This window comes from Schistocerca americana, chromosome 3 (assembly GCF_021461395.2).
Source record: "Schistocerca americana isolate TAMUIC-IGC-003095 chromosome 3, iqSchAmer2.1, whole genome shotgun sequence".
NCBI classification, from domain to species: Eukaryota; Metazoa; Arthropoda; class Insecta; order Orthoptera; family Acrididae; genus Schistocerca; species Schistocerca americana.
In genome coordinates this window covers 979,891,747-979,950,766 of record NC_060121.1, presented here as the reverse complement: position 1 = coordinate 979,950,766, position 59,020 = coordinate 979,891,747, and the positions used below count along the sequence as shown (strand labels likewise).

Genomic DNA, 59,020 nt, shown 5'->3' with positions numbered 1-59,020 from the left:
ATTATACCAGCTTCGGCAAGTAAGGTAATTTGTTGACCTCCATTGAATCTTAAATAGTGTTTTAAAACGGGCAAATAAGTAAAGCACTCATAAAATAGTAAACAATTTATAGATCAGCTTGTCAAACTTTCAAAACACACTCGAATTTAGGAATTTCATAGCAGAACTGTCACCGTTTTTTCTCGCTAGATTAGAAACACTTCATTATGTTGATGTGTAGACATCTAGAACATCCAATATAAAATACTTATGAGGGCGCAGAACGAAAAACATTTTCATCCGTGTTTTGACACTTCGTTTTTTGCCAAATTCAGATATGGCGGACACTCAATGATACGGTCTCTTGCCGGCACGCGCTACAGCCATCTATCGGTAGGTCTGGTAGTTGAGCATCCCTCATTTCGCTAGCTTTAGACGCCTGTTGGTCAGTGGTTCAAAGATATGAAATAAGAAAACGAACATCACTATATAGTATATACATTGTGTTCGTGTGATTGGGTGTGTGGGTGATATAACCGTAGGAGTGAAGGAAGGTTCGATGTGATGGTATTTGATGAATCGGAGTTAGTAAAGAAGTTTGTCAATCTCAACGGCAAACAGCTAAGCATAGAAACCTTGTCCAGATGGCTAATTCATCATCGAAAACATCATGCAAGTATTGTGCGCGTTTGGTTGTCATTCTTTGAGAAAGGTACGAATGACATTCGATTCAAGAAATAATTGATAATTGCTTTAGCGTTTAATCTTAATGTATTCAGCAGTTGGTGGTGGTATAACTTCTCTTGTTATGTGTATTTATTTCGTTGTAATGCATATTGTTCTTTGTTTTGGCTTTATTTTGGAATCAAAACAAATGAAGTTTTCCGTGAAGGCTTGGTTTCTCTCTTGCATTGTCCACTGTCTTTTTTGACGTTCGTTCTCGTTGCAGCCTAAAAAGTGAATTTCGGGTGCTTGCAATGAATGTCTTTTGCAATCATATTTATGACGTTACCTCAAGGTAAAAGAACTAACTGATCAAGAGTTGAAAGGCCTTTGTTAGGAGGCACCACACACAAACGAATGAACATTACCTAAATGATTAGGGTGACTTATATACCCCCTAAACGTTATGATGAAACTTGCGTAATAGTTTTGACGTTAATAACAATTTTCGCAGAAATTTAGAATTTTTCCCATGTCACTTAAGTGAGGTTCATAAATTTCATTTGAGCAGTAGTAGCGTACAGAGTTAACGTAATTGTACCTCATCAGTAATTACCAAAGATTTTAAGATTAAAAAAAAAAAACATTGCATTATAAAACTCTTACAACTCGTGAGTTTAAAGACAAATCTTGCAGCATCTGATCAAGAATTCACTTTTTTTAAGTCTGTCTGTATAGATACCATTATACATACAATGGTACACAACTTATTTTAGAAATAAATAAGGTTAGATTAAAGGAACAGAAAGAATCTGATCTGCACTACAGGAAGAAACACAATGCAGTGTAGCTTTGGTACTGGGTAATACATCTGTTATTAGTGTCTGCGATGAGAATTTACAAACTGGGCATACATTTTGTTGATCACATACACATTTACCATACTCTTCGGCTGCTGTAATGATCAGTTTTAGAATTTACTTGGAGTCACAGTTTTTATAGTGTAAACTCTAATGGAGTGAAAATTATGTTAGCAAATTTGACATTTTTTAACTGAAGTTCCTTTTTCTTTGATAGCCTTTTGCTGTTTATTATACAGCTTGACTTCCTGGTAAATTGTTTTTAATTTTTTTTCTTTCTATCCATGTACACGCAACCATTGCAGGCTACCTGGTTTAGTGAGCACGTATAGAGCCCAAAGCTACACATTGCACAATTTTTTTCTGTGCAAAACTGTAGTCTGGAAGATTTATTTGTTGGGACTGGCAAAATACCCCACATTTTAAATAGCTTTATGTTGTTGGCTCCTCTTCTTTTTTTCTTCAGTGGTTGCCTCCCAGAATGTTATTCCCCAGCTACTATGTTTTTAGGAAAGATTGTTACACACTGTAGTTAGTATTAATAGCACAAAGCATGCTGTGAGGATTCTTTCTTACAAGTACGCAAACCTAAAAAGAGAAGTTATCCATGATCTACATTGTCTCATTCTATATTTTGTCTTGCAGTATTAGCCTTTTTACTTATACAGAAGTTCCTGTTAATTTCTTTATATCATTACCTTGTTGTTGGCTGACAATTTCCAGACCAACATATGGCCCTTGTGAGTTTTACCTTCTAACATTTCTAGTGACACATGAATAATTTTTATATTGCTATTGCTAGTAAAAATAGTGTCATCTTGTGTGACCCTCTAAAGACAACCAGCACCTTTTGATGACACCAATTGATATTCAAAGATGGCCATGAGGAATATTAGGTACAAGTTGTTGGCTTTGATCAGTGACATAATGTTAATGGCTAATGAGTGTAAAACCAAAAAACCTGGTTGTGGTGACAGATTGATCTGTTGCTTAGCCTGCATAAAAAAAATTGCCACTGAACACACATTTTAGTTATTGTGTTATTTATGATTGTTGTGGTCAAAATTAACCACTAGTATCAAATATCCCTTTTGTCCCTTAAAAAGGTGACTAAAGCATTTGTGTTTGTCATTAGTGCAAGAAACTGTATTGGACCCAACACATTCCATTGAGGGAGTACTCAGGCAAGTAAATAGTTCTGAAGTGCAGCTTATGGTGTAAAAGATGTCCTTTGCCAGATACTCACAAAGTTATGGATAGCCAACCACTCAGCATACAAGGCTCAGACCAACTTGAGTGTTCAGTACCACTCATCAGTTTTGAGGTGTGATGTCATTTGCTTACAGTGTGAAGTTTGTAAGCATCCAAAGATTAAATATCGGCAATGATTGTCTTAGTAGTTGGAGAAAATTGGTTGCAATTCATGTGTACTGTGAATTGTATTGCAGTTTGTGTTTATTTTGAATTGTAGGTAAACATTTTTTATTTTTGGTAATGAAAGGCTTGTTTGTTATAATTCCTTTGAGCAATTGAATGAACATTATGTTGTGTTACAGTTGTGATAAGTATCCTTTCTTTTATTTTTGCACATATTCTGTTTCTCATACTACAATCTGTATAAGGCTTGTCTACTTGGTTATTTTAGTTGGGACCTTGCTGTGTAATTGTCTGCGTGAATCTTCAGTAGTCAGGTGTAGAGTGAGATAGGGATGTTGAATCAACTATGGTATTAGATTTTTGCAAATGTTATGTGTCTTTGGGACTTCTGTAGATATAGTGTGTGCGGAAAGGGCAAATAGCTCCTTTCTACATAGAGGAGATATTGAGTTGCAGACAGGCACAATGAAAAAGAATCATCATCATCATCTTGGACAGTTTCCAGCCACTGGCAGGGTCTGTCGGGAACACAAGCCTCTCCATCGTGTTCTGTCTTTCCACCATTCCCCCTCTTCCACCTTCGTCCAGTTCTCTCCTCTTCTCATCACACATTCCTTCACTCCCTTCACCCATCTATCTCTTGGTCTTCCTCTGGGCCTCTTCCCCTCCAGTTGCAGATCAAACATCCTCTTTGGAATTCTTCCCTCATCCATTCTCTTCATGTGTCCATACCACTGCAGTCTTGATTTTTCTATCCTGTCCTGTACTGGTTCCTCCTTTAGTCTTTCCCTCACATACACATTTCGCAATCTGTCTCGTCTTGTTACACTCAACCTGCTCCTCTGGAACTTCATTTCACTTGCCTGTATTCTACTTTTGTCGCTTTTGTGCATTACCCATGTCTCACTTCCGTATGCCAATATGGGGACAAAGTAGGTTCGGTATATAATTCCCTTGGATTTCTGTGGCACCTCCTTGCTCCAAATAAGCCCCCTAATGCATTTGTAGAACTGCCCTGCTTTTCTGCACCTTTCATTTATTTCCATCGCGTTTCCCCCCTTACTTTCAATCATGCTTCCCAGGTACTTGAAGTTCTCTACCACTTGTAGTTTTTCCCCTCCACAAGTTATATCCACATTTGGCCTATTCTTCTTCCTTGTTGTGACAATTATTTCACTTTTCTTTGCAGAGAAATGCATTCCATATTGTGCTGCCGTTGCCTCCCATACATCTAACTGCTCTTGCACCTCCTTCTCGCAATTTCCCCATAACATCAGGTCATCGGCAAAAAGCACTGCTTTCATTTTATGATCTCCAATTGCATCTGATACTTGCTGTAGGATTTCATCCATAACAATAATAAACAATAAAGGCGAAAGTGCACTTCCCTGTCGCAGCCCATTTTCCAGCTTGAACCATGCAGTACGTTCCCTCCCCACTTTCACACAACTCTCACTTCCCTCATACATTTTTCTGACTTTTCGTGTTATCTCGTCATCTATCCCTTTTGCGTTCAGCACATCCCAGAGCTTGTCCCTATAGATACTGTCATACGCCTTCTCAATATCTAAAAAGGCCATGATTAAGTCCTTCCCGTACTCATAGTGCCTTTCCTGCAGTTGCCTTGCCGCAAATATGAGGTCCGTTGTTGATCTTCCCGGTCTGAAAAAGAATGCCAGAAATATTTCAGCTTTCAAAGTCCTCCATCAGGAGTAGAAAACTTTCACACACATGGCCACTGTCTCCAGGCACTAAGGCCTAATTCAGTTAATTGCATGTCCTTACTGTTTCTGTGTTTTTAAGTTGGTTGGTGAATTATTGGTTTATTACTGCTCATCATTTTTTTACTTTCTTTCTTTGGGAATTTGGTGTCTGTTAAATTTGATTCCTGGTTTTGTTGCAGTTTTTGTTATGTAAATTTTGGCATTTGTATATCTGTATTGGCTTTTAAAATATAACTATATACTGTAGGACAATTGATGTTGTCGTTACGGCCTGTTGTTAAATGTTCACCGTTTTTTGCTATGGATATTGGTGTTGCATTTGCCCCTTAGTTCTGCTGTCCATTTTAGGATTTTTGTATTCGTATCAGCATTTCAACGTGAGCTCAACTGCTGCTATCAATACCAGTTTATTTGCTCTTATTGTGGGTTCTTACTTTTTGAAACTACTGTTTTGTGTTTCTATTATTGTTGCATTTGGTTTATTTTACTGTTATGATTCTGCAGTTGTTATGTCAGAGCTTTTCTTGTTCCTGGCTGAAACCATTATTTTCCTGCAGTTGCTCTGTTGTGTCAACATTTATTAAGAATTTATGTGTTTCTGAACTTGATGTTTCTATTTTCACAACACAGAAATGTTCAAGGTTATTGATTATTATTTCAAAATCACGTTTGTGTTGCATCTTGGAGCTAGATATGGCATCATCTGTCAAAGGCTACGTGTGGTACAGAATTCTGATTTATCCCAAGACTTTCACATATTCTGATCCAAAAGATGTTTCACTATATACTGTGAGTCACTTGAAATTTGAAGGATCTGTACATAATTTTACAACTTTTAATTTTATTTGTGTGTTTACAATGTAAAATCCTAAGCCATTTATTTAGTACCCCCTACCTTCTCTGTGTTTAAAGCCTCTGTAGAAGTATTTCATGATCAACTGTGTCAAGTTCATTACTGAGGTATAGGAAAATACCTGTTCTATGATTAGATTCAGTTTCCATTCTATAGACCCAAAAATGTTAATGTTTTTATTTGTCCAGGGCTTCTGAAACCCCTTTAATAAATTTTGCTACACCAGCTTGTCACATTTCCAGGCCTGAAACCAGACTGTTCTTTGTGCAGAAAAATAATCCATAAGTCTGCTTTCTGCAGTAGTTTCTGTTAGTTTTGAAGTGCTACTGAAACTGGTTTCTAACTCTGTATTACCTCCGGATCAACTGAAGTTTGCGCTACCATATATCTGCTTCGACCCATGAAGTAACAGGGTTGTGTTGTGTGATATGGTAGTGCAGCAAATTTGAATTGGGTTGTTGGCACATTTTAGAGTATACAATGATGTACTCCAGGGTAGGATGTTTGTTTCTAAATTGTTTGTGAGTGCTTTTAGTGACTCATTGAATTTCTTTTTTTCTGTTTGTGCGAATAATATTGGCAGAGTTTGTGGTGGTTTGTTAGTGAGCTATTTTGATGTTGGCAGTTATGGGCAATAGACTGATTTTCAGGTTTGGCTTTATTACTGAGGTGTGTTGTTTGATTGGAGAAGTAATTTGTTTTGTTAGTTAGTTATTGATAAAATAATTTGAAAGTTCAGAAGTAGGTTCCTGCGTTCATACAGTTATTCATATTTGTGGGAAAGGTATGAGATTGATCAGTTAACGCATTTTGAACCAGGGTACAGTATATGTGGCATTGTCGGTGAGATAGCATACGGCATTCCCAAATTATGCAGTATATTGCAGAGAATCTTCAAAGTTGCAGTATTAATTTCCTTTATTACCTGATGGTTAGTAGTGAAAAAAGTCTTCACTATAGATGTGTACTACAATGAACATTCATGCAGCTGTCATAATATACGTTATTGTATAGCTTATTGGATGGTTTGGTAATGAGCTAAAATGTTCAAAACTACAGTTCTTAACAAATGAAGGTGGTAGAGGGTAGGGTGATTCTGCCCACATACATTGTGCATTCTGACACCCAATGAGTGTTCAGTAGTGTTCTGAGCACTCTGCTGTGAATGTTGTATGCAATGTGAGCATTATACTTGATCATAAAGTTATTGAGTGAACTTTTATTCTATTTGTTGCAAGTAGTCATGGGTGATTGTGGTAGTAAGCATCAAATTCCACACAAGCAAGTGAGAGACACAATTTGTGAGATACACACTTTAATGAAGCACAGAGTACGTGTATGCTGCAGCTATTGCTAGGAACCAGCAACAATGAAATCCCCATCCTTGTCCTGACTTGCGCAAATGCCATCGTTCATCACTCTGACTATAGTCATCACACCATAAAGGAAATTAATATTGCAAATTTGACAATTCTCTGCGCTTTATTGCATAATTTGGTTAACCAGAATAGTTGCTGACATCATGCCTTCCTGAATGCAGGAAATAAATTTACTGTTAGTCTGGAGATGTTCCTGGTTTGAGACTTGTGGGCCTCCCATTGTAGGGATTATGTTGGTGTCATTTTTACTGTGCTAGATATAAGTGTTGGCTGATGGTTGACAAGTATGTTTTATTTTAGTATGTGTTAGTTAACACAGATGAATAAATAATAGAGTAAAACACATTTAGTACCATAACTATATTTGCACTTCCAGGTAAAACAAGGAACATTTTATTACATACGTAAAACTCAGGACATACAGTAGCACCAGAGAGGTCTGTTATATTCCACGTGATGCACTTTGCCGCTGTTTCACATGAAATATATTGTTCACACAATTCCAACACCCCTCTTTGAACATATATTTTGTGGCTTGCCTTCACAAGATAAACCAAATAGTCCCACAATCTTTTCAAACTTCTCTTTGTCCAAGTGTTTCGTCAGGTCAGCCAACATTTCTTCTGTGCACAGGTATTCCACGGCGATGTTCTGTCACTCTGTGGTCCCGAATAAAATGGTGCCTTATATCAATATGTCTTGTTGCACTGGTGACATCATTTTTAGCTAGGTTAATGGGTCCTTTATTGTCACAGAACATCGTTATGGGTTCCATTATTAAATTGGGTTTTATTTCACATATTACTTTTATAAGGTACAATGCGTCCTGTGTTGTGTAAGACAGTGCCATATACTCGGCCTCTATGGTACTCGATGCCAAAGTTTTTCGCTTTTGACAGGACCATGAAATGAGGCCTCCCATTAATTTTATGCAGCAGCCAGCAGTGGAGTTCTTATCACCCAATTCACTCCCCCAATCTGCATCACAATAGCCTTCTAGTTTTTCATTACCTTCTCTATGGTATCTTAATTCATTGAAGTTCCTCTTAGGTATTGGAATATTCTTTTCACAGCTTTCCAGTGCTTTTCTCTTGGGTCTCTGCAATATCTGCTCACTGCATTAGCACAAAAGCAGTGTCAGGTCGTGACATTTAAGACAAATATAACAGACTCCCTACTGCTTCTAAATATGCAACATTTGTATCACATTCCACATCTGTCTCATTTATATTTAACTTCTCTCATACTTCCATTGGAGTAATTATCGGTTTGCAATCACTCATGCCAAATTTCTATAAGATTTTTTTCTGTATCTGATGATTAATTTATTCTCAATTCTTGTCTCTCTTCATCCTTAGTAATCTGCATACCTAAATAATGTTTAACTTCCACCAAATCAAGCACCTTAAACTTGGTTTGCAGCTGTTTCTTAAAAATTCTCATTTGACTTTCGTTTTCAGTTAGAATAAAGAAGTCGTCCACCCATATTGCCATTATTGTTATCATCCCTTCTCTTTCACTTTTATAGCATATACTGGAATCAGCCTTAGATTGCTTCATATTCATATTTATTGGAGTTTTATGTAGATATTGATTCCAGCAATGTCCGCTCTGTTTAAGTCCATAAATACTTTTTTGCAAATGCCAAATCTTTTCCCTTTCCAACCTGGCTTTCATAGCTTCTCATGGTGGAATGACATATATCTCCTCCTCCAATTGCCCATTTAAATATGCCATTTTTACATTCGTGTGGTGAATTGTTAAATTTAGTTTTGCTGTCAAGGCTAAAAGATATCTCAGTGATGCATACTCGACTATGGGTGAAAGAGTTTCTTTCTAATCTGCCCCTTGTTTTTGCAAATATCCTTTTGTTACAAATCGTGATTTATATCTTGGTGATGAATTTTCAAAGCTCTTTAAAGTGAATACCTATCTTGCCTGTAATGGCTTCTTATCTGCTGGTAAATTTACCCATTCAAAGGTTTCGTTCTGAGATTGATTCCAGTTCTCTCTCCATCGCTTCTATTCCAGTTCTCTCTCCATCGCTTCTTTCCGTTCTTGGGAGTTCAGGCCACTCATTGCTTCTTCTTCTTCTGCTGCTGCTGCTGGCTCATCATTAAAAGACTGGGCTGCATACATTTCAAAATCCAAATTTTCTTTCGGTTTTGGTATGCGAACGCCTTAAATTGTTCATTTTGTTCGGTCTCAGACTCATTGTCATCATAGTCTCCATGTCCTCTTCCTGTTCTTCACTTTCTCTTCATATAAGGTTTCACTCTAGGAACTAGGTGCAGTTAACTTAGTAGTCTTGCCCTCTTCAGAGTCCTTTCTCTTTTCAAAGAATACTACATCTCTGCTTGTAACAATCCTTTTATTCACTGGATGAATTAATTGGCAGCCCTTTGAATTCTCATTATAGCCTACAAAAATACACTTTGCAGCTTTTGGGTCCCATTTTCCTCTTAGCTGTTTTGGAATGTGTGCCATTGCATCAAACCCAAAAACCCTTATATTGCTTAGGTCAGGTTTCCTTCCTACCCATATCTCATAGGGGTTTTATCCTTAATGCTTCTGTTGGTGATATATTGTTCAAATATAAGGCCATTGGTACCGCCTCTGCCCAAAAATCTTTTGATAATCCAGCATCAGTTATCATGCTCCTTGCTTTTTCGACAATAGTCCTATTAGCCCTCTCAGCAACCCTGTTTTGAGATGGGCTGTACCTTATGGTAGTTTGATGCCTGATTCCCATTTTTGGCAGAAGTGTCTTCAATTTCTGGTTAATATATTCTCTCCCATTATCAGACCTGATGATCTTAATCTCCTTTCCCATCCAGCTGTTGACCATATTTAAATATTCCTCAAAAATGTCACTCTCTTGGTTTTTGGAATCAAGAAAATAAACATGAGTATATCGTGAATAATCATTGATAAACATAAGAAAATAATGGCTCCCTCCTATGGATTCGCACTCCATTGGGCCTCATGCATCTGTGTGGATAACTGTAAGACATCTGTAGATGTACTTTTACTAGTCTTGAAAGGTAGTCTCGCTTGTTTACTGTTTCGCATATCTCACAAGGGTCCTTGGTTACACTATAATTCTGTATTCCCTTCACCATATCCATCATTAAAGACATACTCTTTCTATTTAGGTGTCAAAGTCTGTGGTCCCATACAAAACCTTTCACAGAGTATACTATATGACTAACATTTCTATGCTTACTGTCAATAGTATCCAATTTTAAAATACCCCTTTCGTTACTTGCTGTAGTTAGAACTTCACCATTTTTGTTGATTACTCTTGCTCTGTGCATGTCAAAAATGACGGTTTCCCTTCTTGACAATTTCACCTACAGACAGTAGGTCAGTTGTAACATTTTTTACATAATGAACATCATGTGCTGTAACCATATCGGGGTCGCCATTTACACTTACATGTAGGTCTAGTTTCCCAGCCAAATGACATTCAAGCTTGCTGCCATCAACAGTAGATATTCCCATATGAGTCTTACCTTTAACATCATAAAGAAGCGATTTGTCTTTAACTATATGCGCAGATGCACCTGAGTCTAAAATCCATTCCAGTTGACGATTACCCACATCTCATGAGAGTGCCTTACCTTTATTATTGGTCCCTCTCTCTGGGCTGTCAAGCTGAGTGTCTGACCTTGGGTTTACTTTTTCTCTGCACCAAGATGCAATATGCCCGTTCTTCTGACATCTATAACACCTCACTCATTTCTTTTCTTTTTTAATAAAGAGCAGATGCAGTTTCTTTCTCCAATACATGACAGTTTGAAGTACTTTTCACGTCCTGTGGGATTTTCACTTTAACACTGTCACCCATGATTGGTATACCTGAGCTTTCCTGCCTCCTAATCATAGGTGCATACCTTTCAGGCAGTCCTGCCAACAGTAGTGTCCCTACCCATTCATTAGCGATCTCAAACCCAATGTTTCTCAGTCGGTTCAATGTGGCTATTATTTTGTTGACATATTCGTCTGCACTCTTGCATTTCTCCAGCTGAGTGGTAATTAACTCGCGTAATAATCCTACTTTCCTTGTAAGACCTCCATCCTCAAATAAATTTCATAATTTGTCCCAGACTTCCTTCGCTGTTGCAGTTTTTTCAATGTGAACATAATTCACTGGGTAATATCAACTTTGATTCTGCTTTCCTATCCTTACTTAAATAATTCTGATCTGTGGATTTCATTGTCCCATCCACCACATGCCATAGGTCGCTTAAACGTAAATACAATTCTATTGCAAATTTCCATGTTGCATAGTTTTCATGACCCATAAGTCTTTCAATCTGAGGAATTTGTGCGACACTCATTTTAATCGTAACTTTGATCTTCCTTGACGAAAAGAATAATACAGAAGAGTTGCGTTCGTCTTGTAAGAAAAAGTCGTACTTCACCCAAGTGCACTACTTGGAACTTTTCTAATACTTTCTCATTACTGTATTATGTATATACTTATTCCAAATGCATCGCTGGGCCCATAACCTGTTACTCGACACAGGTGAATAAGTAATAGTGAGTAAAACACATTTAGTGCCAGTAACTATATTTGCACTTCCAGGTAAAATACATTGAACACAACAACCAAGAAACATTTTATTACATACGTAAAACTGTGTGTGTAAATAGCACCAGAGAGGTATATTATATCCCACACAATGCACTTTGCTGCCGTTTCACACGAAGTATATTGTTCACACATTTCCAACAGTATGTGTGGTAAGGGTATTTGTGCATAATGGGCGTTCCTTGTGTATCAGAATTGGCGTTAATTCAGTTGTCTTTATTATTTTTGGGGTTGTGTTGTTATGTTGGATTGTTATTGGTAGGTATCGTGGAATTTCTTTTATGTAAATTGGTCATGCTACGTGGGCAAGTTTTGATTTTGTGTTGTCGGAAACTTTGTTTCAGCTGTATAGGTCAAGTGAAATTCCCTGTAGACTTTCAGGTTTTGGGGCAGTGTACGGGTTTGTGTTATTGCGGACTTAATAATCACCACATAGGTCAAGTGAAGTTTCTGATGCGTTTATGTTCAGTATTTTCTATTGTGGTTTTGTTGATTGGTGAAGATTTAGTTTGCTCAATTTTTGTGTTAATAATAAAGACATATCAAAACAAATACTAAGTCTGTAGTATGCTTACTTTGTCCCCATTCAGAACTAGCTGATTCCTTCCGTTGCCCCATTAGTTATTATTATTTTGTGTCTGTTCATATGAGTGATAAGTGACTTCATGGTCGATACTTGATAAAAGCTTGAAATAGGGGCATCACACGGTATTGCAATCTTTGGTTATGCCCTTTGTTGTCACATCTACAGCTTAAAACATAAAATTAAATCTCCAGCCATAAACAGAACGCCACACTAATAATTCCAAATCCAAAGATGAATCTATTGCTCATAATCGCCAGTATAAAAATAACTCAACAACAAACTGTCACAAACTCTATCAATATTATTATCACAGACAGCACTCAAGGAATCCTACACAGAGGTGATCAAAGTTGTGGGATAGTTATGTACACATGTACAGGTGGTGACGGTATCGCATGCACAAGGTATAAAACGGCAGTGCATCGGCAGAGCTGTCATTTGTACTCAGGTGATTCATGTGAAAAGGTATCAGACATGATGAAGACCACATGACAGGAATTAACAGGCTTTGAACGTGGAATGGTGGTTGCCCCTAGACACATGTGGTATTCCATCCGGAAATCAGTGAGGAATTCAGTGTTCCAAGGTATACCATGTCAAGAGTGTGCTGAGACTGCCAAATTTCAGGCATTACCTCTCACCATGGACAATGCAGTGGCTGGCGGCCTTCACTTAGTCACTGGGAGCAGCGGCATTTGTGTAAAGATGTCAGTGTTGACAGACAAGCAGTACTGCAGAATTCAATATGGGACACTACAGCAAATTTATTCTTTAGGACAGCATGGTGAAATTTGGCTTAGTGGGCTATGGCAGCAGACAATAAATGTGAGTGCCTTTGCTAACAGCACGACTTCACCTGCATTGCCTCTCCTTGGCTTGTGAACATATTGGTTGCAACACACAAGACTGGGAGGCCATGGCCTAGTCAGATGAGTTCAGATTTCAGTTGGTAAGAGCTGATGGTAGGTTTAGTGTGTGATGCGGACACCACTAAGCCATGGACCCAGGTTGTCAATAAAGCACTGTGAAAGCTGGTGGTTGCTCCTTATTGGTGTGGGCTTGCACATACATGGAATGGACTGGGTCCTCTGGTCCAGCTGAACCAACTATTGACTGGAAATCGCTATGTTCGCCTACTTGGAGACGATTTGCATCCATTCATGGACTTTGTGTTCCCAAATAATGGTGCAATATTTATGGATGACATTATGCCATGTCACAAGGCCGTTATTGTTCACAATTGGTTTGATGAACATTCTGGAAAATTCAAGCAGTTGATTTGGCTACCCAAATTGCCAGACATAATCGAGGGGTCTGTTTGTGCACAAAATCCTGCACTACCAACACTTCAGCAATTATAGATGGCTAGAGGCAGCTTGGGGACTTCCAATGGCGTGAGTTCATGCCATGTCAAGTTGCTGCATTATGTCACGCAAAAGGAAGTCTGACATGATGTTAGGAGGATCCCGTGACTCATGTCAACTCATGTGTACATCACTAACAATTTAGAAACCTAGACATCCTTAAGTAGAGTGCCACTGCATACTCCAACATGCTCTTTGCAGACACAGTCAAAATTCAAATATGATGTGCCACCATGTCAAACAAGACGATTACGTCACAGGTCAGTGGTGACAAGTGGTATTAAACATTTGAGTTGACTCCAACGGAGTTCGTGAGTAGAACTGTGCCTGCCACAAGGAGGGACGATGTGTCAAACATTATTAAATTTCTGTTTGGATTAATAGCTGAGTATGTGCAATGTACTATGTTTGTGGAGAAGGTATGAGGTTGAAAGTTGCTGCATCTCCATTTGGGGAACATTGTATGTGACACTGTTGACGGGATAACATAATGCTTTCTAATTGGAGTGGTTCCTAAATTGAGAAGTCTAGGCTTGCTATTGAAGAGAGTGTGTTGACAACATATTATTTATGTCGCTGTTAGATTTGTGTTGCGATTGGCTTTGCTTGGCAAATTCTGTTTATGGTTTTATTTATTTTCTATTATAGTATGTGTGTTATGTGCATCATTGTGGCTTTCTTGTCTATCAAAATCAGTGTTAATACATTTTTTGTAAATTTTTGGGTTGTGTTGTTAATTGTTGGTAATTATGTGGAATTGTGATTGGTAGATATCGTGGGGTTTGCTTTACCTACATTGGTGAGGTTAGCTTTTTGATATTAAGAACGTGAGCCAGTTTAGATTTTGTGGCATTGCGGACAGGTCGTCTGATGTTGCTTGTACTGCCTTTCATCAAATTTCCATGATTTTTTGTGGTGTGTATTGGTCTTGCCGTTCGGCATATCTAACTCTTACATTTTAAATCTTACAGATTTTTCTGTAGGTATTGGTCTGTAAAGATGAGCTACATAGCTCAACTTGTATTGTCAGTGCCAGTTTTTTTTCCCTCTTGTGGTGTGTTTTTTGTATTTATGAAATTCTTGGTTTATTTTGTTTATCAGTGTTGTATTTTGTACATTTTACTATTGATGTGATTTTGTGTTTATGTGAGATGTTAGTTTTTCACCAACCACCCCCATTTTCCCGCAGTTGTCCCATTAGTTTCAATATTAGCATTAAGAATTTGCTCAGTTCTGTATGTTTGCACACCATGGAAACATTTAAGAGTATGGATCATGATTTTGAAATCGTGTGTTACTTCTCGGGGCTTGGCGTGACGTCATTGGTTGGAGTTGACAGATGGTATCAAATGCCCTGGTTTCTCCCTTAATGCTGTCTATCAATCCATCATATTTATGATTTCTCTGTAGATCTGTTTTGGCTTTGTTTTAAAAGATTATTGGCTTACTGTAGTCAAAATTGACTTTCTTCTGTTATCTTAGTTGTATGATGATATACCATTTTGGATTCTTAACATGTCCTGCAGAAGTATTGTTCATCTTTAAGGAAAAACTGTAAGAAGACTGGGTCACTAATTTTTTGATGGCACTGAGATATGAGTGTTATTCTGGAATCTTTATAGTGTTCTTCAGGACTTTTTGATACCTTGTGTCATGAAGTTTTTCTACTAGATCCTTAACTGGATTGTACTGTTTTATGAAATGTCATCTCAAATTCTAGTCTCAATACAGTCATCAGTCATGACTTTGCTGAATATTTTGCAACTACCGGTCTCTGTCTCTCTCTCTCTCTCTCTCTCTCTCTCTCTCTCTCTCAACCTGTTAGAACTTCTTTACTTTCACCATGTTAATATTTAAGAGTACCCATCTTATATAGAACTTAACATTAATTGTGTGAAAGAGACATGGATACATGGATGTGACGTTAGGGGGTCTATGTAAGCACTGTATAATAACTTAATAAATTTATTTTGCTCTTTAATGTCTTCCACTAATAGCTAAACATGTTTCCTTCAAAGAAATATCACGACTTCTAACTTTGAAGTCATGTCTTTAATGCAAATACACGAGTTTCTTCTGTTTAACAATGTTGTGTAGCAATACGCTAGTTTATGAGAAGATACTGGTAAAACTATATATTCAGTCTAAGTTCCTTTACACCAGTGTTCAGTAATGCAGGCAACCAAGCTATCTATAGCTTCCAATTGAAGAGTGATAAAGCCATTGATGTGTACAACTGATATTTGGATGTAAACTAATTAAAAGCTCAATTTCTCATCTGCTGTGGAGAATATAGTAGTTTCTTGTACCTTTCTTTATGTTTGTTGTGATATAATTTTACTGTACACTGATCGTAACGGTAAATCTTTGTCCATCTCTTACAGTGGTCACCATTTTCTGTAAAAAAAAAAAAAAAAAAAAAAAATCCACTGCTCAGGTGTGTTCTTACTGGAATTTTTTTTGTTTTCTAGGATGTCCAAAGAAAAAAATTGTGTACATGTATCTCGCAAATGACATTATTCAGAGAAGTAGAAGAAAAGGCCCTGAATTTGGCCAGTCATTTGAAAGAGCACTCAGAAAAGCATTTGAAAAATTATCATTACCACAATCTGATGAAGACACAAGAAACAGAATTTACAGGTTATTGAAGATATGGGAAGACAGACATGTTTACCATGAAACTGTAATTAATGATTTCCGGAAAGTATTAGGTATGGGCACAGGAGTGTTTAAAGTAATGATGTAACGTAATGCATGGTTTAACAGGTAATGCTCTGACAGATGCACTGTCGCTGCTTGACCTTGTGCTAATTATTGTTTTAAATGAAAAGTAGCATTGCTATTTTTTGTAGAAGTTGAGTGGAGATCATTTCTGAAGCTGCATGATAAGAGTATGGGTCAACACTGTTACAAACTGATTTGTTCCTGTGATGGCCATGATGCTTGACACGAATTCAATAAGACAGAAAACAAATATTTGTGTTATGCAGCTTCAGCCATACAGTTACATAAAAAACTGCCTCTATTTTTTTTTAACATACGAAAGTTGCTGAACAACATTGTACACTCACTGATTTAAAAAAAAAAAAAAAAAAAAAAATAGCACCCAAAGGGAAGGGTGAAACAAAATGGAACTTGGGGGGGGGGGGGGGGCTGAGAGGGTTGGTGATGCTGTTTCAGTGATAAAATTGAATCAAACTTATAAGGAATTTGACATAAGTCCACTTATCAGTATGAAGTTGCACGCTCTCTAGTCTCAGTAAATGCACCAATTAGGTTGGTAAGGGTGTCATAAAGCCATTGTATCCTTTCCTGATGCTAACCATCCTGTAACTGTTGTAAGTTCCTACATAGGTAGGAATGATCATCAAAATAAAATAAGAGAAATCAGAGCTCAAACAGAAAGGTTTAGGTGTTCCTTTTTCCCGCGCGCTGTTCGGGGGTGGAATGGTAGAGAGATAGTATGATTGTGGTTCGATGAACCCTCTGCCAAGCACTTAAATGTGAATTGCAGAGTAATCATGTAGATGTAGATGTAAGTAGTCGTTGATATTCTGGATACTAAATCTACAGCATAATCCTCAACCTAACTAACCGTATGTGGCAGTGGGTACTTATGGTATCATTAAATGATCCTCCCTTCCCTGTTCCACTTGCAAATGGTGTGTGGGAAAAATGATTGTCCATCATCCTCTGTAGTAACTCTAGTTTCTCGAATTTTTTTGTCATGGTCTTTCATGAGCTGTATATGGGAGTAATGTTGTCAGACTCTTTGCAGAAAGTGCTGTCTCGAAATTCCAATAGTAAGGCTCTCCATGATGCACAATGCCTCTTTTGTAATGTCTGCTACTGGAGTTTGCTCCGCATCCTTGTAACAGTTTCGCACAGTCAAAAGACCTTGTTACAAAAATGCCGATTTTTGTTGATTCCCACATTGATGACTAATACTCAAGAATCAACTGATCAAGTGGCTTATGAGCCACTCTTCATGGGTGAGTCAGTTTCCTTAGGAAGCTCTAGAAGAAAGGATGATATTCACTCTTCTGGATTAAATCTCACTTTGGCACAGAAAGGGGTGAATTATGCTGCCACAAAAATCTTCGGTCATCTGCCAAATAGTATTAATAATCTGACAATTAGCCAACCAACATTTAAAAGCAAATTAATAGAATTTCTGAATGACAACTCCTTCTACTCAATAGATGAATTCTTAGATATGAAGTAGTAACTGTAAAAAATATTAATTAAATTATTTTGTGTAAAGAAACCTTATGTTAAAGTGACACATTCCATACCATTACGAAATGTCGGATCCATGATCTATGGAACAAGGATTAATGTATGTATGTATGTACGTATAAATCAGGTTTAACAGAACTTCCAGAAAACTGCAGTTCTGAAAAAAGTGCTGTTTTAAAAGCAAATTTGAGAGGTACTGAGTCATAAAATTGACTTAAACTTTATAACAGCTGGCCCTCAATTTTATAGCATCCTAACTTGCACGATATAAGATCGAAGTGTGCATTCAGCATAATCGGTATGCCTATGCAGCAGTGTAAATGAGGAAGAGGGGGGAGGGATTGTAGGACAGCAGGTAAATAATCCATATGGTCAATATTTTGTTATGAAAAGACACTTAAATTGCCTGTGCTTGCTCTACACCTACCTTTGCTGTTTACAAGAGCCTGAAAACTATTTTTGCTGTCGGCCAGAAAGCGATGGAGATCATACTGACCATAATTTCCAGTTTGCAAGTCCACTTGGTGTGTCACCTCTGACGGCACCGCTCGCTGGCTGCAAGCAGAGTATCTTTGTGGAATTAGACAGTGTTTTGTTTTCCAAAGTTGAATGGCTTTATCTCTGTGACAAATGACTGTTAATATAGGTAAACATAAACGCTATACCGTGTGTGTTGACTTGTGGAATTTGCTTTGTGCTGTTTAGCTGTTCAATTTTGTGTATTTGACGAATTTTGCTCATAGGTGTTTTACGTATTTGGTTTGTGGATATCAGTATACCCCGTTTCAGCAATCGAGTGTTTCAGAAAAGGCACAATGAGTGGAAGAAGAAAACTTTTCTTGTTTCAAAGGGAGATGCTGTACAGACTGCTTCACCGACTACTCCAAATGAATGTGATAGAGCCGGCCAGTGTGGCCGAGCGGTTGTAGGCGCTACAGTCTGGAACCGCGTGACAGCTACGGTCGCAGGTTCGAATCCTGCCTTGGGCATGGATGTGTGTGATGTCCTTAGGTTAGTTAGGTTTAAGTAGTTCTAAGTTCTAGGGGACTGATGACCTCAGCTGTTAAGTACCATAGTGCTCAGAGCCATTTGAACCATTTTTTTGAATGTGATAGAACTTCTTCCAGCAAGAAACTTCGTACAGCAAAATGATGTGAATGAAATAATTAACATTTCCTTGCTCTCTAATATTTTGAAACATAATGTATTATGCCAAGTTTGCAAAGAAAGAGGACTGGAATCGAAAATAACTTCACACATTGGTTTGGCATGTAAAATATTATTGAAGTGTAACACATGTGCTGCAGAAGTTTCGTTTTCTAATTCTAACAGTATTCCTCGTGGTGGTAATAGTGGAAAGAAGGTGTATGATATAAATGTTAGGCTAGCTCGCATTGCATTGGCAAGGGCAGTGCTGCAGGGACAACGTTATGTGGAATTATGAACTTGGCAAAAACACCAACCAAACTTGGATTTCATAATGAATTGGTGGGATCTTCTGCTGAAGATATTGCTCAAGCAACAATGAAGAAAGCAGTTGAAGAAGCTGTGACAGATAATGGGAATTGTAGAGATTTAACTGTCGCTCTAGGTGGATCGTGGCAACGAAGAGGTCATAAATCTCTAAATGGAGTTGTGACAGCTACCAGTGGAAATAGTTGCAAAGTAATTGATGTTGCTATTCTCTCAAAACATTGTAGATGTACGGGCAATACCAAGGACGAAGATAGTGAAAGTTGTGAAGCAAATTTTCACAGCACGAGTGGAGCGATGAAAGCAGAGGGAGTGAAAGCAATTTTTTCCAGATCACAGGAGTGGTATAATGTACGATACACTAACTATCTAGGAGATTGTGATTCTAAGGGATATAAAGCTGTACAGGAACTCAAACCTTACGGCAATAAAATTCACATTAAGAAACAGGAGTGCATTGGACATGTGCAGAAGCGCATTGGGGCTCGCTTGCGCAAACTAAAGCAGACATTAGGATCCCAGAAGCTTAGTGATGGTAAGACCGTTGGAGGAAGAGGAAGATTTACAGATGAAGCAAGTGATAGATTGCAGAGGTATTATGGGTGTGCAATTAGGCAAAATACAAGAAGCATTGAGCATATGACGAGAGCAGTACGGGCATTATTTTTTCGTACTGCATCAACAAATGAGCACCCACAACATTCTCTGTGCCCACAGGTGTAAGAACTAATCAGGAAAGGAATATGCTCATAAAAACAGTTTGCCAAATGCTGTAATTGATGTAATTAAGCCCATATTCAGAGAATTGTCACAGCCAAGTTTATTAGAAAAATGTTTAATGGGAAAACACAAAATCCAAATGAAAGTGTAAATAATTTAATTAGGATTAGGATTCCGAAAAGAGTGTTTGTACAGATAAAAACATCGCATTTTGGAGTATATGATGCAGTGGCAACATACAATGAAGGAAACATTATGAAATGTGATGTGCTGAAACATTTAGGTTTCCAACCAGGACACAACACCATTTCCACAGTGCGCCTAATTGATGAAGAAAGACTAAGAGGTGCAGGAAGAAGAGACAAAAGCCTACAACATGCAGCAAAAGGGAAGAAAAGACCAGTGAAAAGGAAACTAACACTGGAAAAAGAAGAGGGTGCTGATAATCCATCATATAGGGCAGGAATGTATTAAAAAACTTTGGAAGCCATTTCCCTTAACTTTAAAATTTTCATCTTTGAGGAACATTTTCTCAAAAAATGCTAACAGTATATCAATGAAATTTTTATACAATATTTTTTACTTCTTTTCCTTCATTTTTATATCAAATTGTAAAAAAAAATTGTATAATTCAAGTTCAAGTTACAGAAGAAAAAGTGCAAAATTTTATAGAAAAAAATAAGCATCTGTTAAAAAAATTGTAAAACAAAAACCAATATTTCTTGACATGGTATTATAACTTTGTAGAGAAATATTGACTGAACATGTAGTCCAAATTTCAGAGCAATATGTTTAATGGTTTTAGAAAAAATTTTCCTTCTATTTGCTAAAATTAACATGGAGGAGGTGGGTTGTTCCGGCTCCCCTTGACTTCTTCAGGGTGTGTTTGAACATTTTACAGATTACGAATAAAAATTTAAAATCAACAGTACTGCACTATACAGTAATTGGATCTTGTTATTGTACAGTACTATATTACAATACTTATGACAATGCAAAAGTAATATGGTCTATGTAGTAACTTTTTCTGTGATACTAGCAACACATGAGAAACAGAGCGTTTGCATCACATGTTCAGAATGGTGATGACTGGCATTCATGCATAGGGTCACTTTGTGGACAAAGGGTGGCCTACATCTTGCTACTACTTCCTCTGTGATGGCTGTACAAGCATCAATAATGCGTTGCTGCTAGTCTTCTGGTGTTATTTGTCCTCTGGTGTTGTTGGAAAATTTTGGTAGGCGGCATCCTGGACTGCTTCCCGCACAAAAAAAATCCAGTGGCGTCTGGGGATTGGCAGGCCAGCTAATAGGCCCACCACATCCAATCCACCTAGTATGGTATTTACAGTCCAGAATTCATCAAGCTCATAAGGTATTATGCGCAGGGCATCCATCATGCTGATACCACATGACCATTCTCTGATTCAGAAGTACGGCGTGCAAGAGAACAGGAACAGTGTGTCATAAAATCGGGCATATTGTCTGCCATTTTGGTTGACATTTACAAAGAAAGGTCCAATAATGGTATCTCCAATAATTTCGCACCGAACATTAACGTTCCATGGGCGTTGATGTTCTACCTGTTGGAGCCATTGTTGATTGTTGATGGACCAATAATGCATATTTCTCAAATTGATATTTCCTTTGTTCAAGAATGACACTTCATTTGTAAAAAGAACATCTGAGAAGAAATTAAGATTAGTGAGAAGTTGTTGCTGAGACCACTGACAAAATTGAACTCTTTTTGTTGAAGTCATTTCCTCGAAGTTCTTGGCGTAAATGAACATGGTAAGAATGGAATTTATGGCATTCCAGAATGTGATGAACACTTCTTTTTAAGACGCGAACTTCATGTTGAATTCATCATGTGCTTTCTTGAGGATTCACGGATACGGCAGCGAGCGAGCACAGTGACCTCAGCAGTTTCGTGCGTTCATGTTCTACGATAATTTTGAGGTCTTGCATTTAAACTTCCTGTTACACTTAGGTAAGAAATGAGACTATCAAACATCCAGTGAGAAGGTGATGGCCTGTCAGCGCATCATCTGCTGTACAGTAATTATGCGTGAATGGAATTTTGCTTGCGTACAGCAAGTGACAGTACAGATATGTACAGCAGAGTCCAGGATAGACATAAAAACACAATAATTATGGTTTTATGTAACAGTGCTAAACATAAAAATGTGAATTAATAAATTATTTCCTGTCGACATACTTTCTCTGTAGATCAGCAGGATTTCTGCCCTACTCTAATGTGTATACATCGTACACCTTTACACAGTAAAAATTGTATTCATAATGTGTATTACTGCTATGCAGATACTAAGCTGGAAATCTTAAACAAAACCCACACCTCTACGACAGCACTTGATTGAGTATGTAATGTGTACAGTCAAGGTAATAAATAGTTAGATTTTTCACAACCTGTGTACTCTTTTTTTGTTCACACGTCTGTTTTATTGACAAAAATGGTACAGTGCGATACATTTTTGAATAGTTCTTGGGGAGTGTAAGTGTAATCTTCAATAAAATGTACGTGGTTCCATTTAAACAATTCAACCACTACCCAGTATCTCATACATCTGTGAGGATACGTGAAACACATACTCTCAGAAAGAACTATCCAGCGATGTTAAAAAGTGTTGGTTGAAACAATTTTTCATTTAATGCACAAGATAAGAGTTAACTTGGGTGAGAAAGATAAATTGGACATCTTGTGTAGGCAGCTGCATATTGTTTCTGTAATAAGATTTTTTAGGGGTGATGAAGTGGAAATGTCAATGTCTTATGAGAAACTATGGTGTGGAAGTGACTAGTTTGGAGGTTATAAAAGCAGATGTATTGTGTTGCAATTCTCTCATTAGAATATGAGACTCGTGAATTGTTCATATTATGTAATAAATTGATTTACTATGATGGAAATAATTGTTAATGTTGTAGGGTATGCAAACTTGACAAATATGTAGTTATGCCTCAGGATGAATTGGGATAGGAAACTCTGCTAATGTGTTGCATATGTTGTGATGTTTACACTAATAGGGCCAGTCCTAGTTCAAACAGTGAGAAGACTGCAGTCCTTGTTAATAAGTTGAAGTGTACAGTTAATTAGCCCTGATGTGCCAGCACCTGGTTTTGAAATTGGTAAATATGTCTTGTGTTCTGAGAAGCAAAAGCAAATTTTTTGGAAACTGACAGGTTGTATCAGGCCAAGAGCCTATGGAGCAGCAATCAGATGCACACCAGACTGTTCCACGTTACAGGAAAGAGGGAAGGAGATACTGCAGTATAACTATTAAGGAGGACTATGTATTGCATCAAACCAGTCAGTCTCAGTACTGAAGACCACAACAACACGTATTGTAAAGATTCCTGGCAAATTGTGAGAAGTGATACTTGCTCACACATAAGAGGAAAGTTCTGAAGTACCGTTAACAGACTTGTAGTGAACTTCTGGTTGCACATAGTTAATGGTTGGTTAATAGACAAGTATTTTCTTAGCAGTTGAAGTGCAATGGCGTGCACTGTCTTTTTGAGACACATTCTTTCAACATTATTGGAAGGGATCCCATTTTATCTTCGTGAATGTATGTATTTCTGACATGGAGCTCCAGCCTGCATTGTGCATCTTGCTTGTGAATACTTGCATCAGGTGTTCATGGAAAGGTCTTGGTCCATGGCCAGCTCATATCCTTGACCTAATCCTGAACAACAGTGGGATGCTTGACAGTACTTCGTGTAATGAAGTAACACATAGAAACTTGGCAATACCACTTTATACGACAGTTGTGAAACACCACTTTGCACAACAGTTCTGAATGTAGCATCTTATCAAGCCTTGCAGATAAATAAAATTATCACAACAATGCGTGTAATTAGAGTTTCATCTTCGTCAGCAGGCTAGTGGTAAATTTCAGAATTTCTCACTTGTTCCAATAACTTTCAGCCAGGTCATTACAGGACCAGTGTTCCCTATTTCAGATGAAGAAATTTGTCCTGCATTATCCCAACTTTTTTTTCCCCCATATTGAGAACATCCTTCCATTTTATACTAAGATTATGGGAGGTGAACTTAGAGGAGTCACTGCCTGCATTGTATTTTTAGCTCCTCTCTGAAGTGTACTAAGAGTTTGTTTACTCCATGAATGATTATTACTCTTTTTTTCTTATTCTGTTGATGGTTCATGATATTGTGTTGATAACAAAATAAAGTTCACTTGGTGTAGTATCTTATCATGTAGTCTAGTTAATTTCGTAGCAAATACATAGCAGTGCTACAAAGTGATGACCCCACAAAAATGTGAAAATACGCAACCAGGCATGCAAAGTCATAAAATATTGTTGCCACAAAAGATGAGTCAGATTCAGGCCAAGAGGCAGCTTGTAGATCTACAGGATGATTTACAGAAGAAGACAGAACAACTCCAACAAGCAGTAGAGGAACAGGAAAATTCATTGGTGAGCTCACATACAGCAACAAACGGCAATTACAGTAGTGAGAAAACCACAGGTGAAGGCACAGACACCGCAATACTTGCCAGAAAAACCAGAACTTTGGTTTGCAGTGCTCAAACTAGCATTTGCACAAAACAAGATAACTGATGAGTGCATGAAGTTTGCAGTGACTGTTAATGGATTAGATGCTAGGGCAGCCACTATAGGTGCAGACGTAATACCAAAATTGCCACAAGATCAGCGATATGAGAGTCTAAGAAGCCATTAATCAGCAGAGTATGCAAACCACTTGACCATTGAATGCAGCAGGTGCTGAATAATGAGCAAAACTGAATATTGGCGGCACTTGAGAGGCATTGTGGAAGAGACAAAATTGCCAGATGCGATGCTGTGGCATATCTGGATGGTGCAACTACTGGGGGTCATTAAGTCAGCAAAGTTAACGTACAAAAAAAGATTATGTCTACACAGTGATCACAGTAGCGGGCAAAGCTTATGCAACACTGGATTATACATTTGCAGCAAGTGTAACAATGGTTACCGAGCAATTCGTTATACAGAAGACAGCAGCTATCCAAAAAGGGTAACAATCGGACTTCAGTAAGCAGATACACTGTCTTAAAGAACAGAAAAGACACACTACAAAATCAGATGGCAAGGCTGTTAGGAAACAAGGGAACCATGCCCAAGCAGAACACAGGAGACAACAGTGGACCAAAACAAAATGACCCAGTAGGCTGGTGCCATCGACATTTTGGCGGGAGAACTCAGAGATGTAAGTTATCATACACGTACCCAAATGGTATCAGCGGCGGGCAGAAGGTGCGGCGGACCAGGGAGGAGAATATAGCGAAGGATTCAACGCAGTGAGTAAAGTAACAAGCTTACCAATGCTGTCTCGGCAGTTACACATAAGACATGAAGTCAGATTGCCACTACCTCATAGACTGGGTCATAAATCGTGAAGTGAAGAGAGACCTTCGTAAGAGATGTATGTGGTGATTTGTATAGAGGTGGATGTGCCCATATTTGGAGTAACTTCCATAGTCAGAAGAGGATTCAGATCAGTCTCGGCAGTGCTCGTGTCAGGAAGGATGGAGAAGTGGTCACAGGTTTCCTAGGCTGAAAGCAATAAACGGAATGCACAAAGTGTAACATGGCCAGTAGATGTCCTGTTGGCGAGTCACAAATGGGGAGAGTGGCAGTGATGGGGGCTGCAGAGAGGCACCGTAGGGGAAATGCCGAGCTGTTGAATTGAAGTGCCGTTCTCAGCTGAAGACTATGCTCACTTTCTTTGTAAATATTAAGTGGAATCTCTCCATGCCCACACATGCATGGTGGCTATTCAAAAAGATGAGTCGCATCTACTTTGGTTAGTATCTAAAATTAATTCCACTGAAAATGCAGCAGAATTGGCGATTTATTTTTGCCTGGCTTGTTAACCATTTGTAGCTTTCAGAGAAGCATCAAGAGTGGCGAAATTTGAGGAAACCCTACACATTTCTCTTGTTGCCGTGTTACAATTAGCTTATTTTGCCAAAACAGAGCAGATTTTACAGTGTCACCTCACTAACATGCTGTGCAGAGGCACTTTTGAGAGGATGCTGAAATGATTAAGTTTATTAAGTGAGAAACTGAGGAAAATAAGGCCAATCTCTTATGGAAAAGCACATCATTGGTACAAAAATAAATATGATGTCTTCGTGTATGATGTTCCAAAACCCATAGCATTTTCCATTTTACTAGCTATCGATGGCCCTTAAAAATTATTCTTTCATTGAAAAAGTCTGTATTAAGTGGAATAACATGGAAGATAGAGAAGTTTTGCATAATAACGATGTGGCAAAATACTCTCTGCCTTGCGTGGTATTATTTCCCAAAATCTGATTTCAGTATTTCAAACCATTTATGAAATAAGAGGAATGTTGCGAATATTTCATTCTGGATTTATCACTGGCACATGTGATCACAAATGGGTGTGTTAAATCGGACCAATTTTCTTGAGATTGGCGACAGATAGACTTCTACCCAAGTTGAAAGAAAAATTCAACATGTTAATAAGTTTCATAAACAGCAACATATTTTGTAATACACACCAAATGCAAAATAATAGCCACCCTAATTTTTCATTGCAAACTTTTTTGAATTTCGCACAGTGTCTTACTTGCATGCAAATATCACAATAATTATGACCATTAACGAGGTGAAAGGCATATAATTGTGAAGCTGACACACAAAGCTATAAGTAAAAATGAATTTTTTTTTTTTTTTTTCGAGTAGCTTTTGTGAAGTCCTTAGAGAAAAATTGCAGGGTGTGCGCCTTGACCAAAAGGGGCCAAACACTGTCGGCTTTCCATTCTGTATGTATGAATGAACTTGCATAGTGCTCAGGACGAAAATTGGTCTCTGCACATCAATCACAGCATCATGAGTAGGCTGTTACACAGCCTACACACACAGTTTGGTGGTGTGGAAGTATAGTAGTCTTACCATGGCACACATACAACAGGAGTCACACAACATAGTGCATTATGTTAGGACCACACCAGGGCTATCAGTCTCGTGGTGGCCTAGAAAGTTAGTGCCAGACAGGTCTGTGGTGGCTTGATAGCCCGTGGGCATCACTGCTACATCTTGTCATAAAGGAAGATGATACATGAAGGCGTCGTGGTTATTACCACACGTTAAATGTCTATACAATCCCACACTGCTACCCGGTACCAAATATCAACGACTTTAATGGTGTGTTGGTGGGAACAGCCATTTCCAGCAAGACTGACTAAAAAAAAAAAAAAAAAAAAAAAAAAAAGAAGACGTACAATCAGATAACGGTAGCGGAAGATGACATACCATACATTTGGATTGTTAAAGTATTTAAGACTGCCTTTTGGGATGAAAATGCCACACAAAGTACTGTGAGGATAGGAATGTTGTTTTTGAGTACCTTGACAGCATTCTGAAGTTTCCAAAGTCAGCGGCATTGCACAAAGAACTTCTCAAGACTGTTTTTGACTGCATGAAAAAATGTTACAGTAGTAAACAAGGCGAAGTGTACATTCAGGCAGCTGCATGTGATGTTCTTGGGCAATGCATTATCAGCAGCCAAAATACACCCATTGAAGGGCAAAATAGCCATAATCAGAGATGTGACTGGCCTGACAATTTTCACTAGCTCATGAGATCTCTAGGGACTGTCATTGACACCAGGAAAGCAGAGATAAAAGTGCCCTTGACTGCAGCACTAGTGGGTAAGAATGTGACAGGCTGATGGCAACTAAAGGCCAGTGTAAGAAAAGTGGTTGTATTAGTACACCTGTGCTCCAAGCACTGTTAGCAGTAGTAGTCAACACCAACCAACAGGCAGTGGGTGCGGCCCTCCACCAGTATGAAGACAATTACTGGCAGCTGTTAGCATTCTTTTTCACACAAGCTCATAGTGTCGCTAGTGTAGTTGAGCCCTTATGATAGAGCTGCTGGTGATTTATAAGGCAGTGGAACATTACTGCCCACGTGTAGAAGCTAAGGCAGTCACAATTTACAGTGTCACAAGCCTGCCTTTAACCTTTGCTTTCAAGAAGTGTAAGAACAATTGGTCCCTGAGAAAATTCTGCCAATTAGAATTTATTGGCCAATTCATTAGATATACATGACATGTTAAGGTGGCTGCAAATGTCATAGATGACTCCTCCTCAAGTGGCAAAGCCATCTTTCTATACAGTAGGTTATGAGCAGTTTGCTGCTGCACAAGCTAGGGATCCTCAGCTAACAGAGTACCTGTGGAATAGCTGTGCAGGGCTACAATTTAAACAGGTACAACAAGAAGGGGCAAACATTATATGGTGTGATGTCACAAGGTAAACATAGACCATTTGTACCTAAGCAGTTAAGAAAAGCAATCTTCGATGGTATTCATAACCTAGCCTGTCAGCGTGCAAACACTAGCATGAAGATCCTGGCTGAAAGATTTGTGTGGCCAAGCATGAGAAAGGATTGCTGCAGGTGGCCAAGGTGTGTATAGTGTGCAAGAGGTAAAAAGACAGGGAGGAATGTCCACAAACCCATACATAATGTTTGCACACATGTATTTAGACATAAAGGGGCCACTGACACCTTCGGAAGGATATCATTACTTGCTAACTGCCATTTACAGATATATACAATGGGCTGAGGTTGTAACAATATTGACGGAGATATTGGCAGAGACAATAGAAATAGTTCTCCTGGAGGCATGGGTAGCAAGTTTTGGCTGCTCAATGCATGTGACCACAGACAAGGGTGACAGCTTGAGTCTACATTGTTCCCAGAACTGCTCAGTGTGTGTGGGTTTTGGCACCATCACACAACTAACTAACACCCAGGTAGTAATGGTATGGTTGAATATTGACAGAGAACTTTGTGTCATTGATGAGCCACAAGGAGAATTGATCTTCCACATTGTCATTAGTGTTGCTAGGTCTACAGACCACATGCAAACCAAATAATAGGGGCTTCAGTGGGGGAGATACATACGAAGAAACTGTGTGCCTCCCAGCAGAACTTTTTGCAACACAATGCAGAACTGACAACTGTGAATCTACCATATGTACTGCAGCAAGTAAATCAGGGGCCTTGCTGCTGTGTTAACACCGGTTCCCGTCAGATCACCGAAATTAAGTGCTGTTAGATTTGGCTAGAACTTGGATGGGTCACTGTCTGGGTCTGTTGAGTGCTGTTGGCAAGTGGGATGCACTCAGCCTTTGTGAGGCAAATTGAGGAGCTACTGACTGAGAAGTAGTGACACTGGTCATTAAAACTGACAAAGGCTGGGAGAGCAATGTGCTCACCACATGTCCCTCCATATCCGCGTCCTGTGATGCCTGAGGATGACACAGTGGCCAGTCCATACAGTTGGGCCTTCAAGGCCTGTTTAGGTGGTATTTATTTGTCTGTACTGCAGCAAGTAAAGGGATACACAACCAAACTAAGCCCCTCACTTGGCTTGCAAAATGGGGAACACAATCTGTTTGTGCATAGAGAGCTGAGCAATTGTTCCCATGTAATACTGTGGACTGATGCAGTACGTCCACCATTGCAACACTCGCACACCAGGCCATACAGAGTTTTTGAAAGAGATCACACAAGGCCTATATATATTGCAACAGCAAACAGTCTCACTAGAAAGGGTAAAGTCCACAGATGTGCTGGTGGCGTATGATAAAATAAGGTACGAGCAGCAGAGCGAAATCGTGTCCACTATGCCAGAACAGACTGAAGAGGGTATGGCACATGAAGGAAACACACTGCCATAAATACATCCAGCAACCCTGATGGAGAGTCCAGAAATGCCTGAATCTTGCACCAGAGCAGGCCAGTGCATACACTATAAGTACCTGTATGTTCCTGGAACTCCGCTCAACTATGGGGGTGCTGTTTGGTAGTCATAACCGACAGAATAAATTGCACACAGTGTATTTTTGTGTCATCTTTGGAGCAGACTAAGCGACAGTTTTAGTCCTCGAATGATTTCTTTATTAACTAAATATCATTAACTGTTGAAAGACTCAATTACAAAAAGTAATAAAGTATTTTTTGTGCAGCATCTTGACATTCTGTGGTCTAGCTAATTTCATACTGAATACAAAGGAGTGCTACAAACTTAATCTAGGCATAGCATTATGGGAAAAATGTACAAAATGTTGTGTAAACCCATCCTCACTCAGAAGGTTGCATTGAAAATGTCAAGAAAGTCTCCATGAAGTAAATAGAATTGTCAAAATATTTTGTTTCATTAAGAAGTAGTGTTATCTATTTGACCTTTCACAATAATGGATAAATTGTCAGATGATTATGACTGTATACTTTAATTTCTCTTTCACCTTGGTTTGGCTGAAGAACAGATAATGTAGCTTAATTTTCTATTTAATGTTATAATTATATAATGTGCTCTTCTTGTACTGTGAATTGTTGACAGTAAACCACAAAAGGGAAGCCAAGCTCCATAGAGCTCTGTCACAAGAAGTCTGGAGATGGCCACAACATATTTTCATTAATACATGTTTCTGAGTAATCAATATTTTCTTGCTCTGCTTCAAAATATTGCACAGTAAGACATTAATGAATGAAGGAAACTAGGTGAAATCTTGTTGACATTGCATCACCTAATCTGGCAAGTCACAGCTGTCAGTAAACATAGCTATATTGGTTGATCTGCTACATGCAAATTTGAATTAAAGTTACTATTAGTGTATGCAACCAAACATTTTGTATACTAAAATTGGTTTATTGAATCTATCACTTGTGTTACTGTAATGAGGTTAGACCTTGTGCTGCACATAATTTGCTGTATAACAACACTGACAGAGAACCTACCAAAGGTTTAAGGATATTTCGTTTATTATCTCATGTTGATTTATCACACTTGGATTTGATGGAAACTCCCGCATCAACAAGAAAAGCACCACCTATTCTGTGGCCAGAGACAGTGGTCATGTTTGTGTGACTTGTGCTTGTGTGTTTTCTACTTTAGGAGAAGCCTTTTGGCCAAAAGCTTAAATGTATAGCAGTCTTTTTGTTGTGCCTGTCTACAACTCAACTCTCCTTTATATTGTGAGTAGCAATCTATCCTTTTCAAAATATGGTTGGAATATCAACAATATTAGAAGAAAGATATATTTCTACTCACCATAAAGAAGGCTCGTTTTGAGTTGCTGACTGGTGCATCACAAAGACTATTAATGTTATAGATTTTGTCCAAAGCCTTCTTCAGAGAGAGAGCGCGCGCACACACACACACACACACACACACACACACACTCTCTCTCTCTCTCTCTCTCTCTCTCTCTCTCTCTCTCTCTCTCTCTCTCTCTGTGTGTGTGTGTGTGTGTGTGTGTGTGTGTGTGTGTGTGTGTGTGTGTGTGTGTGGGCGGGCGCGCGCGCGCGCGCATGAATGACCACTACCACTGCACCAGGATGCCTGGTCATGTGTGTATGAAGTGTGCTTGCTTGTGTGAATGTGTGTTTCTTTGCTGAAGAAGGCTTTGACTGAAAGCTATAAAGTATAACAGTCTCTTCATCGTGCCTGCCAGCAACTCAGTGGGGCATCTTTATGGTGAGTTGAAATCTTTTCATAATATTGTCATTATTCCATCCTGGATTTTCCAGTATTTGTTTTCTTGATTGTGTGGTAGATGTTTTACATGTAAAAAGAATAAAAGTGAAGTCTTGATGCCATATGTGGGTGCAACAGGAAAGGGAAGAAATGAGAATGACACTGGAAGGATCACGTACCTCGAACTGTAATGTGGTTTGCGGAGTATAAATGTGAATATGTGGTGGAGCCTTTATCTATATATGTAGTTTGCAGGGCACTCTGTGGTGTGTGGTAGTGTGTACATGATGTAACAGAATAATATCCTTTCAGTTCCATTTGCAGATGAGGCATGGGAAGAAAGATAAGTCTCAAACTTTCACCGTGTGATTGTGACAGTTATGCGAGATGTAAGTTGGAGTGATAAATGTGTTTTCTTTACTTGGGTTGGTAAGCCTATCTGCAAAGCAAGTATGCTGATTAAACAGTCCTTTGACAACTCCCTGCCCTTCAATAAGTACGACGTTGCAATGATCCCCTGACAGACAGACAGTATTAAAGAACTGATTGAACAAAGCTTTTGTGAGTGAGTGCCTTTTAGGTGAATTACTAGTCTTTAAGGCTATTGTGCAATAAAACTCATACTCTTTCTAAATGGTGAGATTTGCATACTTAGAATGTTTTGTATTTGCATACTCGGACTGTTTTGTATTGTTCCAAATAGCTAGAACCTGAAAGCAACCTGTAAGTAACAATACCTCCACTTAAGCAGCTGCCACTCTGTCCACATCAAACAGTCCTTTCCAGCTTCTCTGTAGCAAACCTGTCTTTTTCAGTGCCAAATCTCTTGGTGCCTACACCACCAACTTCTCCAAGACTTTCCTCTTCCACAAATTCCCCATAGAGAGAAATATTGCAACAATATAGAAGCAATATTGCAAACAAAATCCTTCAGATGGTGAATAAATAAAGATTCTTTAAGAAAATAAAAATTCCTGTTGCTCTTTGATCACACCTCATATGCACATCTTTAACCTCCTCCTACATAATGATCTACTAAGTAGAATCTGTGTGAAACATTTGTGGTAAAGTAATACAGAATTGTTAATGTTGTTAAATTATTCTTTGTCATCTTTGAGTGAGGTCAATAGAAAGCACTTGTAATAACACAAGCAATACTTCCTTTGCAGAAAAGAGGAGCCATCTATCTCCACCATTATCTGATGCTTCCCAATCACAAGCAACCTATCAGATTGAGGTTCAGACAAAGCGGCAGCCTATACCTTATGAGCCGACACCTGTAATTCCATCACGGACAGGTTTGTATTCTGATGTTTTGTGGAATTGTTTTATTGGAAGTTATGGTGGTGGTTGTTGTTGCCATAGTTATAATTACACTTCAGGGGGAAAGTGGTATGCTTTTGTTCTTCTCAAACTAGCCTTCTTCTCATTTTTAAACAGCATGTTGATTAGATTGCATTGGGCCAAAGTTAAATCGTTACACAAAGACCTACAATCAAATAAAAATGGATAAAAACCTCATGTGATTGCAGCAGATCTGTACACCTACATATGTACTCTGCAAGCCATCCTACAGTGTGTGGTGGAGGGTACAATATTTCTCTTCCTGTTCCACTAGCAAATAGAGGGAGAGAAAAATGACTGTCTATAAGTCTCTGTAGAAGCTGTAACTTCTCTCATCTTATCTTTGTGGTCATTAAATGAAATGTACATTGGCAGCAGAAGAATCGATCTGCTGTTGGTTTCAAATGCTGGTTCTCTAAGTTTCCGCAATAGTGCCTGGTGAAAAGAGCATCATTTTCCCTCCAGGGATTCCCATTTGAGTTCATGAAGCATTTCCGTAAAACTAGCATGCTAAATAAGGCGAGGGTGATGGTGCAATTAGTTCAAAGTCAGTTGTTCCATATTTAACTGTTGGTAGATGCTTCTTATTCATAATCTACAGCCTTCTTGGTTATCTCCATGTTGATGTGGAATGGAATAGGTAGGAAATATCTGGATCATCACCAAAGCTGCCAATGTGATGAAAGGAAAAAAAAATGCTTCAGGCTGTGAGCCACAACTCTTCATTTATTGAATTTAATATTCACAGCCTATAATTCATAACATTTTGCTGTATCAGTACATTCTGTGTTACAATTAATTTTCTTTTTCTTCTTTTTCAGGAAAATATTTCGTGTAAACTGTTTTATCATGTCACAAGATAGTTCAGCTTCATTCGGCATCATTAAGAAATTAGTGTGTTTGTATCTAAACACAAGGACGCACACTGTAAAAAAATCATGTTATACTGTTAATAGAATTGTGATTAAATTTGGCTGTATCAATCATTTGTAGTTAGTAATTGTTTAAATATTGTGGAGATGATATTTAATTTGTGTAATTTTAGTTATTGAACTGTAATGCACCAGTGTATTCCAAGCTTAGTTTGTTTTTTTGCTTAAGCATTTATCGTATTACTCAGGTCTAGAAAGACTGCTTTTAAAAGCGGTGCTTAAAAATTATACTTTGGTGGCTACACGCTTCATTGTGCATAAAGGAATTTGACCATGACTTAGTGTCTTGTCATGTATTTAATCAATAATATTCCTGTTATATAGGATGTGAAGTTATGCACAAATGTAAAATATCTTTTTGTACATGTTTAGTCTTCCAGAGTGAAACATTTATAACAGTTTTTTGAAATAAACAATTATGTTTATGTAAAATATTCAACTTCTTCACAGCTATACCACTTCAGGCGATATCACCGTAATGAAAACTGTCAATGTGAAGCTAAGAATAAGCTATTTTCCTGTGTTAAAAATATGGTTCAGATCATCATTATTTGCAGTGATTATAAGATTCAGATCACATTTAAAATCAATATTTTCACAAAATATCTCGTATTTTTATGTAATTAAAGCTTATAAATCACTAAATATCAAGATTTAGTCAAGCGATAAAAAAATTGCTCTGTTGTTGCCTGATGATCTGGTGACGTCACAGACTTGGAGTAAGATGAAGCTAATGTGTGTTACAGGAATGTAAGGTTTTTATGTACTTTTTATGAAAATAGTTTAGCTATTTAGTGATGGAAAATGCATTTACAGGTTCAGAGTAACAATAGAAAGAAATGTCAGTTCTGATAGCGGAAACTGTACGAAAATTGATGCAGTCATGCTCTACTCATTTAGATATGTAAGAGGACAGACAGTCATCCCCTGCTGGCTGCAACACCATTAAACCCACTCCAAACTAACGAATTGTCGAACTTTTGAAAGTGGGTTGATATCTCATATCTACATTGTCGACTATCTGTCATGAAATATAGCACAAAGCAAAAATGTTGGCAAAATTTTGTCCTGATTTCCAGTATAAAAGATATTCAACAAAGCGATAAAGAGCAGCATGGACTCTGTGGTCCAAGGGATAGTGCTTGTAACTACGGATGCGAAGAACGTGGGTTCAAATCCTGGAAGGGTCATACATTTTTAAGTTTTACATAGAATATGAAAGTAGCCTAAGCAAGAAGTCATTGTAGCATTTTTTTCGATGATGGGATGTATTGTTTGTAGCTTCACATTAATCTTAGTCTGAGAAATGGACAACTGATGATAAAGGCATCTTCTTTGCTTATAAACAATTACTTTTATTGAAAAGCATTGCTAGTAGTGAAGATATCACCATACTCCTGCAATATAATGAGGTGTAGGATCTGTATGCGAAGAGGTATAAAGCATGTAATACTTGCAGGTAACACAAACATAAGGGCTGTATTGTTTGTGAGTGTAAACTCGTGTCAGAATCTGAAGCAGACTTAACTTCATCTTATTATGTAAGATAATGAAACTTTAACAGGACAGTACGAAGATAAAAAAAATTGTTTCTAACAAAGTAAAACATGTGTGGTCACATAACTAGAAAAATATCTTTTTTGAACATATGTGTGGACAGCTTTTGCAAATGTAAGCGCATGTAAACGTCAAGGAAAAAACAATAACACCGTTGCTAATCGGTGCGGTGAAGTTTTGTAATTGTGGTTTGGTTTTCATATGAAAGTATTGTTGATTTATTTTTTTAAATAATGGAACCACATATATCTGGATGTCATTCTTCACTATGCTCTACCAACCGAGCTACCAATGATGTGCAAAGGAAGCAGTTATAATGATAATTTTTACTGAAAGTTTAATTTGTCAACTGATGCTATCCTTCTTTGTAACAATGGGAAGTGTATCTTGGAGGTTAATTAATGTTAACTTCAAAGTGCAAGAAATTTTTAGCTATCAGAACTTGGGCATCCACGTGGTGGCATTTTGCCATTGCGGTGCAATCAATTTTTATGCACCTTCTCATTCTCTGAAACACTCAAACAAAACTTTCAAGAGTTTTTATGATGTTTGTACAGCATGATACTACACATTATTTGTAATCCATTTTCTGAAACTTAAATTCCGAAACTAGACATCTGTGAATTATCTTTGTAACAGTAGAAGCAGTGAGCTAGCCAGTGATGTCACAAGCGTCATGTAACTCTAATGGAGCGTTTTAACGGGCTTTCAAAGTCTTTGAATTTTATTTCTGTTTTTATACTGTAGTTTAACCGTCTGGGAGGGTCCAGACCTGCCAAGCCTATGTACTGTCTCCACCCAATTTTTTCTTCATTTTTTTTCACTTCCACTATCTCCTCTCTCTTTTGATCCCATGGGATTCTATCTCCATCCATCTCTCTTTCTCTTGTAATGCCACTCTCTCTCACTGAGCATCACTATCTCCTTTCTCTTTAGTTCCCATTGTTGCTATGTCTTCATCCACTTCTTTTTCTCTTTCACCGCAATTTTCTCTGTCTTTGTCTTCTCTCTCTTTCTCTCTCACCGACACTGCCTCCTCTCTTTTACAACACCACCGTCTCTCTGGTACTCTCTTTCAGGACAAAAAAGTGCGTTATGTTTGCATGTCAAAATTTTTGGTGAGGAAGGAGGAATAAGGATTGGGGCAGCTGGTTCTTTCAGAGTCTTTTAAAGACAAGCATATTCGTCTTTTTTGTGCTCCGATAGGACAATTTTTTCGCTGGTTACCTCCTTTCCTCTGTTACAGCAAGCTGTGTTGCTTATGTAAAACGATTTCTATATGTCAGTAAAGTTATGAAAACTTATTTATTTACTTACACACATTTATATACTTCGCCACATACACTCTAAGACAAAAATACGATGTACCACAGAGGAATTATCCAAATGGGACGGAAATCGGTAGATGTGATGTACATGGACAGCCAAACAAATGGTTTCAATTTCAGAAAAATTGAATGGTTCATTCACTGGCCATTACACAAGCAGTTATTAGGATTGGCATTGATTGACAGAGTTGACGGAGCTTCGACTGTTGTCAAAGTACCGCTGACCCTTAAGGGATCCTTTTATGTAAAGAAATGGCACCCCAGACCATCACTCATGGTTGTAGGGCTGTAAGGTGGGCGACAGGCAGGCAGGTATCCAATTACTGTACAAGGTTTTTCCAGACACTGGAAACTCATTGACTGGAGCAAAATTGTCAAGACGTATTTGGAGACACCACAGACAGTGGTGGGGTACCAATCTGACTGACGCCACCATATGGCAAACCAGTCACGAGTGACGGTCTGGGATGCCATTTTATTTCATGGCAGAACCCCTTTGACTGTCATTTACGGCACCCTTATAGTTCAGTGGTACGGTGATATTCTGCGCCCCGTTTTGTTGCCCTTCACGGCAAACTACCCTGGGCTTACACTGAAGCACTGTTTGCACAAGGTGAGAGTCCCTACTGCTTGTCTTCGTGTTTGCCAAACCCTACGTTAGCCAGCAAGGTCGACAGATCTAGTTTGGAGCCTTATCTGCAGGGCCCTCAAGGCAACTCGGAATTTTGACAATACAACGCGCCAGTTGGAATGAATTTCCTCCCTCAGGAGGACACCCAAAAACTCTTGTCAATCATGCCAATCCTAATAACTGCTCACATAAGGGCCGGTGAATGAACCATTCAATTTTTCTGAAATTGAAACCATTTGTTTGGCTGTCCATGTACATCACATCTACCGATTTCTGTCCCATTTGGATAATTCCTCTGCGGTACATCGTATTTTTGTCTTAGAGTGTATGTGGCAAAGTATATAAATGTGTGTAAATAAATAAGCTTTCATAACTTTACTGACCTATAGAAATCGTTTTACATAAGCAACACAGCTTGCTGTAACAGAGGAAAGGAGGTAACCAGTGAAAAAATTGTCCTATCGGAGCACAAAAAAGGCGAATATGCTTGTCTTTTAAAGACTCTGAAAGAAAAGTGGGGAACCAGCTGCCCCAATCCTTATTCCTCCTTCCTCACCAAAAATTTTGGCATGCAAACATACGCACTTTTTTGTCCTGAAAGAGAGTACCAGAGAGGCAGTGGTGTTGTAAGAGAGAGGAGGCAGTGTCGGTGAGAGAGAAAGAGAGAGAAGACAGAGAGAAAATGGTGGCGAAAGAGAAACAGAAGTGGATGAAGACATAGCAATGGGAACGAAAGAGAAAGGAGATAGTGATGCTCAGTGAGAGAGAGTGGCATTACAAGTGAAAGAGAGATGGATGGATATAGAATCCCATGGGATCAAAAGAGAGAGGAGATAGTGGAAGTGGAAAAAAATAAAGAAAAAATTGGGTGGAGATGGTACATAGGCTCGGCAGGTCTGGACCCTCCCAGATGGGAAAACTACAGTATATGTGGGTATAGGTGAAAAGATAATTTGAACTTCCCAGAATTTTTGATGTCCCGAAGTATGATGGAGACTGTGGCAGTGAGAAAAAAGGCAAAAGAAGACAGTGTAAGTGAGAGGGGGAACATTGGTAGTAGGACATACTGTACATTGGGAGATAAAGGAGACAGTGGGAGAGAGAGAGAGAGACGTATATAGACAGTGGCAGTGAAGAAGCTATTTATGAAGGCTTAACTACAAAGAGAGAATTTAGGAATGTTCCATGTTAAAAGAGCACGAATATGTTCGCATGCCAAAATTTGTGGTAAGGGAGGCGGAATGAGGATTGAGTTGGGTCCCCACTTTCCTGTCAGTCTTTTAAACAGTTTTTTGTGCTCTGACAGGAGCGTTTCTCCACTAGTCTTTAATGAAGTGCTGACTGAATAAAGTCGTATAAATAATCTGTCAGCTTTTTATAAGATTTCAAAGTGGTGCAAAGATTGGTAAGCTGCATTAAATGTTCAGAAATATAGAACTGTGCGCATCATAAAACGCAGTTTACTTGTTTGTTTCACATACGGGAGAGTCCCAGTGAGATGGTGAAAAACCTGAACTAACAGGTGCAAACTACCCCGTGAAAGCCGGCTTACACTACAACGCGCTATGTGATGCTCCTGTGGGAATGACGAAGACGAGATTAAAGTATTTACAGCGCGCATGGAGGCATTAGACAATCATTCTTCCCTCATCTTGGAGGTGAATGGATAAGCAAGCAACCCTGCAAGTAGTGTATTGGTAAGTAGTTTCTGCCATGCACTCACGGTGGGTTGCAGACTGTAGCTGTAGGTGTAGATGCCACGTTCCCGAACATATACAGATGGAACTACGTCCTGCTACAGGTTTGATGTGTTACCCATCTGTTTGCTGCCGGAGCCAGTGTTTACTGCGAGCCATCACGCCATATGGATAGAATAATAAGTCGATGTCATACAAGATAAATTCTTATTTTTATCTTATTGAATTAACTTGTCAATTTGGACTTCATTGCTCAGTTAGTGATCTTCCCTTAATGGATACTTGATTGCAGAAACATTCGGAAACTGTAACTTACTCATTCATGACTTCTACAACAGCAAGGAGTATAGGCCACCTTTAAGCCCAGCATTCGCTAATAACAACACTCGCATGGAAAAATTCTGGCAGGTCGCTTATTCAGACCACCATGAGTACCATAAAAATCTTTTTTGATAACCTGCAGACTGTTTCACAGGTCAGAGGAGGTGGCAGCTTAGTGCAAAACTGTATCGAAGACAGTGTACAGCAATATGGCAGCAGCTGCTAATGCCTCAAGTGTAGTATGACACGAGCATGGGTTGTCGGACCCACCGAATAAACCCAGACTCATATCGTGTTTGACAGCAAAAGTTAAAGGAAAAAAATTAGCTGGCAAATGCATTTTATAGAATCCAGTTTGCGTGTATCACCAACCCTACAGTGAGTTTATGCGGTCTCTGACTGAAACCATTACAGCTAAAATTTTCGATGTATTTTTCAGCGTTGGGTCACATAAATAGTATCATTATCATATGTCTGCATAGTTTCGTGTCCATTGTCTTTCAATGTAAAATCTTCTAGGAAGAAATGAGTGAAGAGACTATTCCTGTTCCGTGACTGGGTTCGTGGACAACCCTCACAATCCCAGAAGAAATCGGTGATCTGTATAAGACATGAGACAGCTCTAGTTATGCAGGAAGTCTGAATTTGGACATAGGATGGCAGTTCAGAAAGAGGGCATTGAGTCTGCGCTTTTCTCCTTTTGGGTGGTCTAAGTTCTCTTTTGGGATAAAAATAATACCTAAGGAATTACTGCTTTGAAAAATTTTCCTTTTCATGGTGTTTTCACCTTAATGTTGACAACTCAGCTCTCAGCAAGTGAACGATGTTAACTACCTGACAATAACCATTTACACAAACTAACTTCGTAGTGCTACAGCCTTACCTCAAACTTCTTCTCTTCAAGAAAAACTATATATTAATAATGAGAAAATAATTTATCAAAGTAGATAAAATTATTTCTACAAATTTCAATATGTTTTACTCAAACATACATATTTCCCATGAGACTTAACAGACCGCAATGTTGGAGAGAGAGTTTTAGCAACTGTCATTGAAATGTTGGAGAGAGAATAGTTCATTTGTATTAGTCAGAGAGAGACTCAGCATATTTTACATAAGATGAAACTTGACAGATCAGCTGATTACAATAGAGACTTTACATTTTTATATTATGCAGGGAAATTGCTAAAAGGCTTGAAGCTGAATTGTTTTTTGACTTGAATGGCAAGCGCCAGGAAAAACGAAAGCTAATATACAAACTAACCAGTAGAAGCAGTTAATTTACACATAGTATAAAACTAGTTAATAATTCTTGCACATAGCATGCAGAAACCAAGCTAATAATTCACACATAGTAAAAAAGGGTTAACATACGAATCATTGACATATGAATGATTGACATATACAGTATGCATAAACACACACACACACACACACACACACACACACACACACACACACACACACACACACACACACACACACACAGAGTTTGGTACAGATTTATTGATGACATCTTCATAATCTGGACTCACAGTGAAAAAGAACTCCAGAATTTTCTCTCCAACCTCAACTCCTTTGGTTCCATCAGGTTCACCTGGTCCTACTCCAAATCTCATGCCACTTTCCTCGACGTTGACCTTCATCTGTCCAATGGCCAGCTTCACACATCTGTCCACATCAAACCCACCAACAAGCAACAGTACCTCCATTATGACAGCTGCCACCCATTCCATATCAAATGGTCCCTTCCCTACAGCTTAGGTCTTTGTGGCAAACGAATCTGCTCCAGTACCGAATCCCTGAACCATTACACCAACAACCTGAAACAACTTTCGCATCCCGCAACTGCCCTCCCGATCTGGTTCAGAAGGAAATAACCAGAGCCACTTCCTCATCCCCTCAAACCCAGAACCTCCCACAGAAGAACCCCAAAAGTGCCCCACTTGTGACAGGATACTTTCCGGGACTGGATCAGACTCTGAATGTGGCTCTCCAGCAGGGATACGACTTCCTCAAATCCTGTCCTGAAATGAGATCCATCCTTCATGAAATCCTCCCCACTCCACCAAGAGTGTCTTTCCGCCGTCCACCTAACCTTCGTAACCTCTTGGTTCACCCATATGAAATCCGCAAACCACCTTCCCTACCCTCTGGCTCCTACCCTTGTAACTGCCCCCGGTGTAAAACCTGTTTCATGCACCCTCCCACCACCACCTACTCTAGTCCTGTAACCCGGAAGGTGTACACGATCAAAGGCAAGAGCCATGTGTGAAAGTACCCACATGATTTACCAACTGACCTGCCTACACTGTGAAGCCTTCTATGTGGGAATGACCAGCAACAAACTGTCCATTCGCATGAACGGACACAGGCAGACAGTGTTTATTGGTAATGAGGATCACCATGTGGCTAGACATGCCTCGGTGCACTGCCAGAACATCTTGGCACAGTGTTCAACCGTCCGGGTTATCTGGATACTTCCCACTGACACCACCCTATCAGAACTCCGGAGATGGGAACTTGCCCTTCAATATATCCTCTCTTCCCGTTACCCACCTGGCCTCAACCTCCGCTAATTTCAAGTTGCTGCCCCTTGTACATCACTTGTCACTCAACAACATCTTTGCCTCTGTATTTCCGTCTGGGATTGGAATGACTCCTTACCCTCTCCCTTAAAACCCACATCCTTTCGTCTTTCCCTCTCCTTCCCTCTTTCCTGATGAAGCAACCGTGGGTTGTGAAAGCTTGATATTTCTGTTTGTTTGTGTGTTTTTTATTGTGTCTATCTACCAGTGCTTTCCCATTTGGTAAGTCACAGCACCTTTTTTAATATATTTTTCCCATGTGGAATGTTTCTTTCTCTTATAGTGTGAAGTTTATATACATCAGACAGCTATAAACACTATAATTGACAGGTCATACTATTCCATGTATGCAATTGCATACAGTTTTGCTATATACAACACAGCATACATCCACTGTATGAAATCAGTAAGACAGGGTTTGAATTCCATCCTTGCAAATGATTCGCTTATCATCATGACATGACAGTCTGATATTCAGCTACACAACAGAATGGACCACATGCCCTCTTGACTGACAAATATACCTGATGCATCACATGTGGAGCATCATCCGCTCATCTTGGATCATATACTCAGAAACTACACGATCTGCGATCTGTACTTCTCATCTTTCATGAACCTTAAAACCTTATTATTTGCCAGCTTTATGGCATAAAGGTTATAAACTACATATCCAGACGTGTCAAATGCATATAGATCACAGCCATTAACCGAGTAAATCAAAGTGTTGGTATCCATGAAAAGCAACTTTAGGTTTTCAAAATGAGTTTTAGCAAACTCATTGTGGAAACAAAGCATGTTGAGTTTTGGTAGGTCCAATACACACACATCAACCCAAACATGTTTCGTGAACTGTACTGCAGCCTTTGCCACCTCCAGAGCTGCAGAATATTCGTGGAAGATACTAGCCTGTTTAAAACTGGGCTTGGTGATCAATTGTCTCACTCCATAACACCTCAACCAACAGCTAATTTTATATCACGATTTTTCCTGATATCTTCCATTTGCCTTATCAGAACTCGAGTTATTAATTAATCCTTAAAATTCTTTATCGAAATCACATGTTGCAGGTGATCTTTTTTCGGTAGTTAAATTTATACACTTTTTCAACTAGGGAATTTGCTTGAATCCAATAATGCAGGTGACCCTTCTCATTTGCAATTCCAGCTTGAGGTATTGCTGGAAGTTTCTCTAATGGGTTATTTACCTTGTTTTATCCCCCAGCTTTGTCATCAAGTTGGTATGCGAACCGTTCCACAGTTTTTGGTGCTCTGGAGATAGCAGCAAATCGCTGTGCATATCATGTGAACTATCAGGATACCCTAAATCTAGCTACAAAACACGTACTACGCCAGAATCATCTGAAAGAGCTGAAGCATCCACTACGTTGGTATCAGCGTGAATCAACCATGGGAACTCTCCAATAGATAAAAACTATTGCATGGTGAAACTTTATAAACTGTTAACATCTGAGTGCTTTATCTAACTTGCATCATCAGATGTATTGTTGTACAGCTAACCCATTTGTGGTTATCTGTCTTGCGTTTCTATGGACACAGAGACAAAGTTACCGACGAATTCCACTCTCAAACAGCATCTCAACATCGTTAAAAATTCGAGTTCTATACTTGTGTTTCGGAACATTGTGTCTAATCCTACGATTGCCGTGGTGCGGCGTAGTAGGGGGCAAGATCCAGTGAATACGTTTCCACACGATAAATTAGAGATATTAAACTCCTGCCAAACACACAGTAAAGTCTCATATCCAATGTCCGTTATGGCATCCCCAATAACTTTACTGGAGTTTACAGAAGGGGGCAAAGATAGGCAAATAGGTGGGCTTCCAGAATAGTTACATTTGTAAATGAGAACCAGATAAATCTGGTAAAAGTGTCGCAGTGTTTATTGCATTGTAAGGGATACATATGTCAGATCTAGGGAAGTCACCACACGTTGGAGGGGGCCATTGAGGCCAAAGCCCCCTATTGGAACATAGGAGAGCAGTAGAAAGACGTGGTACTGGATCAGAAGCTAGTAGGCAAGAGGGCGAACTGTCTCTATTCCAGGCCTCAGCTGCCTGAATCCTAGATGCCACGTGAGCCTTTCCTGCACTGCTATTGGTCGACAACTGTGACCGAGACCTTGCCAGTGGGTCTGTCCATCAGCAATCCTTATCGTGAGAACCCTGCTGAGCTCAGCACCATGTGCTGGGGCATTGGACAGTCTGTGAGTGGTCTCTCAACAACAGTAAAGTTAATTACTGCGATGAGTTCAAAAAATAAATATTTTGAACAAATAGTTCCTTCTCCCTCCAACATTGCACAGTCCTTCCCCCGTCAACAGAAGTACAGCATCACCACTACAAATGTGGTGAATTACTGAACAATCCTTTCGACAGATTGTGGTATCAAAGGGGTCTTACATGCTAAGGTACGATAGCTGTCACTAATTGACAATTAATTTAGTGTTAAGGGGCATAATTTTACAGTTTTTATGTTTGCTGATGTCTGTTGGGAGCATCATTGGTTACAGGGGAACTTTACTGAAGAATCTTGCATCACAGTTTTGACATAGGTCAAGTTGGTAGACGGCGGACACGTGTGGCAATGCGGTCACTTGCAGCAGTGAGGTGGATACGAATCTGCTGCCAGGCTGCTTGTCCCTGTCGGTCCAGATGATACACGAGCTGCCAATATTCAGTCCATTGGACATTAGTGACAGTCTGTGGCGGACGGAGGCTTAAACAGAAGAAAAGTTATCAAATGGTTGGATCTGTCAGTTATCCCAAAAGAAAAGGTTATAACGAGGTGAAGCTTATAACTAATACAATTTCATTAACAGAGCGTCTATATAGGGGTGATGTTCTTGAGGAAAATAATATGAAAATGGAAGAGCATGTAGATGAAATGGGAGATATGATACTGCGTGAAGAGTTTGACAGAGCACTGAAAGACCGAAGTCGAAACAAGGCCCCGGGAGTAGACAACATTCCATTAGAGCTACTGACAGCCTTGGGAGAGCCAGTCCTGACAAAACTCTACCATCTGGTGAGCAAGATGTATGAGACAGGCGAAATTCCCTTAGACTTCAAGAAGAATATAATAATTCCAATCCCAAAGAAAGCATGTGTTGACAGACGTGAAAATTACCAAACTATCAATGTAATAAGTCACAGCTGCAAAATACTAATGCAAATTCTTTACAGACAAATGGAAAAACTGGTAGAAGCCGACCTCGGGGAAGGTCAGTTTGGATTCCGTAGAAATGTTGGTAAATAAAATACCCTTATTCTTATTAATTGAAGCCAAAAAGAGGGGTATTACTGTTAAAACACGTGAGGCAATACTGACGCTACGACTTATCTTAGAAGAAAGATTAAAGAAAGGCAAACCTACATTTCTAGCTTTTGTAGACTTAGAGAAAACTTTTGACAATGTTGACTGGAACACTCTCTCTCAAATTCTGAAGGTGGCAGGGGTAAAATACAGGGAGCGAAAGGCTATTTACAATTTGTACAGAAAGCAGATGGCAGTTATAAGAGTCAAGGGGCATGAAAGGGAAGCAGTGGTTGGGAAGGGAGTGAGACAGGGTTGTGGCATCTCCCTGATGCTATTCAATCTGTATATTGAGAAAGCACTAAAGGAAACAAAAGAAAAGTTCGGAGGTGGTATTAAAAACCATGGAGAAGAAATAAAAACGTTGAGGTTCGCCGATGACATTGTAATTCTGTCAGAGACAGCAAAGGATTTGGAAGAGCAGTTGAACGGAATGGGCAGTGTCTTGAAAAGAGGGTATAAGATGAACATCAACAAAAGCAAAACGAGGATAATGGAATGTAGTCGAATTAAGTCTGGCGATGCTGAGGGAATTAGATTAGGACATAAGACACTTAAAGTAGTAAAGGAGTTTTCCTATTTCGGGAGCAAAATAACTGATGATGGTCGAAGTAGAGAGGATATAAAATGTAGACTGGCAAAGGGAAGGAAAGCGTTTCTGAAGAAGAGAAATTTGTTAACATCGAGTATAGATTTAAGTGTCGGGAAGTCATTTCTGAAAGTATTTGTATGGAGTGTAGTCATGTATGGAAGTGAAACATGGACGATAAATAGTTTAGACAAGAAGAGAATAAAAGCTTTTGAAATGTGGTGCTACAGAAGAATGCTGAAGATTAGACGGGTAGGTGACATGACTAACAAGGAGTTATTGAATAGAATTGGGGAGAAGAGGAGTTTGTGATACAACTTGGACTAGAAGAAGGGATTGATTGGTAGGACATGTTCTGAGGCATCAAGGGATCACCAATTTAGTACTGGAGGGCAGTGTGGAGGGTAAAAATCATAGAGGGAGACCAAGAGATGAATAGACTAAGCAGATTCAGAAGGATGTAGGCTGCAGTAGGTACTGGGAGATGAAGAAGCTTGCACAGGATAGAGTAGCATGGAGAGCTGCATCAAACCAGTCTCAGGACTGAAGACCACAACAACAACAACAGTTCTCTATTCACCTAGTACAAAATTTACAATTCCTGTTCTAGTTACCTTTAGAGATTCAAAGAAAAGGACATTTGCAACTGATGCTACAGTTTCAATTCTGCATCTTAGAGAAGTACGTGAAGTGGGCATAGTAAATGTTACTTTTTCTTAATTTTCAGTTACCTCTTCAAGTTAGCACCACCGACTACAGCGAGGTGCCAAAAGTCGTGAGATACTGACACACTCATATACAGATGGTGGTAGTATTACGTACAAAAGGTATAAAAAGGCTGTGCGTTGGCGGATTTGTATTCAGATCATTCGTGTAAAGATGATGTCCGATGCGATCATGGCCATACTACAGACTCTGAACCCGGAATGGTAGTCAGAGCTACATGTAAGGCACGTTCCATTTCGGAAATCGTTAAGGGGCTCCGGAAAGGCTCAAAATCATGAAAAGTTCAATTTTTACTTTTTTGCGTTTTCTGAATCTGCAGACTATTACCTTTTAATAGATATATAATTTATTCAATTCCGAAGACTACAACTATTTTTAAATTTTTTTTGAAATGTGTTCTACATGGGCGTGACCCACTGTGGCGCTGTTAAACTGCTGTCAAATGGTGTTATTATTAACGTCCGTGTTCATCAGGTACATTTTAGTGATGTGAGATAAAGTATGTGTTGTGGCTAACCTGTGATGGTTCAATATATATCGCTGGTATGATTGTAGATTGTTTCATGTTTATTTACTCTGTCGTTATCTCGAAAATATTCGTAATTAATTCTGTTCCTTGAGTCTCTGTTTTGTTGAAGTATAATAATGAGTAAAAGTAAAGTTATTAGAAATCCTCTGAAGTCTTTTAAGAAAAGGAGAAATGTTGGAAAGCCAAAGGTATGTGTTATTACTGTAAACAATAAAGACGATAACCAAGTGAGTGAACCTAACCTCTCAAGTACACCTGCCCATAGCAGTCAAAGTGGGAAAGAAAATACTTCACAGAAGAAGCTTGGTTCAATGAGTGAAAACTATGAATGTTTTATGGGTGAATCGGATGTGAATGAAATATTTGATATGTCGGTTCTCAAGGAATTTTTTCAAACTGTGTAAGATGTATTCATTGTAGTGAAGTTGGTCTGAAACTCTCCATAATAAAGCACGTAGGACTTGCTAGTGAAATACAACTGAAATGTGATAAGTGTTCATACATGACCACCTTTTGGAACAGTGTTGCAGTAACTGCAACTGAAGAAAATGGTAGCAAAATCTATGAACACAACAACGAGCGATGCTTGCTTTAGACAAGGAACGCCTTCGGGCTGCAGACAGGGCTGTAAAGAGTCTAGAAATACAAGCAAGAGTAAACAGGAGGAGGAACAAGAGGAAGCTGGAGGAGGAGTTTGCAGAGGATGAAGATAATCCATCCTATGGACCTGGAATGCACTAAAAAGTTAATCCAATCTTTGTCGCTCGATTCCCAAAACTTTTATTTTCTCATACTAATTACATGTTTTCTAAGGATCTTCCAAACATATTTGTTTCAAACTGTCAGTAAATGTTACACAGTACCTTCTGCATAATTTAACACAGCCTTTTTCCAAAAAACTGTATATTTTTGAATATATAAATAAAAAATTGCAAAAAAATGTTGTGAATTTTCATTACAATTGAAAAAAAATCATCTTTAATAACTGAACTAAAATTTTGTAAAATCCCTATGTTAAGTTGTAGCCCATATTCCAATAAATAATCTGTAAAAAGTTCAACTTCCTACCTCAAATACTTTGTGAGGAAAGATGTAATTTATAAGCGTTATTTTAACATTGCAAGTATAGGGCGTTCCGGAGCCCCTTAAGTAATTCAATATTGTGAGCTCCACAGTGTTGAGTGTGCCGACAATAGCACAGAGAGCAGCAGCTGTTTGCGTAGATTTGTCAGTGTTAACAGACAAGCAACAGCAGACATCAAGTGGAACGTACGACGAACGTATCCGTTAGGGTAGTGCGGCGAGATTTGGCAATAGACTATCGACGCGAAGTATCTTTACTACAAGCACAACATCACCTGCAGTGCCACTCCTGGTCTCCTGGCGATATGTGTTGGACTCTAGCCGACTAGAAAACCGTGACGTGGTCAGATGAGCCCCGATTTCAGTTGGTAAGAGCTGATGGTAGGGTTCGAGTGTGGAGCGGACCCATGGCCCACAGTTGTCAACAAGGTACTGTGCAAGCTGAAGATGGTTGCATAATGGTGTCGGCTGTATTTACATGGAATGGACTGTGTCTGATGGTCAAACTAAACCGTTTATTGATTGGAAATGTTTCTGTTCTACTACTTGGAGAACATATGCAGCCACTGATGTCCTTCATTTTTTTGAATGATAATGTGCCATGTCATCAGGCCACAGCTGTTTGTGATTGATTTGAAGAACATTCTGGACAATTAGAATGAATGATTTGGCCACTCAGATCGCCCAACATGAATCCCATCAAACACGTATGAAATATAATCGAGAGGTCTGTTCGTTCACAAAATTCTGCACCGGCATCACTTTCGCAATTATGGATGACTATAGAGGCAGCATATTTCTGAAGGGAATTTCCAACGACATGTCGCGTCCATGCTACTTGAAGCTGCTACACTATGCCGGGGAAAAGGGGTTCCGACACGATATTACGAGCTGTCTCACGACTTTTGTCACCTTAGTGCACGGTATCAGTTTGAATTTTAGCCCTTTAATGTAAAGGACAAGTAACAAAAAGTACAAAGGCAGCTAAGCAGCAAACTGAATCCTGTTTACACGATACGTCTGTTAAATGCGTTGAAAGTCCCACAGAGGAAAGTTCACTCTATTTCATACACACAGGTGCTCCAGGCGTTATGCATTAGTGTTTTGGAGGAGTGCACTTGCCAATTCAGCCATATCGTGAATTCTTTGTTAATTGCCCATAAACGTTAAAAAGATATACGTAAGTAATCATACAAATAAGTGCAGGGTCCATGCCTAATTGCTTTTAACTGATACGTTATAGTCGCCCGGCGGCTGTGGGCCAGGTACAACTTCTTTTGGCGACCTGCCATGTTGCTTACAGCAATATTTCCTGCACTCAAAAATAGTTCATAAGGCTCTAAGCACTATGGGACTTAACATCTGAGGTCATCAGTCCCCTAGACTTAGAACTACTTGTACCTAACTAACCTAAGGACATCACACACATCCATGCCCGAGGCACGATTCGAACCTGCAACCGTAGCCCCAGCGCAGTTCCAGACTGAAGCGCCTAGAACGCTCGGCCACAGTGGCCGGCTTCCCTGCACTAGAACCATACGACTAAGCCAAGAAATAATACACTACTGGCCATTAAAATTGCTACACCAAGAAGAAATGCAGATGATAAACGGGTATTCATTGGACAAATATATTACACTAGAACTTACATGTGATTACATTTTCACGCAATTTGGGTGCATAGATCCTGAGAAATCAGTACCCAGAACAATCACCTCTGGCCGTAATAACGGCCTTAATACACCTGGGCATTGAGTCAAACAGAGCTTGGATGGCGTGTACGGGTACAGCTGCCCATGCAGCATCAACACGATACCACAGTTCATCAAGAGTAGTGACTGGCGTATTGTGACGAGCCAGTTGCTCGGCCACCATTGACCATACGTTTTCAGTTGGTGAGAGATTTGGAGAATGTGCTCGCCAGGGCAGCAGTCGAACATTTTCTGTATCCAGAAAGGCCCGTACAGGACCTCCAACATGCGGTCGTGCATTATCCTGCTGAAATGTAGGGGTTCGGAGGGATCGAATGAAGGGTAGAGCCACGGGTCGTAACACATCTGAAATGTAACGTCCAGTCTTCGAAGTGCCGTCAATGCGAACAAGACGTGACCGAGACATGTAACCAATGGTACGCCATACCATCACGCTGGGTGATACGCTAGTATGGCGATGACGAATACACGCTTCCAATGTGCGTTCACCGCAATGTCGCCAAACACGGATGCGACCATTATGATGCTGTAAACAGCACCTGGATTCATCCGAAAAAATGACGTTTCGCCATTCGTGCACCCAGGTTTGTCATTGAGTACACCATCGCAGGCGCTCCTGTCTGTGATGCAGCGTCAAGGGTAACCGCAGCCATGGTCTCCGAGCTGATAGTCCATGCTGCTGCAAACGTCGTCGAACTGTTTGTGCAGATGGTTGTTGTCTTGCAAATGTCCCCATCTGTTGACTCAGGGATCGAGACGTGGCTGCACGATCCGTTACAGCCATGCGGATAAGATGCCTGTCATCTCGACTGCTAATAATACGAGGCCGTTGGGATCCAGTACGGCGTTCCGTATTACACTCCTGAACCCATCGATTTCAAATCCTGCTAACAGTCATTGGATCTCGACCGACGCGAGCAGCAATATCGCGATACGATAAACCGCAATCGCGATAGGCTACAATACGACCTTCATCAAAGTCGGAAACGTGATGGTGCGCATTTCTCCTCCTTACACGAGGCATCACAACAACGTTCACCAGGCAACGCCGGTCAACTGCTGTTTGTGTATGAGAAATCGGTTGGAAACGTTCCTCATGTCAGCACGTTGTAGGTGTCGCCACCGGCGCCAACCTTGTGTGAATGCTCTGAAAAGCTAATCATTTGCATATCACAGCATCATCTTCCTGTCTGTTAAATTTCACGTCTGTAGCACTTCATCTTCGTGGTGTAGCAATTTTAATGGCCAGTAGTGCAGAGCTAGAGGACTCGAGATGGAACTGGGTAACATCACAGTAATGAAATGTCGTGTGGCTAGGGCCTCCCGTCGGGTAGACCGTTCGCCAGGCGCAAGTCTTTCGATTTGACGCCACTTCGGCGACTTGCGCGTCGATGGGGATGAAATGATGATGATTGGGACAACACAACACCCAGCCCCTGAACGGAGAAAATCTCCGACCCGGCCGGGAACCGAACCCGGGCCCTTAGGATTGACATTCTGTTGCGCTGACCACTCAGCTACCGGGGGAATGTCACAGTTATAAATCTCTATTGTGCCATCATTAATATGCACAATAGCGCATTCCCCTCTCATGAGTAATGAGTGTGTCAATTGATCGTAGCAGACGGTGATCCATAAGACTCGGTGGCATCGACCAATTACCAAGAGTGTGTACCACCAAGGATAGTTCCGGTAACTATAACAGAATTGGACTAGACTTACATTGAAATCGTGTTCCAGGTGTACTGACAGCTTACGAGTGGCTGTGATGATATCCCAGTGGGAGCTATTAAACAATAGACCAGAGTAACGTCGTAGGTTTGAGGAACAAACGCGTGATCGTAACAGCCGATGGCACAGACTCTGACCAGGGAACCTCCCCATCGCACCCCTCTCAGATTTAGTTATAAGTTGACACAGTGGATAGCCCTTGAAAAACTGAACACAGATCAATTGAGAAAACAGGAAGAAGTTGTATGGAACTGTGAAAAAATAAGAAAAATATACAAACTGAGTAGTTCATGGAAACATAGGCAACATCAATGCCGCTGGTACAGCAGGAGCACTGTGGTCTCGTGGTAACGTGAGCAGCTGTGGAACGAAAGGTCCTTGGTTCAAAACTTCCATTGAGTAAAAAGTTTAACTTTTTATTTTCAGTTTATGTGACAAACACTTATGTTTTCATCACTTTTTTGGGAGTGATTATCACATCCACAAGAAAACCTAAGTCGGGCAAGGTAGAAGAATCTTTTTACCCGTTCGCCAAGTGTACAAGTTAGGTGGGTCGGCAACATATTCCTGTCATGTGATGCACATGCCATCACCAGTGTCGTATAGAATATATCAGATGTGTTTTCCTGTGGAGGAATCGGTTGACCTATGACCTTGCGATCAATTTTTTTCTGTTCCCATTGGAGAGGCACGTCCTTTCGTCTACTAATCGCACGGTTTTGCGATGCGGTCGCAAAACACAGACACTAAACTTATTACAGTGAACAGAGACGTCAATGAACGAACGGACAGATAATAACTATGCAAAAATAAAGAAAGTAAAATTTTCCCTCGAGGGAAGACTTGAAGCAAGGACCTCTCGTTCTGCAGCTGCTCACGCTACCACGGGACCACCGCGCTCTTGAGTTCAGATTGTCCATGATGTTGCATATGTGGCCCATGGACTACTCAGTTTGTATATTTTGCTTATTTTTTCACAGTTCCACACAACTTCTTCCTGTTTTCTCAATTGATCTGTGTTCAGTTTATCAAGGCCTATCCACTGTGCCAACTTATAACTAAATCTGAGGGGGGTGCGATGGGGAGGTTCCCTTGTGAGTACAACCGCCCGTTACCGAAAGGGACAAATACAGAGTACTGCAGTGCAGTTACAATCTAGGGATGAGAAGAACAGACTGGTTAAAATCAATACTGGTATTTTAGTTCTGAATAACCAGTATTTCACGGTATATGTTTGGTCTCGGTTATAACAGATATTTTTATTATTTATTGACAACTGGGTATAAACCTGAGATATCAATTTCTTACAGCAATGGTGCCAAAATTATGGGTTTATAATAAAACTTTTTTTTTATTTTTTTTTTTAAGAAAAACGAGTACGGTAGAAAGGTTTGTGTCTTCTGAAAAGTTGCTTCTGATGAAAGGAGTCAACTTATAGATCAACAAATTACAGAACGAATGTTTATGGCCAGATTCGATACAAAATATTGGCCAATGGACTAATGTGCTACTGAACTTAACAACTCTCAAGTAATTGTTCCTGGTAAATGTGATAAGATCGAGGTAATGATGTTGGACGGTGGGGACTTCAATGAAACGGTTGTAACAACACAAGCGCAAGTTCTTTATCATGAATTACGTAGCAACGGATGGACGCTGTGGTGCAGCGGCCAAGTCTCCTGTTGACACAGAGTGCGTCATTCCATGCAGTGTGTTGAAAAATACCGCGTGACGTACCTTGTCATGCATCAGCTTGTAGTTCCTCAGTGGCAGCGAAAAATTGGCTGTAAATATGGCTGGGAACAACACCATCTACATCCAATAATGCGGTCGACACACACACGCGCACACACACACACACACACACACATATATATATATATATATATATATATATATATATTCGCAAGTTTTACGTCCATCACCCCCCTACCTGAACTAGTTATGGGCAATCCGTGTCTTAATTACGTAATTAAGTCCCATTTACCAGGTATGCACATACTGCGCCTTCTAATTATACGATAATAGTTACTGTGCAGTAGAACCCAACCAACCTACAAAAGTCTCACTCAGATGAACAATACGTGTGGCACTTTTCTATTACAGTTAAACAGCAATCATTGTTAACTGTCCTACTTCACTGCCCGTCTTCTTATTTACAAGTTTAAATGCTAAAGTCACAAATGAAAATGTCACAGAGTGGTTTATGATGAATAAATTACTGATAAACCCTCAAAAAACAGTCGTCTTACACTTCTATACACAACAAAATAAAAACCCATTAAAACCAAACATGTCCATGGAAAATCAAAGAATTAACAGTGTCACTGAAACAAAATTTCTTGGCATCTGCTTACAAGACAATCTTAAATGGAATTCCCACATCACATCATTAAATTCCAAACTATCAAAAATGACTTATGCGATGAGGATTATATGGAACAACACAAGTCCTGAAACAGTTAGAGTGGTGTATTACGCTTGCATACACTCCCTATTGAGATATGGCATCATATTCTGGGAAAATTCTCCTCATAGCATAACAACATTCTGGAAACAAAAAAAGATTGTGACGATAATGAAAAACGCTAACAGCCGAAAATCATGCAAATCATTCTTTAAAGAACTGGAGATTTTACCCCTACCATGTGTCTATATACTAGAAGTTGTCATGTACCTTAAAAAAGGCATGCTAAAAATGGAAATGTATTTATTCAAAATAAATCTGTAAATGAACACCATACAAGGGCAAATAGTGACATACACAGACATCATTGTTATACCACACTGTGCAAGAAAGTGTGTATCACTCAGGTTCACATTTGTTTAATAAGCTGCCAAGTAACTTAAAGGCCATAAACAAAATCCATAGCTTTAAAAAATCTGTAACTTCATATCTCTTGGAAAACTGTTTCTACTCAGTAACACAGTATTTTGAAAAATAAGTTAATTTCGGTTGTAACAATATAAAAATGTAATGTAACAATATAGCAATATAACAATTTATAAATGTATTGTATACAATCAATGTAACAGTATATTAATGTAATGTCATTTTGTCCAACATCTAACGTTTGGTACATGTACCTCAGAGATTCAGGACGTAAATAAATAAATAAATAAACAACACATCATTGCACCATTACATTATTACGGTTCAGACTGACATGGGTTCCACTTTCGGAATATAGGCACTGACTGTCTTTCATATTCAAGTTATTCCACATATGTTATTAATAGTCCTAATTCACTGTCTGGTTTTATATTAACTTAAGCACATTACTCCACAAGAAAATTACGTCAGTGTCGACTTACACAGGTTCCACGCTCGAAATCTCGGAACAGACTGATCTAAAAATGGCTGCAAAAATGGTTAATAAAGTTCCACATTGTTAAATACGTAGTTTAGATAATTTACAATTACAATTTTACATCTCAGATTAATTGAATAATGCAGAAACATTGTTTATGGTCTGCATTGTATATTACGAAAAGAGTTTCGACTGAAATAAGCATTCTTGATGACATGAACTGCAAAACTAGCTACATAAACGATACCACACACAAAAGTGTTAATTATCCGGAAACTAATTAAGTGCTGACGTTCCTATCATGTTTTAGAAATTAGCTACATGAATAATTTAAGGATTTCTATGGGTTATTTTCATAACTTTATCAGTAGTACATCTGTCTACTGGTCAACAATGCTACGGGAATAGGATTAATTATTGCTTGTTAACTGAACTGAGCTTTAGCAAAACTAGTTTCTTGAAACGATTCAGGAGAGGGCCCAGTGCCACGATATGCCGCGACAGCAAAGCCAGGAACTGGTTGTGGCAGCAGGCTGGTTCATGTCCCCTCATCACACAAAGAGTTCTTCTTGTCCCAATAGGTACTGCTGGACTGTTCATACCGTAACTGAAATCGGCGAGTTTCTATACATGCCACTTTTTATGATATTGTACTGCTTCGGGTCACATACAGGATCACAATTTCTTGGCCTGAAGGTGTAGTAGTTGCCTGGCTCATATTGTCGAGACAATACCGGTCAGATGCTACGGTAGAAATGACACGAAGTAACAACCTTTTGTGAATTTACAATGGGGCGGCTGCTAGGTCGACGTTGTCAGCAGTGGAAATCAACATATCGTAGTAACGAATACGGGGGTGAATGCTATATGGACGAAGAGGCAACAAGCCATGTAGTTCCACTCCAGACCACTAGAGGTGCTAGGGGTCAAACAAAGCCGGAATTGACCAATGAGAGTTGTCTAAACTCCAATGGGGGTGTTTTTGAAATATTCTATCGTCTTGCTCTGCACTGAAGTCTGTGGTCCTCGGTTACAGTCGTCTTTGTATTTGTTTCATATTTACTTACTACTCATCTTCATTATAAACAGATTTTTTACTTTAAATTCATAAAGCTCACCGTGGAATTGAAGAAGTTTCTTGCTGAAAAAGTCCACAATTAATTGTAAGGTAAGACATTTAATTTTTCATTCAATAATCTCGTAGCTTATAAATGAAATGTATTCTCTTCTATCATGAATTAAGCAGTGTGGTTTCCATTTGTTTATTTAAATTACATTGATATGTCTGTAGTAGTTTTATTTAATGAAGACGTTTATGTTTTTTTCAGAATATTCAACACAACAGATTGACGTTGAAATACTCCTGCAAGTTCCCGGCTGTTCATCTGGCTATTACGTGGGTTCAACGGAGGAAATTTGCAACAAGCATTTCTACAGATTTCCAAAACAACCTCAGAGTTGCTTCTAAAGTGGAAGAATGTTTGTAAACTGTCACCAGATGTGAGCTGTGCTTCTTATTTTGTTTGTGAAGATCATTTTTTCGAAGAAGATTTTATGAATAAAAGTAGGCATATCCTAAACAGGGGTGTGTTTCCAAAACATGTTACAGGTGTTCCTTGTGAAATTGCCAAAATCGGTAGTGAATCAGGTGACACTGTTGTTAATAGTGAATTGGGCCTACCAAGCACTAGCGGTGCTATGGCAACTGTTCATTTTACAGCTGCTAATACCAGAAGTGAAACTGGTGTTAATGAGCTACAAAGGCTTAGTTGGGAAATACGGAAGCGTCCGATCCCGCCCGTCTGCTTTGACCCATGACGTCACAAATATGGCGGAAACGACCATATACCACGATTCCAATATGGCGCATATAAAGTCGTTATGTACACATTGTGAGGACGAAAATACATCGAAAAACAAACACACACACTTTCCACAAGAAGCGTAATGACACTAACGGGACAAGCGCGGGAAATGGGGTATTTTGGGTGGTGGGCAAACTAAATATAAACAAATTTAGACGCCCACCCCCATACAAAACTGCACAAAAAGAAAAAACAGACATCACAAAACTCCCCAAATACCACTAAACAATATCATCTGGAATCGGACACTTCCCTTGACCTATACAGCTCAACAGCAGCTCCCGATCCCATAAATTAGGATCAAACACTTCCCTTGGCTGTATAGCTCAAAAACATCTCCTGATACACAGCCACACATCGGGATCGAACACTTCCCTTGACCTGCGCACTTAAATTTATCTGTCATATCCATTCCTGAACAAAAACAACCGATTAATTTTACTAAAATTACCACACGACGTACAGCGAACACTAAATTAACCTTCACACAAAATCGTTAAATCACTGAAACGAATTCCACTACAAACACAGCTGACACACTAACAATTCTGGATAATGAACAAAGGCAAACTGAGCCCATTACACCACACGAACGAAATCCCTGAACATACCACCAGAGAGCACAACAAACCACAACACGACGACATCTACAAACATGCCACACTCAAACCAAACTCCGCGCCGTCATGACGTCACACACGACAACACCCTTACGTCACGGGTCAAAGCCGACGCGTGGGATCGGACGCTTCTGTCGACCCCTTAGTTGTGCTGTGGCAAGTAGTTCTCATGTAGGTGTTTGTACCAGAAGTGGATCAGGTGAAACTGGTGTTAATAGTGAACTAGACTTATTAAGCACTAGTGGTACGATGGAAAATCTATACTATACAGGTGCCAATACCAGAGGTGAAACTGGTGTTAGAGAATTACCTAGCACTGGTTGTGCTGAGCACTGTAATTCATTGAGTGATGCACCTCTTAAATTTTTTATCTCCCCTCAAAATGAATCTGCAGATAGTGAGTACACATTCTTATCTGAAACATTTTGTAATGAGGAAACTGGGGTTTTAGGTACAGGGGTTTCAAAAGCAGACTTAACTCCAACAAAATCAAAAATGTACGAGATTCATAGGAATACTCTAACAAGGCTATCAAAACTGAAAGCAAAGCTACATCATGAAAATTCAGGACTGAAAGCACTTAAAGATTTATATGAAAGCAATACTTTCTCCATCATGTTGCCAAAGACTTCATAAACAGCCAATTACGAAATGCTGATCGATCAGCAAATGCAAGGCGATGGACACCCGAGGACAAAGTATTTGCTTTATCCTTATACAAACGAAGTCCCCGCCTATACAAATATTTGTCAGTTCATTTTTATCTTCCTTCTGTGAGGTATCTGAAATGTCTGTCGTCTTCTATACCTTCTGAACCAGGATTGAATACTTCGGTGATGAATGTTATGAAATCAGAAGTTGAAGTAATGAACAACAGTGACAAATATTGTGCTTTGTTGTTTGATGAAATGTCTTTAGAAAGAGGGTTGTATTATAATGCAAGCACACAAGAAATTTCAGGGTTTCAAGATTTAGGGCATTTAGGGAGGTCAAATGTTCATGCAAATCATACATTAGTTTTCATGGTTAGAGGCATACATAAAAGCTGGAAGCAGGTTGTTGCTTATTATTTTACTCACAACTCAGTTTCAAGTATCACTTAAAAAGTCTTATTAACTATGTCATAAGGCAATTGCAAGAAATAAGACTAAAGGTAGTTTGCACAGTTTGTGACCAGGGTGCAACCAACCAGAGAGCACTGATGGAACTCTGCTGTGACAAAGCTACTGAGTCCAGTCCATTTCATTTTGTAGTTCAAGATGAACCTATTGCAGTCATTTATGATGTCCCACATCTATTAAAAAAATACTAGAAATGCTCTGCTAAGAAATAAAATACAGTTTGGGTTTAAAAACGAGGCCAGTTTTGAATATATTCACAGGACTTTTCTTCTGGATCAGCAGAAGATGTTTAAGACCTTGCCAAAACTACATAGGAATAATTTTGAATTAAAGGGTTCTATTACTAAAATGAAAGTCAAGTTAGCTGCAGCCCATCTTAGTTATACAGTTGCTGCAGTGTTGAAACTTATGTGGCATTTAATATCTTACCTGCTGCGGTAATATACACTGCAGAATTCGTTGAAAAGATGGATTGTTTATTTGATTCACTGAACAGTTCCTATTGTTATCCATAAGATGGCAAGTCTTATAAGTGTATCCTCTCTGCAGAGTCCCCACATATTGAAATGTGATACAGTCTTTAAAGGAAATGGAAAATTGGAAAGTGTTGGAGCTAAACACAGGGAGAGATATGACAAATATGTT

At 39.2% G+C, this 59,020-nt stretch overlaps 1 protein-coding gene across 1 annotated transcript; it reads left to right on the top strand.

Moving 5' to 3' along the window:
* Nucleotides 1–452: 452 nt before the first annotated feature.
* Nucleotides 453–34,065, top strand: LOC124606625 (regulation of nuclear pre-mRNA domain-containing protein 1A-like). The gene is made up of 4 exons (XM_047138620.1): nucleotides 453–691; nucleotides 15,854–16,093; nucleotides 32,525–32,653; nucleotides 33,521–34,065. Exons 1-4 carry the CDS (start codon nucleotides 544–546, stop codon nucleotides 33,535–33,537), a joined length of 534 nt encoding a protein of 177 aa, XP_046994576.1. The 5' UTR covers nucleotides 453–543; the 3' UTR covers nucleotides 33,538–34,065.
* The last annotated feature ends 24,955 nt before the right edge of the window (nucleotides 34,066–59,020 follow it).

Excerpts from the sequence above, each read along its gene's own strand:
- LOC124606625 (XM_047138620.1), top strand. The coding sequence starts at position 544 with ATGGTATTTGATGAATCGGAGTTAGTAAAGAAGTTTGTCAATCTCAAC. Across the intron at positions 692-15,853 it reads GTTGTCATTCTTTGAGAAAG|GATGTCCAAAGAAAAAAATT; the intron begins GTACGAATGACA and ends TTTGTTTTCTAG. Across the intron at positions 16,094-32,524 it reads TGATTTCCGGAAAGTATTAG|AAAAGAGGAGCCATCTATCT; the intron begins GTATGGGCACAG and ends CTTCCTTTGCAG.